General features: G+C 36.0%; 1 long non-coding RNA gene across 1 annotated transcript; it reads right to left on the bottom strand.

The window, feature by feature from the left end:
* Nucleotides 1–41955: 41955 nt before the first annotated feature.
* Nucleotides 41956–47887, bottom strand: LOC149161320 (uncharacterized). Its single transcript, XR_016261498.1, has 2 exons — nucleotides 47630–47887; nucleotides 41956–42045 (listed from the first exon to the last, which is right to left on the bottom strand). It is a non-coding gene; the product is annotated as an uncharacterized LOC149161320 (long non-coding RNA).
* Nucleotides 47888–72089: the final 24202 nt, after the last annotated feature.

Here is a 72089-nt window from a genome sequence, read left to right as displayed (position 1 = left end):
AGTCTTGTATCCTTGCAGCTAAAAACCTTAATCGATCATATCTCGTTCTAACAATTTCAGAAGCCTCAGAGCTCTGTAATGGATCAAATTCCTCATCAAGTTCATCCTGATCAACGGCATCTGCATGGCAAATTCGTGTATCCATGTGCGGTGGCATCCTGCCGAAACCTATAGTGCCATGTACCAATGAGAAAAATGTTGAAGAAAACTGTTGGTACAATGAGTTCTGGGTACCAAACCAGGACAAGGAAGTGGAAATGCAATAAAATTGTTGTAATGGGATTCCTCCACTGACATATATCATCAACTCATTTGGAAACAGATGCAACTCCAGAGAGAACATTCAAAATTCTCAACTAGTTAGCCTTACTTCTCCTCTTGCTCCACATATTAGACTCTGTATCCAACATATATTGCACTACTTCCTGCCTCAAAAGTGGCATAGCACGAGCTAATCGCAATCCAACAATCTTCATTGTTGTATTTCTTAACATGTCCTGCTGACTTAGGCTCAAGGGATGCAAATAATGCATCTTGGGAAGCAATGGCCGAGAGTAAATCTGAACAACATCAAGCTAAGAATAGCAGGAAAAACGCACTGCGAGTTCATTTTCTCCCATTTTTTTCATACCAGAACGCTGGAGAACCAACAATGGATAGGAATTTCTATAAACTCGATTTCTTTCCATGAAAGCTCTACTCCAAGGCAAGCAAGTCCATGCCCACATCGTTCGGAATGGGGTTGTGGGGAATATTAACGTTGATACCAATCTTTTCATAATGTATACCAAGTGTGGCAGTCTAGAAGATGCGCGCCCAATTTTTGATAAATTGGTTGACCGCAATTTGGTATCATGGACTGCCATGATTGCAACTTATGCAAGGTCTGGTAATTGTAATGAAGCGCTCAAGCTCTTTCATGAAATGCAGAGGAGTGGGGTGAAGGCGCGGACTGTTTTCTCTATCCCAGCCTTCTCAAGGCATGCACTGGCTTAACAGCTCTGCAACAGGGCAAGGAGCTCCATGGATCTGCGATTAGGAATGGATTTGAGTTTGAATTCTTTGTGGGGAGTACCCTTGTGGCCTTCTATACAAAATGCAGGAGTATGGAGTTGGACCAACGAGTGTTTGACCAAATGCCTCAGAGAACTGAGGCGACATGGAATGCAATGCTTGCAGGGTATGCACAGAGTAATCGCCGTAGAGAGGCAATGAAACTGTTCCGCGAAATGCAGCTTGCCGGCGTAAAGCCCGATTCCTTTACCTTCGGGAGTGTCATTGCCATGTGCGCAAACTTAGCTGTTCTCAAACAGGTGAAAGAGATTCACGGATACATAATTGGAACTGGATTTGAGTTGAATGTGTTTGTGGATAGTGCCCTTGTAGATATGTATGCAAAATGTGGAAGTGTAGGGGATGCATGCCAAGTATTTGACGAAATGTTCCAGAGAGATCTAGTTTCGTGGAATTCAATGGTTGCAAGTTATCTGCAGAATGGGCAAAGCGAGGAAGCCTTGAAACTCTTTAGGGAAATGAAATTGGCAGGTGTGAAAGCAGATTCATATACTATCTCTAGCATTATCCCTGCTTTTATATGCTTAACGGCGTAGGACAGGGGAAAGAGATCCACAATTATATGATCAGAACTGGATTTGATGCCAACGTTCTCGCAGTGAATTCCGTAATTGACATGTATGCCAAATGTGGAAGTATATTGACAAATTATCTGAGAGAGATGCGATTTCATGGAATGCAATGATTGCAGGTTATGGTTTACATGGGTGTGGCCAGGATGCCATCTTGCTCTTTTCTAAAATGCACCAAGCAGGCATGAAACCTGACAGTATTACCTTTATTGGAATTTTGTCTGCATGCAGCCGTGCAGGACTGGTGAATGAAGGTTGGCAATACTTCGAGCAGATGATGACTTGCTATCAAATTATGCCAAGTGTTGAGCACTGTGCATGCATAGTTGACCTTCCTGGCTGTGCTGGGCATTTGGATGAAGCACAAAGCTTTGTTAAGAAGATGACCTTAGAGCCAGATGCATGTGCTTGGAGAGCCTTGTTCGGTGCCTGTAGAATTCATCAGAGTGTAGAGATAGGAGAACAAGCAGCACAACATCTTTTAGAGTTAGAACCCCAGAATCCTGGAAATTGTGTGCTACTATCAAACATCTATGCCACTGCTGGTAGGTGGAATGATGTAGCAAAAGTCAAGAATATGATGAAAGATAAGGGTTTGAAAAATATTCCAGGATACAGCTGGATTCAAGTCCAGAGCAAGGTGCATTTTTTCCAAGTAGGAGGTGGATCAAACCCACAAATAGAAATGATCTATGCAAAGTTGGATAGCTTGGCTCGGCAGATGATGGACATTGGGTATGCACCTGATATCAACTTTGCACTTCATAATGTGGCAGACAAGGAAAGGAGGATGCTCTGTTTGACCACAGTGAGAAGCTGGCACTCGCTTTTGGTCTTATCAATACAAGTGATGGGACGCCTCTCAGGATCATGAAAAACCTTAGAGTCTGTGGTGACTGTCATTCTGCTATTAAGTTCATTTCCAAGGCAGTTAAGCGAGAAATCTTTCTAAGAGATAACCATCGATTCCGCCATTTCAAGGATGGACTGTGTTCTTGTGGAGACTATTGGTAACATCTTAAATTCATGTATTGATCTTTATATAGTAGATTTTGTCAGATCCAATGATAAATGAATTTTATAATCGCTTTGTGAATTAGATTATCAATGTTGAAGATGAAGTTGCAACGTTGAGGACAGAAACCGTAGATATCTTCACAAAGAATAACATCATAGTCAGAGACATTGAAAGGGTTCTTCAAAATAAAAGAACTCCAGTCAGACCTAGAAGGTTTGTCGGAAAATAGAGTGTTATAATGGATAGTTAACCTGTAATCTAGTATCTCTACAATAACATCCACCCATTTCGTATATTTTTATAGATAAGTTGTGTTGATTGAGCATGTGATTATGGACCTACTTTTTGGAGCCAACAACTAATTTTGTACCGTGGGTTACTTGTATCTATACTGTGGGTTAGTTGTATCTAATTTTGTACCGTGGGTTACTTGTATCTATACTGTGGGTTACTTGTATCTATTTATAGGTGTGTAATGAAAATGAGGGTGTGTGTAGTTTTGCTTTCTGCGGGGATTGATTAACAAACTAAGTTTGGACAAGACCATACTCTATACAACCTTGGATAATATGGCTCGAGTTAGCAACCATACCTTCTTGGGAAACTGATTTATTAGATTTGCAGGTTATGTGCGCTGCATCTTTGGTCCTTGGGTACAATTATGGTTCTCAAAACAGCTCATGTCAAACTACAGTTGGAAAATGTTGAACTTGTTGGCCCACTGATGGCGAAAGCGATGTGGTTATTGCTGCTTTACTGCTCTTATATCAGCCATATCAACTCAATCAAAAGCAATTTGATTGTAGCTCTCCTTTGATTTCCAGGTTCCATGTTTATTTTTAAAGAGTAGTTGTAGTATTTTTGGAGTATTATTAGTTTGTTTATTATATTGATGTTTGGTTAGCTGGCGGGTGTTTGTTAAGATTTTGGCCAAGACAAAGGTTCTTAGTTCGATTCTTTTATGTGTTGATTTCTGGACCTGAAATTCCTATTAAATACAATTGAGTAAAAGAATCAGGTTCATTTAGCAAAAAGAGACCGTACCACTTTTACAAAGCATCTTAAGGCAACACCTTACAATAATTCTTTTTAGGAAAATAATCTATTCATATTCAATTGCCTCTTGGACAACTATAAGCTTTAAATAGAATAAACTCCAAGGAAAATAATCTATTCATATTCAATTGCCTCTTGGACAACTATAAGCTTTAAATAGAATAAACTCCATACTTCTCAAAAGGAGGACTCTATCTTTATTTATAGTTAACAAGAGAACTCTAATAATAACAACCTTCTAACTACCAAGTGGATCTTTTTTAATGAGGTTACATTATAAAGAAATGATATTTTAATGTCCATTTTACATGTTTCAAAACTTCGAACTATTACTACAACATAACTTATATTCTTTTTATAATACAAAATGTTTTATTTACAAAAAAAAATGAAAAACATTGAAAATAAAAAAATAAAAAAGATGGAATGAAGTGCCAATTGTATAGAACTGATACGGTACCTCAAAATCTGTACTGTTTAAAGACCAGAAAAAAATGCCATTGTCATGCTCAGCAGCAAAGAAATTAAGTTTTAATGCTCAGTTTGTGTCTTTAATTGGATAGGTGTAGATAGAATAACGATGTTGTAAATAACATCCACCCATTTCGTATATTTTTATAGATAAGTTGTGTTGATTGAGCATGTGATTATGGACCTACTTTTTGGAGCCAACAATTAATTTTGTATTGTGGGTTATTGTTGGAAATTGACAACTAATTATGTAAATATGGGTAAAAACTGTATTAGTTAATGTCAAGTTAGTTTTATATTGAAACAACAGTTATGTAACGGAGGAGGCTTTTATAAAACTAATGAATGCCCGAACTATTGTAATTATGGAGAATCATTTTTGATCAAATAAAGTATCCAAATCCCTTGCCCCGTGGATGTTTCCTTGACACCCTGTCAAGGTTTTACCACGTAAAAACTTGTCTTACTTGTGTGTTTTAGTTTCATTTAGTTTCTTTGCATTTCTTTCTTGTTTAATAATTGATGAGACCAATAGTTACTTGTATATATTAATAGGTGTGTGCAATGAAAATGAGGGTGTGTGTAGTTTTGCTTTTTGCAGGAATTGATTAACAAACTCACTTTGGACAAGACCATACTCTATACCACCTTGGATAATATGGCTAGAGTTAGCAACCATACCTTCTTGGGAAACTGATTTATTAGATTTGCAAGTTATCTGCGCTGCATCTTTGGTCCTTGGCTACAGTTATGGCTCTCAAAATAGCTCATGTCAAACTACAGTTGGCAAATGTTGAAATCATTGGCCCACTGATGGCGAAAGCGATGTGGTTATTGTTGCTTTACTGCTCTTACCCCCGTTAGAGTACAATTGTTCATGCTGAATTAGTTCCAAATTTTAGATTTGTTAAAATTTACATATCTTTATTATGATAATCATTATGTTATAATAGCAGATTCTTGGTCTGGGTCGTCACACTAAGCATTCAAATATCATGAATTATTTCACAAATTGTGAAGCACTGGAATGACTTAATCAATGGTAGATGTGCATTCTCTGCCCCCATGAAATTTAATTTTAGGTCAGTTAAAATTTACAGATCTTTATTATGATAATCATTATGTTATAATAATAGATTCTTGGTCAGGCTCGTCACACTAAGCATTCAAATATCATGAATTGTTTCAGAAATTGTAAAGCACTGGAATAATTGAATCAATAGTAGATATGCATTCTCTGCCCCATGAAATTAATTTGCATTTGTTGTACAACAAAGCAGTGTACCTTCTTCAATGCTCTCCAGCCATGGCATACATTCGGGTGTGCTAGCTGTTGTAGCTCATGCAGTTGCCACAAAAAGTATGTTCCACATTTACTACAATCCAAGGACGAGCCACAGAGGCAGCCACCGAAGTTTGAGACCAACAGAAGCCATGAAATGAAAGCCGGGTATCTGCTGTCTAAGAAAGAAACGACACATTCTCTACCGACGACTGATCAGAAGCCGCCTGTCTGGGGGATTGAAATGAAAGCCGAGTATTTCTAATTTTTTTTTTTATTCTTAAGAGAAGATTTTTTTTTTTTTTATACGGCTTAAGGAATCATCAACCAGATTTTTTTTTTTTGGGAGGATTTCTTTGAAGTGTTCTTGAAGTTTTCTGGAAATAGGGTTTAGATTTTCTTGGCAATTTCAAGAATTAAAAAAAAAGGGAATCTGTGGAGGATGTGTTGTAAATAAATTCTGGAAATTAATTAAGAGTTTTTTGGAAATTTCTTAAGAGTTAATAAAAAAAGGGGCAACATAATTAGATTTTGTGTAGAAAATCAAAATTAGAAAGAAATTTTGAGAACACTAGCTGAAGAAGGAAAATTAGAATATTTTAGTTGAAAGACTGAAATCCTAGGAGGAAAGAAATGGCCAAGATGACGAATGCAAATTTTGAGGTGGAGAAATTCACCGGCAAGAACAACTTTGCTCTATGGAAACTGAAAGTTAGGGATTTGCTGGTGCAACAAGGGTTGCACAAAGCATTAGAGGAGGCAAAGAAGAAACCTACTAGCATGACATATTCACACTGGGAGGACTTGGATGCCCGAGCTCTCAGTACCATCAGGTTATGCCTGGCAGATGAAGTTCTCTTCAACATTGTTGAAGAGAGTATAACTGTAGGTTTATGGGAAAAACTATATATGACAAAGTCGTTAACCAATAGAATTTATTTGAAAAGACAATTGTACAGTCTTCGGATGAAGGAGGGTACAAAAGTTGCAGAACATTTAAATATTTTTAATACACTTATATGCCAATTATCAGATATGGAAGTTAAAATTCAGGAAGAAGACAAAGCTATAACTTTGTTGTGTTCTCTGCCTGAGTCATGGGAACACGTCGTAACTTCAATCAGTTTGAGCATTGCTGATTCTTTCAAATTTGAATCAGTTTTGGGAGCTCTCTTGTCTGAAGAAGTACGAAGGAAATACAGTATTGAAACAGCTGCACCAGAAGCCATGATAGCTAGAGGACGGTCAAAGGAAAGAGAAGAAAAAACAAGGGGGTCTTCCAGGTCAAAATCAAAGGGAAAGAAGTGTAAGGTAAAATGTTGGCACTGCAATAAAATTGGACACCTTAAGAAAAACTGTTGGAAATGAAAAGAGTCTGATAACCCGAAGAAGGAAGCAAATAAAGTTGATTCATGTATGATAGACGAAGTTTTATCTGCTGAAGAATTATGTATAATAGATGAAACTTTACCTATATGTAATGTCTCTCAGGATTTTGAAAGTTGGCTATTAGACTTTGGTGCTTCTCATCACATGTGTCCAGACAAAAATTGGTTTACTTCATATGAAGATGTAAATGGTAGTTCTGTGTTTATGGGTAATAATGTATCATGTTAGACTGTTGGGATGGAAAATATCAGGACTAAAATGTATGATAACATAGTTAGAACATTAATTAGCGTTAGACATGTACCTGAATTGAAGAAAAATTTGATTTCTTTGGGAGTTTTGGATTCAGATGGTTATAATTTTACAGGTCAGAATGGAGTGTTGAAAGTCTCTAAAGGCGCCCTAGTTGTTATGAAAGTAGAAAAGGTCGGAAATCTTTATAGACTCAAAGGAAGTACTCAAGTCAGTGAAGCAACGATTGTGTCAGAGAAAGAAGAAGAAGGTACTCGTCTATGGCATCAACGATTGGGTCACATGAGCGAGAAAGGTCTTCAGGTACTGATGAAACGTAAATCACTTCCTGATTTGAAATCCTTGAAGTTGGATTTCTGTAAACATTGTATGTATGGAAAACAATGTAAACAAAGATTTAAAACTGGAAGTCATAATAGTAAAGAAATTTTAGACTATATTCATTTTGATCTGTGGGGACCATCTCCTGTTGTATCATATGGAGGTGCTCTATATTTTTTAGCATTTATTGATGATTTCTCCCGTAAAGTTTGGGTCTTTATGCTGAAAAAGAAAGCTGATGTATTCAATGTATTTAAACAATTTAAAGCAAGATAGAAAAAAGAACAGGCAAATCAATTAAATGTTTAATAACTGACAATGGTGGTGAATTTACTTCAATATTATTTGAACAATACTGTAAGGATGAAGGAATTGTTAGACACAAAACTGTTGTTTATACTCCTCAGCAAAATGGTGTTGCTGAACGTATGAATCAGAGTCTTATGGAAAGAGCCAGAAGCATGATCAGCAATGCTAACCTGCAAAAGGAGTTGTGGGCAGAAGCAGTATCCATTGCTTGTTACTTAGTTAACAGATCACCTTTAGTAGCAATTAATTGTAAAATTCCTGAAGAAGTTTGGTCAGGTCAGTCTTGTGATTATTCACATTTAAGGATATTTGGTTGTGATGCTTATGCTCTTATTCATAAAACTCAACGTTCAAAATTAGATCCAAAATCGAAATGTTATGTCTTTGTTGGGTATGACTATGCGGTGAAAGGGTACAAGTTGTGGGATCCTACGTCACGGAAGATAGTTATTAGCAAAGATGTAACATTTGGTGAATCTTCTCTTTTAAAATCAAATGTTGAAAGAATTGAACAGGAACAAGTATCGCCAAATCAACAAATTCAATTGGAGGCTAGACCTTTCTGTGAAAGTCAAAAGGAAGAAGAGACTTCTAGAGGAAAAGGTGTTGAAGATACAAAGGAAGCTGTTGAAGTTTCTGAACCAGTTCAGCAACCAGTCACTCTAAGAAGGTCTACAAGGGAAAGAAAAACTCCCAAAAGGTATGGAGATTCTGCTTCATCTTTTTCTTTGATTACTGAATATGGGGAACCTTCTTGTTATCAGGAAGCAATAGATGATACAGATAGCGAAAAATGGAAAACGACTATGGAAGAAGAAATGGATTCCTTAGCCAAGAACAATATCTGGGAGTTTGTAGAACTCCCTGAAGGGAGAATTGTTGTTGGATGCAAATGGGTCTTCAAACTGAAATGGAAAGTTGATGGAAGTATCTAAAGGTATAAGGCGAGACTAGTAGCAAAAGGGTATTCTCAGGTTGAAGGTATCGAATTTCATGAGATTTTTTCACCAGTTGTAAAACTTGTTTCTATTCGTACTATGTTGGCACTAACTGCATTAATTAACCTTGAGTTAGAACAGTTAGATGTTAAAACAACTTTTCTACATGGTGATTTGGATGAAGAGTTATATATGGAACAACCAAAAGGTTTTGTACAAGGTCGCAGCAGAAGATTAGTTTGCAAGCTCAGGAAATCATTGTATGGTCTGAGGTAGTCTCCCAAGCAATGGTACAAGAAGTTTGATTCCTTCATGGTGAGCCAAAACTTTATTAGAAGTGAGTATGATCGTTGTGTATACTTCAAGAGTTTTAGTGGCATATTCATTATCTTAGTTTTGTATGTTGACGATATGCTTATTGCAAGCAAAAGCATGGAAGAGATCAATAGGTTAAAGGGTTAACTCTCTAGAACATTTCATATGAAGGATCTTGGAGCAACAAAACATATCTTGGGCATGGAGATACACAGAGACAGAAAAAATGGTAAGCTTTGGTTATCACAGCAAAAGTATGTGGAAAGAGTACTTGAAAAGTTCTGTATGAACAATGTGAAACCTGTTAATGTTCCATTAGCTTCCCATTTTAAGCTTTCTTCAGTTTTGAGTTCTAGAACTGATGAAGAAAAGCAGTATATGTCTCATGTACCATATGCAAATGCTGTAGGCAACTTAATATATTCGATGGTATCTACAAGACCCGACATTTCACATGCAGTTGGAGTTGTCAGCAGGTTCATGGCAAATCCTGGTGAAGAACATTGGCGAGCAGTGAAATGGGTGCTTCGATATCTAAGAGACATAAGTGACCATTGCATCATCTTTAATGGTAGTGAAGGATCAATCTGCGGATATGTAGATGCTGATTATGCAGGTGATTTGGACAAAAGGAGATCTACTACAGGTTATGTCTTTACTCTTGCAGGGGGAACAATTAGTTGGATGTCAAAGCTTCAAGAAACAGTTGTGTTTTCCACTACAGAAGCAGAATATATCGCTGCTTTAGATGCCAGTAAAGAAGCAATTTGGTTAAAGGGTCTACTTGATGAGATTGGAAGCACACAGGAGAAAGTGAATGTACTCTGTGACAGTCAGAGTGCAATTCACTTGGCTACAAATCCAGCTTATCACAGCGAGACCAAGCACATTGATGTTAGGTATCATTTTCTGAGACATGTGATCGATGGCGGAAAAGTAGCTCTCAAGAAGGTCCATACACGGGAAAATCGTGCAAACATATTCACGAACCCAGTTACAGTAGAGAATCTGCGATGGTGTTTAGCTTCTCTTGGCTTGCAGAAGAGATGATGAATGGGCATGGGCAAGGGATTAGGAAATTGTTGTCAAGGTGGAGTTTGTTGGAAATTGACAACTAACTATGTAAATATGGGTAAAAACTATATTAGTTAATGCCAAGTTAGTTTTATACCACAACAGTTATGTAACGGAGGAGGCTCTTATAAAACTAATGAATGCCCGAACTATTGTAATTATGGAGAATCATTCTTGATCAAATAAAGTATCCAAATCTCTTGCCCCATGGATGTTTCCTTGACACCTTGTCAAGGTTTTACCACGTAAAAACTTGTTTTACTTGTGTGTTTCAGTTTCATTCAGTTTCTTTGCATTTCTTTCTTGTTTAATAATTGATGAGACCAATAGTTACTTGTATATATTAATAGGTGTGTGCAATGAAAATGAGGGTGTGTGTAGTTTTGCTTTTTGCAGGAATTGATTAACAAACTCACTTTGGACAAGACCATACTCTATACCACCTTGGATAATATGGCTAGAGTTAGCAACCATACCTTCTTGGGAAACTGATTTATTAGATTTGCAGGTTATCTGCGCTGCATCTTTGGTCCTTGGCTACAATTATGGCTCTCAAAACAGCTCATGTCAAACTACAGTTGGCAAATGTTGAAAACGTTGGCCCACTGATGGCAAAAGCGATGTGGTTATTGTTGCTTTACTGCTCTTACCCCCATTAGAATACAATTGTTCACGCTGAATTAGTTCCAAATTTTAGATTTGTTAAAATTTACAGATCTTTATTATGATAATCATTATGTTATAATAGCAGATTCTTGGTCTGGCTCGTCACACTAAGCATTCAAATATCATGAATTATTTCACAAATTGTAAAGCACTGGAATAACTTAATCAATGGTAGATGTGCATTCTCTGCCCCCATGAAATTAAATTTTAGGTCAGTTAAAATTTACAGATCATTATTATGATAATCATTATGTTATAATAATAGATTCTTGGTCAGGCTCGTCACACTAAGCATTCAAATATCATGAATTGTTTCAGAAATTGTAAAGCACTGGAATAACTGAATCAATAGTAGATGTGCATTCTCTGCCCCATGAAATTAATTTGCATTTGTTGTACAATTGGAGGAAAATAACATCCACTCGTGAGTCATCTTACCACATGAAAAAGATAATCTCAACAATGAAAATAGTATTATGAATGTGAATTCATTGAAACTTTTTATTGCCAGATTTTACTGAAATTCTCTTCCGTTTCTTTTCTTGATGTGGTGTGGAAAAAGAGTGTTAATACATTAGTCTTTGTAATGTTTAAACATAACAATTTCATGGGATATGATAATAGTTGGAATATCTGATTTTTGCTTCTTCACTAAACTAAGTAAATTTTAAACTTCAAAAAGACTAATCTAAAGATCCAATCTGGTGGCAAAGACCCTCACCTGTCTGCCACAGGCACATGAGAACTCAATTTTCTTGCGGAAAACAAGACTTTATATGTTCAAAAGTATACATGAATATATCTTCCCAACAAACATATATGTATTTGTTTTGCACTGGAATTACGATTTATGTATATATGTTTTCATTTTAGTGGACAATATGTTGTGCTTTGCTCCAGAAGTTAAAAACTCATACTGTTCTTTCTCAAATTGTTAAAAAATGAGTGAGATGGTTATTCTGTTATTATTACCATTCATAAATTATATTAGTATTTATTTACCAGTATGGATTCCAGAATAATTTCCAGTTCTCGTCAGTGATACGATTACTATTCTAATTAAAGTTCATGTACATTCATGGCTATAATACTATTGTGTTGGCATACTCATTTTCCTTGTTATGTTTTTAACTCTACCCTTCTGGAACCGCCTCACTGTTGCCTCCTTCGGTAATTCTGAGGGGTAAATCCAAAGTTGTCTGATTTCTCCAACCGACTTTGTGACCTCCACGACCTTCCCATAGCACTGGTTAAATTAAATTGTTGTGTCTTTTAGCACGTTGAACACTTGATATAAGGGTTTATGCTTTTCTTTCATATGTCAATCTGTGAGTTAAGTCCTCAAATGGTTCAACTGCTACAAAAATCAAATATTCATTCCAAAATGGGCTTGACAAGGTTCTAGAATTAGAAGTTCTAGTCTTCAAAACCTATATACCCAACTATACCCTCACTTTGAGCTCAGGAAAATTTATCTTTTCTTGGGCTTCAATTACATTGACCCTCAGATACCATAAACTCTGGGAATGTTTCATCTGCCTATGTTCCCATCCAAACTGCAAGCATAATATCACCTTTCACTCTACCATCACCTTCCAACCTAAACCATGAAGGTGCGAAAGGGTTGTCTCGAGGAATTCTTGTTGGAACCTCTGAGAGATCGAAGCAGACCCCTCCTATGAAGTCATCCCTTGAATTTCTTCCATCCCATACAGAAATATCCATAGCGAGCGCTGATTGAAGTGTGTCTTTGCCAAAGGCAAAGATCTGGTCCCATTCAGGATATCCAGTGTTATGAATTCACATGTACAACCAAGTAACCACATGTATTTGTAGATTGTTTACAAAGAAATTAAATACAACTTAATGTTGAATCCGAATTTTATTATCGAAATCATTACATCATAATTATTCATCTATCATCTATCATCTTCCTTACGGCGTTTCCTTTGCAACATGATGTGGTGCAATTGCTAGTACAATTTGTTATGTTAGCTTAACATTTGATGTTGACCTCCATGACTGTTAGGATATTCCGACACATAGGAAATAGTTAAGTACAACTTGGTCTAGTATAGAGTTAGGTAAAGTGTGTTTCTTTACCGTTGTACATTTTGTAACTTACAATCCGACGGTCACGATATTTAGTGATCCGACGGTTCATTCTCTCCTCGGTATTACCGACACTTGATCCGTGGCTTGACACCCGATTGGTCCATGATTTCTATTTAAAGCGCATGGAGGGTCATTTGTAGGGTAAATCCGTGCATGAGAGAAGCATATGTAAATTTTCATTCTTTTATTAATAAATTGCCTGAAGTGGCCGCGTTGGCTCAGGCAGTGGACTGTTTCCCTCTTTGAGGGTTTTAACCACGTCAAAAATACTGGTGTATTGATCTGCGATCTGGTTGTGAGCGGTGTCCTTTGGTGTTCTGTCTGAGGAACTTACCCTGTAAATTCCTACATGGTATCAGAGCTATTTGAGGGCCGCGTCTGTTGGTGATCCAAATCTGAAGCCGGTAGAACTGCATCCGACTGCCGTTTCCTAGATCTACTGTTTCTGACTGCTTTCGGGCCGAGAGGACTGCTCTGTTGTGTTGGGAGCATCTGTTCCAGTGAGGAACCCCTTTCGTTTTAGGCAAAAAGGTTTCCGGTAGCCCTAGCTGCGTCATTTTTAAGATCTGGAGGTATACAATGTTTATTTGCAGTTTATAGTTATTTTTTCTCTGTTTATTTAGCCTTTTTTGTTACCAGATCTATACCTTTCATTTCTGCGTATGCTCTTTGCCCTGCGACTCTGTGCGATCTGGGCAAATCAGAAACAGAAAGGAAGGATTTTTCTCATGCGTATGCTCTTTTCCCTGCGCCTTAGTGTGATCTCGGAAAATCAGAAACATTGAGAAAAATATTTAGTTTCCGGCCAAAGCTAACTTTGAGCCGCAAGGTTCATTTTTGAAAATATTTAGTTTTCGGCTAAAGCTAACTTCGAACCGTAAGGTTCGTTTTCTTTGCATGTCCGTGTTGGGGTTTGTGTTTTTTGTTTTGTAGGGAAAAAGAGCTTTCTCAAAGCAAGCACGCAACCCAAAGCACCCCCCTCTCTCTCTCTCTCTCAAATTTTTTGTATAGCTCAATTGGTTCAAAGCTATTTTAAAAGAGTAGAGGTATTGGGTTCAAGTCTCCATTTTGTGGGGGCGGACTTTTTCATTTCCGCACATTCCCGCACTTCGTCGGCAACTTCATCAACGTTTTTTCAAAAAGGCATAACTTCATCATTCGGAAGCCGTTTTCAGAGCCGTTTTTTTTAAACTAGCCTAATTTTTTGAGATCTATCCATTGGAACACTTATTTTTATCATCTTTAGCTTCAGTTTTCGTTGAAATGGAAAGTCAATACCAAGTTACCCTTGACAACACCAACTACTTCCAATGGTTGTCCTACATTGAGGATTTACTTAGAAGTAAAGGTCTCTACAGAATAGTCTCAGGCCAAGAAAAGAAACCGAAGGATGAAGATAAAGCTGCTAAATGGGAAAATAGGCAAGATCAAGCACGTGGATTGATAGGGATGTCTATTTCTCCAGATCTTAGATTCCATATTGCAGAACTTGATACTCCTGATGAAGCAATGAAACAAATCAATAAAGTTTTTGGGATTAAAAATGAACTTAGATCCCATCAACTTGAAAATGAGTTGCTCACATTGGACCCTAATAATTTTTCTTGCATTGAAGATTTCTTGTCCAAGTTCAAGACCCTTAGATATCTCTTGGAAGGTGTTAAAGTTAAGAAAGAAGATAGTAACCTTATCTATTCCATTCTTACAAAGTTGGGACCAGCCTACTCTGTGTTTGTTTCCACCTTCCATTCTACAAGAGAATCCTTCATTTCTCAAGGAACAGACTACAAGTCCCCTTCCTTTGACTCTTTTTGTGATTCTTTAATAAGAGAACAAGAAAGACTCTTACACCTTGGTCTTCTTAATCTTGGAAACTCTTCCAAGAAAGCGTTAGCCGCCCAACAGCAACCAAATTCAAAGAATCCTAAGAAGTCATATCCTAAAAAGAATGGTCCTAAACCAAACAAGGGTCCTAAGCAATCTCAGCCTCAAAATGAAAAATCATTTCAACAAAATGATAAGACAAATAAAAACAAATGGAAGAAGACTGATAGACATTGCAACTTTTGTAATCGAGATGGCCACTTAGAATCCAAATGCTTTAAAAATATGGAAGCCTTGGAAGCAACAATGAAGAAACATAACATCCATGTGGAGCATTCTTCAACTTCAACTTCATCTTCAGGAATGGCACTTTCTGCATGTGGTTGTCAATCATCTCGGTCTGGTTATGCATTAAATGTATCTTCTTCTTCTCATTCTCATGAGTGGCTCATTGATTCTGGAGCTTCTTATCACATGGCCAAAAACAAAGCCATGTTTTCTTCTTTAAATGATTGTAACACCAAAAATATATATGTTGGTGATGATAGATCTCTTAGTGTTGTAGGGACTGGAACTGTTCATCTAGACAATGGTCAGTTTAATGATGTATTATGTGTTCCAACCTTATCCTGCAACCTTCTATCTGTATATCAGATAACTCATTCAGGTGAAGTCAAAATCGTTGAATTTTCACCTCATGATGTTGTAATCAAGGACCTAAGAGATCCTAAACAGATTTTGGCTACTGGCGTTGCTGATGATTCTACAAGGTTGTATAAGTTTCACAACTTTGGGTCATCAAATCTTCCCTCAGTATTTGTTGCTCATAACGATGAAGTGAGCAAATTTTGGCATGAGCGATTTGGTCACTTAAACTATCACTCTCTTCAGCATCTATGTAAAGAAAATATGGTGACAGGTCTTCCTATGGTATCTTGCAGAGATGGTGTTTGTTCCGGATGTGTACTCGGAAAACATCATCGGGACAGTTTTGAAAAACGTGCCTCTTGGAACACCTCAGCCCCTTTACAGCTTGTGCATAGTGATTTATGTGGTCCACTTCCTGTTGCTTCATTCTCTGGCTGCAAGTATTTCTTAACTTTCATTGATGATTTCTCCAGACACACTTGGGTATACTTCTTAAAACTCAAGAGTGAAGTATTTAACACATTTTTGGCCTTCAAGGCCTTTGTTGAAAAACAATCTGGACATCAAATTCTTAAGCTAAGATCTGATAATGGCGAAGAATATGTTAAAAACACATTCATCAACTTTTTCACTGAGAATGGAATTCAAATGCAACATACTGTTCCATATACTCCACAACAAAATGGTGTAGCTGAAAGGAAGAATCGCACCTTAAAGGAAATGGCTAATTGTATGCTACAATCTAAAGGACTTGGTCTTAGTTTTTGGGCAGAAGCAATTAACTGTGCAAATTACATAATAAATCACACTCCTACTAAGGCTTTAAAGAATATCACTCCAGAAGAAGCATGGAGCTCAATCAAACCAGATGTAAGTCACTTTCGTGCTTTTGGAAGTGAAGCGTGGGCCCATATTCCAGATGAAAAGCATAAAGCTTTAGAATCTAAGAGTGAAAAATGTACTTTTGTTGGATATTCTGAAGATGTCAAAGGCTATAGACTTATTCCATTTAAGTCCAAAAATGTTATCATTAGAAGAGATGTAAAATTTGATGAAAATATATCGGCCTGCGAGCCTAGTCCGGCGGATGTGCCACCTCTTCCTATCTCTTCTACTTTTGAAAACATTTCTTCTTCAGATGATGAAAGTGAGGATGACAATCCTCCCCCACCATCTCAGGATCCTCCTTCAGCTCCTCAGCTTCCAAAATGGGTTCGTGCTACTCGAGATGCAGCAGGTGATCTTGCCGGTGATCCTACAGATCAGCGATGCACACGTTCTCAGTTTGACAGAGCCTCTTCTTTACTGGCTCAAGCTCCAGTAGATTGTGATCCTGACACCTTTGCAGAAGCTTCAGGCCATCCAGATTGGGAAGCAGCTATGAATGAAGAATATCATTCATTGTTGGCAAATGATACATGGGATCTTGTTCCTCTACCAAAGGGACGAAAACTTGTTAGATGCAAATGGGTTTACAGAACCAAGTATGGACCAGATGGGAAAGTTGATAAACATAAAGCTCGTCTTGTTGCTAAAGGTTTTTCACAGGTTGAAGGCATTGACTACACTGAAACCTTCTCCCCTGTTGCCAAAATGAACTCTATCCGCCTTGTTCTTTCCCTTGCTGCCTCATTCAAATGGGAAGTCCATCAGATGGATGTTAAATCTGCCTTCTTGCATGGGGACTTGCATGAAGAAATCTACATGGAACAACCCATTGGCTTCATAAAAACAGACTCCAGCCTTGTATGTCGGCTTAAGAAATCCCTTTATGGTCTCAAGCAAGCTCCTCGAGCTTGGTATGCCAAAATGGATAGCTTTCTTTTAGAATCTAGCTTTTCTAGGTGTCATTCTGACAATACTGTCTACACCAAGCAAGTGGGCAAGTCTCTTATCATTCTTGTTCTTTATGTTGATGATCTTATCCTTACCGGTAGTGATCCCAACCTTATAAACCATGTGAAGTCTGGCCTTAAAAGGAAGTTTGAAATGACAGACTTAGGACACTTACATTATTTTCTCGGTCTTCAAGTCTTGCAATCCAAGGAAAGTATTTCCCTTTCTCAGTCCAAGTATGCCTGTGATATTCTCCGCCACTTTCACATGGAAGACTGTAAGCCAACCCCTTCTCCCTTTCAGTCTGGAGTCAAACTTTCAGTCACTTGTGCTTCTCCTGAAGTTGATGCTACCTTATACCGTCAACTTGTAGGAAAACTTTTGTATCTAACCCATACTCTTCCTGACCTTTCCTTTGTTGTTGGCCTTGTTGCTCGGTTTATGCAAAACCCACGTGAAAGTCATTGGAAAGCAGCTAAAAGAATACTTCGTTATGTTCGAGGTACAGTTCAGTTTGGGATTCATTACAGTGCCGAAGCAACTCCTCTATTGGTTGGTTTCACTGATTCTGATTGGGCTGGTGACCCTGATGATCGGAAGTCTACTGCCGGTTATGTGTTCACTCTTGGTTCAGGCCTATTACATGGGCTTGCAAGAAACAAGCTGCCATTTCTCTTTCATCAGCAGAAGCAGAGTATCGTGGTGCCGTAGAAGCTAGTAAGGAAGCCTTGTGGCTTCGTCAGATCCTGTCAGAGTTTGGCGTTCAGCAACAGCATCCGACTACACTTTGGTGTGATAATCAAAGTGCCATTCAACTATGCAAAGATCCAGTCCAACATCAGCGCAACAAACACATTGAACTGCGCATGCACTTCATAAGAAAGCTCATTCACGACCATGTTCTTGAACTGCAATATTGTTCAACAGATGATCAAGTTGCAGACATCTTCACAAAGGCTCTCACAGAGGCGAAGTTCACTAAACTTCGATTTATGGTTGGAGTTCAGGAAGTTGTCACTAAGGGGGGATAGGCTCTAGTGCCTCCATCCTTCTCCTATTGTGTCATATTTGTAAATCCTTCAATCCTATCCCAAGTTGTTCTTAAGGGGGAATGTTAGGATATTCCGACACATAGGAAATAGTTAAGTACAACTTGGTCTAGTATAGAGTTAGGTATAGAGTTAGGTAAAGTGTGTTTCTTTACCGTTGTACATTTTGTAACTTACAATTCGACGGTCACGATATGTAGTGATCCGACGGTTCATTCTCTCCTCGGTATTACCGACACTTGAACCGTGGCTTGACACCCGATTGGTCCATGATTTCTATTTAAAGCGCATGGAGGGTCATTTGTAGGGTAAATCCGTGCATGAGAGAAGCATATGTAAATTGTCATTCTTTTATTAATAAATTGCCTGAAGTGGCCGCGTTGGCTCAGGCCGTGGACTGTTTCCCTCTTTGAGGGTTTTAACCACGTCAAAAATACTGTTGTATTGATCTGCGATCTGGTTGTGAGCGGTGTCCTTTGGTGTTCTGTCTGAGGAACTTACCGTGTAAATTCCTACAATGACCGGGTGTCCACTTTTAAAATATTGCAAAGTTATGTTTTATTGGAATACCATATACATTACAATTTGCCATGTCAGCGTTTTGACCTCCGTGGTTGACCTAGGTGACTGGAATAGGCCAATTTACCATGTCAGAGTAACATTTGATGTTATCCTTGGAAATGTGAGTTCAATAAAAACTAGTCTGGTGATATAAATAGTTAATGAATGCGAATAGACTTAAAACATAGATGCAAATAAAAAGAGATTTGTGAAAATAAGGTGAGTAAAAAATTATTTTTAGTGTTAATTATATAGCTTTTTTTTGATATTATAAATAGTTACAAATTCTCATATATAATACAAAGATAACTTAATAATTTAAAAAATTCAATTTATTAATTCTTAAACATATAAATGTTTATAATTAAAGATATCTAAATTCTAACATCCTCTTTTCAATAAGATCCCCTATGAACATAATTATTAAAAAAAGAATTATAACTTATAATTTTTTTTTGTTGAAATTAAGTTTCTGTGATCCATATCAAAATTTTTGATGACAAATAAACCATGATGTGATTTACGCCAAAATTTATTCTTAAAAATTTTAATATGACAAATAAATCATGATGTCATTTACAAAAAATTTATTCTCAAGAAATTATAATTTGTTATTTTTATATATTAATTTTTATTATAAAATAATGTAATATTTAAAAAAAAAATTATTATATTTAAATTATACTATTTCATTAAATATATTTATTATTTGAATAATTATATTTATTATTTAAAATTATAATAATAAGTGAACTTTAAATTACTATGTCGATTATAACAATATCAAACATTCTATGTGCAGACCAGACAAAAACCCAATCCCCTTACTCGTTCCAAGAGATGCACTTAGATCATTGAAAGACATGCCCACTTTAGAGACAATGAACTTCTCTATTGTAATTTCTCTTTAACAATACAAATGAATTATTTACAATTATTATTTTATATTTTCAAGAATGTTAGTGTTGATGATAATAATATGTATATATTGTTAATATTGTTAAAATTATACTATTATATTTAAAATTTATAATAAGAAAAAGAGTGATAAAAGTAAAAAGTGCTATTTATTTTTGTAAAAGAAATATAAACATAAATAATATAACTAAAATAAATCGAAAATATATAAATTTTTAATTTAAACTCTCACTATTTATAATCTTCAAGTATAAATTATTTCATTTTGCATAAAATACTTCAGCCCATTAATAATTCATGAGCATAAAATATTTCATTGATCTATCACGAATGTCCCAAAATCATATATTTTTTTTTCCGTGGAAAATAGAGTTCGTAATTTCTATTATGAAGATGTTAATAGTAATTACATGTTGTAAATGCCGCGGCATATGTTGAAGTGTGGCATGAGCCACGTTACAATGTAGTAAACTAGATATATCATCCAAAAGTGTCTAGGAAATAACATGAGGTGAAATTCCCTGTATATAGTCCCCAATATACAAAAAATAATATAGTGTGTCCAAGTCCATATAGTATATACAACTATATGTCCATACAGTAATAACCGAACAAAAAAGATACTGCTATACAAAAAGTAGCTCCCAGATGGATAAGGGAACTAGTGAGGGGGAGGACCCCCTATCCAGAGACCGTCAATGTAGGGACGATGATAGAACCTGTGTACCCCAGCTGCTGTATGTTCATCAATCTGCCAGTCACCTATAGGACGATCCGCCGCCTCTTTCGAAAGCTGGTCAGCAGTCGCATTTCTTTCCCTGTAGATATGAGAAACAGTGATCTGGTCAAAATGTGTTTTTAGAAAAACAATTTCTTCCAAGATATGTTCCAAAGTATATGCATGACAGATAGTTTTATTGTTTATCCAATCAATCACAATCTTAGAGTCCCCAAAAATTTGAATTTGTCTGCAGTGTTTAGAAAGGGCAAAATAGAGAAGGTGTCTCAAAGTGATAAGCTCCGCAAAGTTATTCGATCCCGGTCCCAGACCCAGTCTCAAATAAAAATAATGTGTCTCAGTAATATAAAAAACAATCCCTCCTCCACACCCTTGTGGCGGCGCTGCTCCGTCAAAATATGCCCAAGGCATATCCTTATTAATGATTTCAGGCTGTATTATTCTAGTACGGATGGACGAGCTTTCAAAAGGAATTTCATTATATGCGGCACAAATTGAAGTTGAGAGAAAATGGTGGTCGACTCTACGATTCTCAAAAATACAGCCATTCCTACTCTGCCAGATGAAACTTGATATCACAACTGGGAGATTTTGGGCCTTTTCAGTGGCATATGCAGCCCACCAATTTGCCCATGCAGAAGTAGTATCCTCGCCTTGCCAAATCATTCTGATGTTCAGATTCTGTGTGACCTGATGCCAGATACCTTTAGTAGTCTCACAGTGAAGGAAGAGATGGTTCGATGATTCTTCATTAGACTGGCATAATGTGCACCATGTAGGTCCTGCAATGGCCCGCTTCTTAAGGGCATCCCCTGTAGGCAGTTTGTTTGCCAGAATGTTCCATAAGAGTAGTCTGTTCCTGGGCTGCGCCTGTAGCGACCACACGATTTTCCACCAGCCAAGCAAGTTAGCCGGTTTCCTGGCTTCCATTAGTCTGATATATCCTAGCTTGGGAGAGTATGTCCCTGATTTAGCAGGGGCCCAAATAAGTTGATCATCCGCCTCCCGAAGTTTGACGTGAGATTCAATAAGCGCACGGATATAGCCATTCCACTGATCCGTCCATTCTACCGGGATCAGCCCTTGCCAGTCATTAATCCAAGCTTGGGAGAAAATAGTGGAGCGTTCACGATCTCCAATCTGAGCTAAGAATTTGATGCCTCTGTTATTTAGGTGTTGAATCAGCTCTCTGGGTAATATATGAGCGTTCCCTGAGCCAGGCCAGGGATCAAGTCCTATACGTACCTGTGCACCATCTCCCACCCTCCAAAGTAGATTATCACGAATGAGGGGCATCGCCTTGAGGGTGGCACGCCAGACCACAGATATGCCCTGTTGATTCCATGAAGGTCTGCGGAGCCATTCCGTGAAGCAGGAAGGCCAAATATATTTGTGATGGATAACTTTGGCCCAGAGACTGTCCATCTTGGTGAGGGACCAGCCCTGTTTGGCTGTAAGTGCAAGAGCAAATTCCTGTAAAGATTTTAATCCCCATCCGCCCCATTGCTTTGGCAAGGCAATAGTGGTCCATTTGGTCCAGGCAAATACCCTTCCTTTTTTGTTTCCATTCCAGAGAAAGCGGGAACAAATTTGTTGAATCCTGTTCATAATGCCTTTAGGGATCCAGGTCAGAGACATCCAATAAACAGGGGTGGCCTCAAGGACTGTCTTGATCAGAAGAAGTCTGCCAGCTTTTGACAATAGACGGTGTTGCCAACCCATTATCCTTCGTTCAATTTTATTAATGAGCCATAACCAGTGAGAATTTTTATATCCATCCGGCTTCAATCTAAATCCCAGATATTTAAAGCCATCTATCATCTGGCATTCTAAAAATGGGAACAATTGGCCAGCAAGTAGGGCTTCCTGCTGTGAGCAGTTCATCATGGACCTGGTGGATTTCTGTTCATTAATTTCCATACCCGTAGCTTTACAAAAGAGAAGTAGGATATCATTGAGGGCAGTGCTGTCTCTGATACTGCCATTCAGAAAAATTAAGATGTCATCCACGAACAAGAGGTGGGTGAGAGCAAACTGCTCTGTGATTTTGAGGCCACTAATGTCTCCTGATCTTTTGGCTTCCGCTATGAGCCTGCTCAGCCCTTCCATTACTATGAGGAAAAGTAATGGTGATAGCGGACATCCTTGTCTGATCCCCCTGGAAATATGGAAGCGAGCAGAGGCCGCACCATTGATAAGTATAGCAAAAGAAACCGATGTAACACAGCCCATGATCCAATTAATGAGATTATGTGGAAACCCTATATGAGTGAGTAACATCTTCAAATATAACCAGTTAACTTTGTCAAAGGCCTTGGCAAGGTCAATTTTCAATGAGATGCCTTTCAGGTTCTTGTGCTTGATGGAATGTAAGGCTTCTTGAGCGGTGCCAATGGCCTCATAAATGTGTCGATTCTTTAGGAAGGCAAATTTCTCAGCAGAAATGTGAGTGGATAGGATTGGCTTAATGCGGTTGGCTATGATTTTGGCTATAATTTTATAGAGACAGTTGCAGAGGGAAATAGGCCGGAAGTCATTGAAGGAGGAAGGCTCGTCAGATTTGGGGATCAAGGCTATGAAGGTCTGGTTCAAGGGAGGGTGTATATGGCCCGAGATTCTGCTTTCCTCCACCACTGCCAATAGGTCGACCTTCATCATTTCATAGAAAGCCAGGTAGAATTCCACTGGCCATCCGTCTGGTCCTGGGCTCTTGTCCTTTTTAAACCACTTAAGCGTGCTTTCAAGCTCTTGTTCGCTGACCGGAAGACAAAGATCCTCTGCATCCTCCTGTGACACAAATCTTGGAAAGTTGCCAGCGAGCCTGATGATCTCTGGAAGGTTAACTGAATTTGGTGCCGAAAAGAGACCTTTAAAGTGAGCAATCCCCAGCCTGGCCAATTGTTGATGGGTGGTTGCCCAGCCATCAGGCTCCATTGGAAGTTGCCAGATAGTGTTGGCTGCCTTTCTGCCATTGGCAATATTGTGAAAAAATTTGGTGTTGTTGTCCCCTGCTGAGAGCCATATGGCGCGACTCTTTAGGCGCCAGAGTTCTTCTCTTTCCTTAAGGATTTTCGATTTTTCCCCAATCAGGAGACAGAGCTCTATTTTAGTTTCATCCGATTGATATCCTATTCCCCTTTCATCAGTTAATAGGCCTATTCTATCTTCCAGATCCTTCAGGTTCTGTTCCTCTCTAATCCGCTTCTGCTTAGCCCAGATATCGGACAATTTGTTGAGCTTCTTAAGCCTGTCACAGAAGTCCGAAGCTTTCCTCCCTTCCCTCAACTGTGACTGAGTGGTCCAGAAATCCGTGACCATCTTGATGTAAGCTGGGTCCTGTAGATGGCCGACAAAGAATTTGTAGGGGGAACGCGGTTTCGGAATATTGCCACTGATTTGTAGGAGGATGGGGTGATGGTCAGACAAGCCTCCATTGCTAACCCACTGTCTGTATAAAGGGAATTTCTGGATTAGCGCCTCGTGCATCATGTATCTGTCCAGCCTCCTACCTAAGGCTGCCTCTCCAGTCCGTTGGTTGTGCCAAGTAGGTAGTTTTTTATTCATAGGTATGTCCACAAGCTGATGACCTTCAAGTAGCATAGTCATTTGATCCGCGATAGGATCTCCTAGAGAAGATGGCCCCCAGGACTCCCCAGCACCCAAGGAGAAATTAAAATCACCCCCAATAATAGTGTTCTGTGTAATATGACCAACTGAGAGGAGCTTTTGCCAAAATTCAATCCTGTCCTGATTGGGTCCATAGATGTTGAGGATTCTGATGGGAAGGCCTAATTCACCCAAAGTGATGTCCATACCGAGGAAACCTCTTCCTCCCCAAACCGAGAGTGGTCTATGCATTTTAGGGTTAATACCAATGAGCAGGCCACCAGATCGACCACAGGCGTCTACCCCATGTAGGATCCAACCAGGGAGGAAGGAGAGAAGACAACGGACCGCATACTCGGAGGAGCAGAGGGTCTCTTGAAGAAATATTATATCACATTTTGAATCAAGAATCAGTCTCTTGAGAGCCAGACGTTTTTTAGGGCTGGCAAGACCCCGACAGTTAAAGGAGAGACAAATCATGGGATCACTCTGATACTGGGCTCATTTGCTCTAAGTGCCCGCTCAATTGTTTTCTGTCGACCCGATGCCACATCTGCCACCGCAGATAGTTTCGCAGAAGAGATTCGGGAAGGCCGGCCTCTCTTATGTTTCCGATGCCAACCTGGGGAGGAGCCCAGCCCAAGTATTTTTGGTTTAGTTCTGGAACACAAAAGGTAATGGTGCCCTCCAGATGCCATCAAGGAGGTCGGGGTAGCCGGTTCATCACTCTCCGGGATAAAGGATGGGGGGGTAGTGGAGAAAGTGTGGATAGGAGGTTCAATGGGACAATGGATAGAGGGTAAAGAAACACTTTCAGAGAGGGTGGTTCTGAGTGCAGAATGCATATTGGAATGCAAATCATTCAAATAAGAAGGATGACAAAGAGGAGAGGAGTTGGCACCTGAATGTGATGATGCCGGCTCCATCGTCTTAGCTGCGGCTTCTGCTGTCTTGGATCTAGTGCGCGGCGGTTCAGTAGAAGGCACCGCAAACTTCCTGGATGATCTCTTTTTCCCACCGTCGCCCGGCCCCTTAGTATGCTGATTCAATTGTACCGAGTCGTTTTCCGTTGCATTGGCATCTACCTTTGGGTTGGCAGAAGGATGGTTCCTGGGACCATGCGAACTCTCCTTACCCCCGCCAGAGTTCAAGGGGCAGTCCTTATAGAGATGTCCAGTCTTGTGACATCTGTGGCATCGAAAGGGGACTCCTTCGTAGTCCAGTAACTGCTTCCTGGTGACATGATTATGATATATTTCGATGACCTCCTCCAGACCTGGCCTAGTATCCATGTGGACTAAAATACGAGCCATGGAGCGCTTACCCGACTTTTCATATGTGCGGTCATGTTCCAGGTAAGTGCCCAGAGTATCACCGATTCTTTTAAAGACATAGGGGCTCCAATATTGCCAAGGCAGGCCTGGTAATCGTACCCAGACAGGGCCAGCTCCAAGTTGTTCACGATCAGGGTCAAATAAGGGGTCTCATCGTTTCAGAAGAACAGGCATAAGCTCAATGTGCCAGTATTTGCCCAGAATCCACTCGGCGAATTGTTGGTGGCAAAAATGGAGTGCAAACCAGCCTTTTGACAGGACCATCACCTCCGGTAATTCTTTGAGCAGCGGACCCCAAATCTCCTCCACCCACGATTTTAGCCTCTCCGCCGTGTAGTTCCGACCACGAACACGTCCAACCAGTACCTTTCGTGCAGCATCCATAATGTCCGGAAGCAGAGCTTCAGGTCCCAGGTTAACCTTAAACCCAGAATTATTGGCTTTGAGGCATCTTCCTTTGGCAAACTTCTCCGAGCGTTTTCCTGCAAGAGTCTCTCGAAGTAACCTGCGACATGGGTCCGAGGTACTTTGTTGAGCGGAGTGTATCGACTGTGCGGGGGTAGGCGTAGTAAAGCATCCAGAGCGGATAGGGGATCGAGGAGCCGAGGTGCCAATACCCAGAGGATTCGGACCAGGAGGAGGAGGCAGACGCTTGTTCAGCGGCATAAAAGAAACCGATAGGGAGTGGGAGCTAGATGGAGGAGGGGGATTCAGGGGAGAGGGGATGGGAGAATGTATGGGATGATGGAGGGGAGCATCCAGGGAGGGCGAAGCAAGCAAATTTGAACCCAAAAGCTGTAGCGTCGCCGGCGAAAGAGGAGGGCAGTCGAGGGCACCGTCCAGAGGAGGATATACCAGTTCCTTGTCTTTCCCAGTTGGCGACAGATGCTGAGGTCGAGTTGAAGCGCCAGCCGTTACCCCAAGCGCCAAACTACGCGGAAGCATCAACGGTCTAGAGGTGTGAGCCCATATTTCTTGGTTGGGCATGGGGTCCTCCCCATAGTCAACCAGGTCTTCTTCGATCATCTTGTCTGTCAGGGGGGTGCATATGAGGACCCGTGTTCGAATCCGGCAGATGCGGAGAACGGAAGGCGGTTAATGGTGAGCGTTAACGGGTAGGCAGCAACCGTATGGATGGCGACCGCCCAGGTAAAACAAATCGTAGAGGGAGAAGCCCCAGGTGAGGAGATAGCAGCCCCGCGACCGTCGCCGCGAACCCTGAGCTCAACGTGTATAGAACCTGACAGTCGGCCCTGCCCTATGGCAGTGGCCCCATCGTTGTAACCCTGGAGGGCCCCAAGTGGCGGATCCTGCGTCGTCTAGTGCGCCAGCTTCACAGGAGTTGCAGGTCCCGAGCTAGGGTTCGGGTCTGCCATCGCCGAGAGCTCCTCTGCTATCACAAAAATCCTCATGACTAAGATTCAGATTCCGGAAATTCATCCCAAAATCATATATTCGCTTTAATAAAACTATAAATTTTTTTTGTAAGCTACTGTAGTTCTTTTTTTTCTATTTATAAAAGCAAGTTATTCCATATACAAAATCTTGGTGGCCTCAATTTGCCCACATGGGAAACCAAGTTTGTTGGCCACCTTAGTTTGTTATAAGCCATCTAGTAGCAAAATTTTACAAGTCTTTCAACCCAAGCTAAATACACTTCACAACTAGATACACATTTTAAGATCCGAAGTGACATACAAAGACAAGAAAAGTAAAGGCCATCCGCTAAAAATTCCGGTAAAATCTGGAAAGTAAAATGCTATTCCTTGCTATCATCCTGTTTGGAATCCACGATAGCCGGTGCTGCAGCAGAGTCACCCGGCGCCGGAGACAGCTCCATCATTCGTTGCTGGATCCTATCTAGCTTGCTATCCTACATAAACATCATCATTTGCAGATTTTTCATATCCTTTTTGAGGTTGGGCATGCCTTGGGAAATTTCCGCCATCTCCCCCGCCATCTGTTACAAAGCTCTGGCCAACAAGCATTTCATGACCCAGTATATGTGCAAGGTTTGTTTGAATAGAGACATCCTGCCCCTGGTATGCCCTGGGTCAGGGACAAGGTCCCCCCATTCTTCCATTTCTGGCTCTGAGTCTTCCTCCATGATACTGTCCTCCATCTCCTAGATCAACTTACGAATGTCGGCATCCGTTCCTTCTTTGTATGCTCTAGCTGCCTCAGTGACCGCCACCTCGATGGGTTTCCTACCCTTTCTGGGCCCTGCATTCTCTGAAGTGGTAGGTTCTTTTTTAACTGTCTGGCTCTGGTGCCATCGACCCCCTCGGCCCCTGCCTCTGCCTAGGCGAGCCATCTCTTCGTTTTCTGACTCCTGCTTACAATTATCAACATAAAACGTTAGATTTGGAAAATCTTCATACATCTAGTCCTTCAACATTTTCTTCTTTCTAAGAATTCCCACCCAATTCAATTCCCCCCCCATCTCTCTGGAGAGTCATGGCTCTCTCCCACCTTGGTCTAAGGGGAGCGGTCATGCAATGTAACCTCCAATCCTTCCGAGAATTTTCATCCTTAGTTTCCCAGGACCGACCCTTTATCCTGAAATTGCACTCCCCGGTCATGCCTATGCCCTGGCTTCTATTATGCAGCTGATCTCGGCCATTTCTCTGCCTCTCATCCCTATCTTGAGGCCTACCCTAGCTTGCCCCCCTCGTTCAACATACTATACTTCTTAGTGGGAGTTACAGGAGGTAAACGTGAAGAAACATACCCAGAAATATGCTCAGCCCCTGAGGTCCCCAACGTTTGCACTACCCTGCTCCCGTCTTCCCATCTCCGCATTCTATGCTCTCTCCCTACTCTTGCCATCCTCATGTATCCCTTCCCACCTACCCTATGTCCCATCCGTCTACCGCCGCCGTTCTCGCCAACCTCTCTCCTCATAATCGTGCCACTTCTCTCCATAGATGTTCCCACGGTTATGCAGGATGCCACCACGCCCTGCTGTTCAAGCATGAGGACTGTGGTCGGCCGTCCTTGCCGTCCTCTCTTCTTGTTTTTCTTAATGCCCGTGCCCTCTCACTTCGTCACCCCGATCAGAGGAATAAAACTATAAACTTATTTGATATATTTTATCCTTATATCCCTCAAAAGTTGGGCCACACTCAAAATTCCCATTCCCACTTCTTGTCATTATTATGAATGGGGAGGTGGAACTGTGGTTTCTTGAAGGTGGGCTATTGAATTTCCATGCACCTTATTGATTACTGTACCTCCGTTGATAGAGTTGCAAAAGTGATCCACGCCCAAAAAATAAAATTAGTGGTTCACTTTGAAGTGGGTGTTGGGTGTCATTTTTTTTAATGGTTGTGGACAAAGGACAAGAAAATATATTATATATTATCCATCAACTCGCTTATTTCATTTGAGAAGAACTTAAATCTATTTATTTTTATTTAAATTATTAATATCTTTTAATTAAAATTATACTCTTTCTTATAAATTAAAATGGTAATAAAAAAATGTGAGAGTGAATTTTATCAGATTTGTAGAATAAGATGATAAGGTGAGCGTGGGTGAGTTGAGGATTTCATATATATTAGTTAAAGAATAAAACATCAAACCATGATTTATTAGAGATGTATTATAAAGTGTATAGTAGGAAATTATTAAATCATATTATTGTATTTTAATGGATAACGTAGAAAGATGATTGATTGGTAAGGGTAATTTTTGAAAATATTGAAAATTTTTACCCTATTTTTAAGAGGCTGTAAAACATTTCTAGATTTCATAATTTATAAAATTTATAAGGTTTTTAATTAAATATATTTTTATTTTTATTTTTTATTATAGTAAATATTATTTTTTAATTAAGTTGTTATTTTATTTGTATTTTAAAAGGAATATTTTCCAATTCGGATTTAAATAAAAAAAAAATTCTACGTAATAAAAATAAAATTTTATACGTATGAATATGAGAGAATATATGAAATGAAAGAGGAAGATTGTTTTGGATAGAGTAAAATAATGTTATCAAAACTAATAATTTGCACAATGTATAACATACAAAAGTGACTTGTAATTATTTTACAGTTTCCACCTTTATTCCAATCTATTTTTATCAATTTACAAATTGAGTTAACAAAGTATAGATTATTATATTTACTTGAATACAATGTTGGGAAAAATAATCCATAAAAATATAATATGCTTAGGTGGTATTTGATCAAATTGCTTATCAATTCAACCTAGTCCTTTAAACTTTAAAAAATTTAAGAAATTATGAGATTGTCTTGTCTATCATCCCGTCTAAGTCTTAAAAGATTTGATTATATTGTCTTTCAAAACTTTACAAAAAGCTGGTGGGAATCTACAAGATTATTTATAGCCCATAAAAATTTACTATATTTACTTTTTATTTAATCACTTAATTGTTTTACTAAAATTATTGTTTTTGTTTAATATAATGCATATAATTAAACATTTCCATTTTATCTAATTTTGTTTCATATTTTGTTCTAACTTATTTCTTATTATATTTTGACGTATAAGCTTTATGTATTTTATATTTTGATGTACAAGCTTCTATACTTGTAGTATTAATAATTTTATTTGCAATATTTATTATGTATCAAGGTGAATAAACAAAACAATTTTATATAACTAAAGAAAATACAAACAAATAGATGAGAAGATAAGTTTAGAATCACGATATGTTTATATGATATGAAACATTTTAATGGTGATAAGCCTCATAGAGGTTTAAAATGATTTAAAATTTTGTAATTCACCTTCATATCATCTAAGTACTAATGGTAGCTGTGGTATAAGATTTATTTTATGATTATGATGATTTGCATGGTTAAAGAAATAGTCTTCCCTTCTAAAATTGCATTTTTTCACAACAAGACTAAATAATGGTTATATGTAAGCCTTACGAGTAATTAAGCAACTTGCATGAGGATATCTAGAACATTGTGGAGCAGAAGAGGATTGCAAAATTACCATGAGTGTTTTCCACAAATACATGTGTGCCAATGATACCCTAGTGTATAGAAGCTTGGGATCCATGACTATGTTAACAATGTTTGAAGTGAAGTGGATTTGGTGCAAAAAAAACTTGGATTGATTAATTAAGATTTAGTGTGAAGTTACAAAAATTGCATTGTCTGTCTTTCAAACTCCCACAACATATCCCAAAGAGAATCCATTCTTATCGCCAAACAATCATTTCCTTTGGATGCATATTATTGGAGACTTAATATCTTTTTACTCAACTCTACCACACATGGTATATGTTATAACATGAAAAGGAACTAATCTAATTTGAATCATCAATTATTTAAATCAACTAAATTATAAAAATAATTTTACATCTTTACCTATATCTTCAAATATATAATAACAACAATAATATTATCTATAAACATGCATTTTAAAATTCCTTCCAACCTTTACGAGAAGGCTTGAAATTTAAAGGTAAAAGTTTACAACATGATATCAACATCATATATTCACACCTTCTCAATTAAAAAAAGTGAGTGCCACAAGAAACAAACAACAAAAGATGAAACAATAAAATATAGCAGTAATTATTAGAATCTCTCACCTTTATTGAGATCACCATGTTTCCATATGGTGATGAACAACTCACAATTGGTGATGGCAATTCACAATTGTATTCTTAATGTTGATGAAGAACCACAATTCTACCTCTTGATGGTGACAAACAACTCACAATATTGTAATTAAAAAAATTTAATGTGATAGAAAATTCTCAATATTAATATTGTAATGTTATAAAATAGTGGATTTTGGTAAGATTGATGGTGGGTGTAATTTTTTAATTTTGAAAAACTTTTTTTTTTTTTTTAATAAATGGAAAAATAATTAATTCTTCTTTTTTTGCAATCATTTCAATCCAAAATATATAAAATATTGATTTTTTTTTCATTTTTTTTATTAGTATTTTTGACCAAAATTATTCATATCTTTTTTTCAATTCTACTTGCAATTTGGGAGATCAAGTGGAGTCAATCTTCTCTTTTTCATCATAGATTATTATTAATCAAAACCATCTTTTAAAGTAGCTAGAGCAGAAAGTAATTGAAAGCATTACCATCTTTTAAAGTAGCTAGAGCAGAAAGTAATTGAAAGCCTTTAACCATGGTAGGATTTAAATTATCATTTCCTAAAGTCGATAACCTACCATGTATTCTTCAAAATAAAATCATAAAAACATTATGGTTTTGTGATGTAACTCAATCTATTTTCACCACGAATACATATAAATAAGAGCTTTAGGAATGATGTTTAGATGACTTGGCTACAATGTAAATGAAAACTGGTCCATATTGCTTCGATTGTGTGAAACAAATATTAGCATTTTTTTCCCCAAAATGTATGATTTGATGTAAATTTCTTCACTATATTTTTTTCCTTTTCATTTTTTTTGCATGCATTTCATCAAGAAAAAACTTCAATTGGATGAGTAATCAATTATGAAAGCAAATTATTGATAGCTAAGACCCATATTAATTTCATTTGTAAATTTTATCTTTTAGTGTGATCAAATACTTCCAACCGATCTTAATATTCAATGCCTCAACATGCACTACATAATATAATAGAAATTCCATCACCAATAGATGATATCCACAATTCATGCATGTAGCACATCAATCATCAATTAGTAAGAAACTTGTAAATCTACCATTAGAAGACCAAAGAAACTTGTAATTTTGATATCACAGAACATAACTTATAATGAATGGAATGAAAGAGAAGTACATGATAAAAGTCACTTCATTGTTGTTGGCTACATGGATGGCTCCTTAACAAAGCTTAGGGTAGTGTAGTTTTGTTTTTAATGCAATACTAAGAGGAATATATTAGTTCGGCAACAATGTAATATGTCCATTCATATTCATGGTTTTAATATAATGGAAAATAAAGTCAATATATCCATTCATATGAAGTGGGTGAAGGGTTTTTCTTAATTGATCTAATGTTACAGGTATTGTTGGGGGTGGAGGTGGGGGTATAAAAGTAAGAGTTAGAGGATTCCCTAGCATATGTAAAAAAAAATGTTTGCAAGATAGAGGAATCCCTAGCATATGCATCCCAACATACATAGAAGAGAAAAACCCATAACATACATATCACTAACATAACCTATAAATTGACTTTGGAGGGGAGACACGTGTATAGTTCATGTATTTTTGCTAGTGTTTCCCGCTGGTGAAATATGTGGTGGAAAAGCTTCCTATTACACACAACTCTATAAAATTGTTCTAAAATAGAATTCATGACAATTAACTCCATGCCTTTGTATGTATTTGGGAAAGAACATTAAGTACATCATTTATAAGTGTTTTGATTATTTTTTGAATATGATTAATAAGATTTGGTACCATTCTCTATTATTTAAATTCTTGTGTTGTATTAGCTCAGTCTACTAAAGTTTTGGGGCTAGGACTAATACTAAGCTCATGCTATTGCAACGTTGGGTGTAATTCAAACTTGGATTTCTTTCCTATTAATACATTAGGTATATATCTAGATTTTTCTTTACTTGAGCTAAAATAAAAATACCAAGAAAATTACAACAAACGCCACCAATTCATCTACTAGATGTTCAAACTCAAGTTTCAAATAACTATCATTTATTTAACCAAGGAAATAGGAAACCCGGTATGATTTTCATTGCTTACACAAAAATATTATGCTTTCTATATTATTAGGCTATGAGCTTCCTACATACACTCATCATTCATGTATTAGTGATTTGTCTAAACAAAATTCTTCCCTACTTCTTAGAAAAAACAATGATATGGAATTTTGATTTAATTAGAAAAGTATAATGATGGTAGGTAGGATAGTTCAAATAATGTTTCAACATTAGCACAAATATCACCTCAAATGATTTGATTAAGAGACCTATTCATTGGCTTTTTGAGAATGACAAAAAGGAAGTAAGCACATAATTGAATTTATTGAAGCAATTGAGACTAGTAGAATCCATCATTAGTGTTTAACAAATAATTATAATGAATATTGCTAAACAATAATGATGGCCAAGAACCCTCAGAGAAATCTAGGGAAATAAAAATAAGCAATCTCTAAATTGTAAAATATTTGAAACATGTACTCTCTAAATTGACCTAAAAATATAAAAATAAGTATTCTCTAAACATTTATCTTACAAGATAGATTGTAAAATCTTAAAAACATGTATTCTCTAAACATTTATCTTACAAGATAGATTGTAAAATCTTAAAAACATGTATTCTCTAAAACATCTTAAAATATTGCTATTTCTATCAAGACTATATCTTTAAATGTCTTCGTTTATATACTGTTATAACATTAGGTGTTGAGACTTCACACTTTTCTTTAGTATTTTGCCATATTTCCATCACCCAATCTAAATTTATTTCTCAATATTGAGAGACATATTCATGAGAAAACAAAATTAGAATAAAACCTTCCATATAATTAAAAATTCATGCAAAGAAATGGATGTGAGGGAATTAAAATTGGGTTACATCACTTAAATCAAAAAATATTATTTTCTTCTTTGCAACTTTAAGAGTTTTCATAAAGAAGGTTATAAATGAATTTGTGTCTATAAACCACATATACATTTTACCTTTTCAAAATTTCAAGCGGTTATTTGACCTCTTCTTCAACTTTAATAAGTGGTTAGGGGCTCTCTATTACATATTTTTAGTATCTTACTATTTTTACAATAGCATAAGTCTTCCATATATTGAACGATGCAGTATAAACCTAATTTTCTATTATTGTTTTTCATCTAAAATTAATGTCAAATTTTAATATACAATAAGTCAGATAAACGCTATAAAATAAATAACACTTTAAAATAAATAACACAATGTACTATCACCTAAAAAAACCATATATTAATGTCTCAAGTGTGATCGAAATAATGTGAATCTTATGAAACCTAAGAGATCCAAGGTTCAAATCCCCTTGTTATGACATCTTTTACAAAGAAAAGGACATTTAGAGATTTCTCAAGGGTTCCTCTCAGGGAAAACAAGAAACACTTACACATTTGTCCGTTTTTCCCTTTTTTTTCTTCAAACCATCTTAACAAAAAAATATAACATTATTTTTTAGTCTCTTATTTTCTTCCCATTTGTACTCTTTATTGAAAAAATATTCAACATACATTCAATACTTCTTACTATTTTTATTCTCTTATTTTCTTCTCGGTTGTACTCTTTAATAAAAAAATATTCAACATACATTCAATTCTACTTCCTATTTTCTTGCTATGTGAGAGTTAAAGTGGAGAAAATCTTCTATTTTTCATCATAATTTCTTTTAATCAAAAGTAACTATTCAAGTGGAGTCGGCGTCTTTTATTTTTCATTATATATCTTAAATCTAAATCTACCAAGCGTCAAGAGGGATCACATTCTTTTCACTCTTAAAGAGGTTCACACCTCAAGAAATTTGACCTCTCTCGACACTTGGTATATGGATCTAGCTTGGTTTTATTTTTAAAATGAAAATATTTATTCATATAAATTTATTTATTATTTTTAATCAAATTATTTTAAATTTAAATAGATTTTTTTTTTCTAAGTAAAGGCTAAATCTATTAATAAAGAGAAATATTTACAAGGAGGTCAAGACCTCAGCGAAGGCCGAAGCCATCCAACCACACTGATCCAGAGAACATAAGACCAGATAACTAGATAACCAGATAACCCATTAACCCAATTCCGGGATTGAGATGACCCGATACATAATTCCCAGAATCCATACATACAAAAAAAGCTGGCCAAGGTGGTGAACAACCTTACAGGGCATATGAGAACTGTGGCTGTGATAATTTCTGTGCCGCCCTGATAACCATATGCAAAACTGAACAAAAACAAGGGCCTGATAAACTTGCCGAGCCAAGACGTGATACAGAGCATATGACCATGAGAGCTGATTACTATGCCTAGCCAAGATCTGATACAAAACATTTTAACAAAAACCAGAATAGCATAACACACAGGATAGAAGAACCAGAGGGGAAACTGCAGCCGTAGGCGCAAATCCAGAAGCATCATGCATTTTGCAAAGGGTCCCGAGCATCCTTCTCCACCCGGCATGGAGAGCCCATCCACATGTCATCGACATTGTTCCCGGGCCCATGTCGCTGCCACCTGGAGGAGCTATCAAACACAGATTGCAATCAGAAGGGTGCGCCGGATCGACCGCGGTCAAGTTGTGCTGAACATTGTCTTCTGGAGGCTTAGGGGCCTCAGAACATTCCCCTCAACCTGCAAATCATCATGATTAAACATAGTACCAACCACATCTCCTTGGAGCACGCTATCGTCCTGAGACTGCGAGGGTGAGATATGGACCGAGCTACTGGGCTTGTCTTCTTCCTCAGCTAAAATGACAGTAATGCTAGCTGAGAGAATCGGTCTGTTGAGATGACTGTGAAATTTAAAACGGGTGGTTTGGAATGAATTATGCAGAAAGGGCTTACCATGGACAGAGGACGGGGAGGCCGAAGCCAGAGGTATGATGTTCTGGGGAGCAGGCTGAGAACGGCTGCGGTTTCCACTGGTGCCTCCACGGCGAGAGAAACCCCGACGGCGCACCATTGTCAGGAGAACAAAGGGACCTGAGGGAAGAGATGAACAGGACCAGACAGAACAGAAACGAAGGTGGGCAAGCCAGGTAAGGAGCTTACACCGGAGAAGCCACCAAACCACCAGAGCAACACAGGGATGCAGGAGTAAAGACAAGCTGATGAAGAGAGACCCGATGAGAATGACAGCCGAAACCATAGACGAAGCCATGAATATAACAACCTGCGCAGAGTCTCGAATAGGGAGCGCATTCAATACCGAATGCTTGAAAAACTGCCAGTACCGAGAGCAATTCATATCATCCGCGGGAGGAGATCGAAGGCCGTGCAGGATTGCCAGGTGCATATCCAGCTGCCGGCGTGACATGAGCCCTCCTTAAATGAGCCTCGAGAGCACCCGCATCCGGGTAAATTTAAATAGAATTTTATGGAAAAATATAAAATAAATTAATTTAATTTAACTTTTACTATTGAGATTTTAATTTCATAAAATTTAAATTTCTAAATTTTATAAAATTAAAATTTGACTCGAACTAAATCTCGTATTACAATTAAATTTAAACAATAGAAGAAGTTATAAAAAAATAAATCCAATTGAAGAAAATGAAAATGTTGTTGGAGATGATTTTGGAATAGACACTTATCATTATTCTAATTTTTATTTATCATCTCTTTTCACTATATAATATTATATAAATTTATTGTAACGTCCTAACTCATGCATCAATATAAAAACAAAAAAAACAAAAAACAAACTTTGGAACATTGATGCTCCATTATGCAATCTCTTGATTGCCTTAATTTTGGTTGTAATTAATGTTAAATCTTTGAGTTTGTATACATAAGGCCTACACATAATATTTGACTCTCTACCTCTGCTCAGTGAGATGACAACTAACATCATATATATATGTGTGTGTGTGTGTGGGGGGGGGGGGGTTTAGTACATGTACATATTAACGCTTATTTGTGGCAACACCTTATTTTCCTTTTTATTAATATTGGGATGGCAACAAGTTTTAATGCCACAACATGGGACGGAGTTGTGGTTATATTGATATAGTTTTGATGGTTCAACATGATACATAACTCTTTCCAACTCACATTATGATAATATTTATGCATATTCTAACCTAGTCGACACTCATAACGTTGTGCGGTCCCTTGTCCTTAATGAACATTCGAGAAGCGATAACTGTCCAGCATTGGGATTCTCCATCTCTGCAATTGTGTCAATTTAGGGTTTTGTTGAGGTGTTACGAGATCCATGGCTAGTACCCTCTAAGGTTGCAATAAATGGCAAGGAGGTAAGGGAGTTGGTTATGGGATAAGTACCTGTCTCCCGTTACACTGAGCAATTATCATTTGCACATGCACTCTTATAGGGAGATGTCTATAAATCCTCACTCCATCCTGTCTGGAATACCTACGTTTCTCAATCATTACCCTCCCTTCATTCATCCAGAATCATAAAGATGAAAAGGCCATCTTGCAAAAAGATATGGGTTACTTTGCTGAGGAAACCTTCGCTTAAATTATCAGTTTGATGGAGAGTTTTGGTTTGAAGAGAAATTTTTATTTTCATGTGACTGTTTATGGATGTTGTGTCATCTTGTCTTACTTTTATTTTCTTGCTTTTTTTTCTTGAGGATGGTCAGATGTTTCTCTAGGGTTTTCCGAAGACCAACTTTCGATGACACTCTTTGAATTCTTGTTAGTCTCAAATGCGGAAAAGGTATACGTTTACCCAAGCATTCTCATATACGAAGGATTGGGTAATTTTAGCTTAGGATTTTAAGTTCTTAGGTTAATTTCCTTTGCTTACTGTGTAGGGTTTACTCCTATTTTCTCTTATTTTCGCATCCAACTTATATGTACGAGATGCAAGCTTTTAAATTGGACATTTATTCTTTTGATTTAATCTTATAACCATGACGACTTCACTACGGGAGCAATACCATCCCAGGGGAATTCATATTGGGGGATATATATTGAGGAAAAAATGACATAATATATTGAACATATAATATGGGGTAAAGGATTTTTAAATTCGCAGGTATAAAAAATGGAGCTCAAAGTTAATGAAAAAATATAAGGGGTATAAAAAATTTAATGAAAAATGAATACCTACAATATCTAGTCAAATTAGAGGTTTTCTAGATTGGCAAGGTGTATTAGATTTGTATTTATAGGGGGTTAAATAATGTTATTTTTATAGGCATTTTCCAATATGCAGTCAAATTAAAGGTATTGTTTAGTATGTGATGAACACACGTGATATGACAAGGTTCATTGAGTCAAGCCCCCGTGCTTATACCTTATTATTACTCTCACTAATTGTCGTGTCATTTTTTCCACAGGTGGGTTTTTCCCTCTTCTCTTCTAGAGAAACTAACAAAAGATTCAAGTTTCCAGACAACTTAACCTAGATTCTCTTGTTAATCGTTCTTCTTTTTCTTCCAGGTCAATCTTTGGGGAGGTTGCACTTGGTTATTGGCCTACCCTAAACTAGGGTTCTCAGGGTTTGATGAAATTTGCAAAATGATTGTATTTTGTGAAGTTAATTCTTAGCCTGCTGCTTTTATAAAATTTCAAATGTTTAGTAAAGACGTTTGACTCAGAACCCTTATCGAGACTTTTGGTCGTATATGGGAAACCCATTGCAATTATATCTATTGGAAAATATGAACATATATAATACATATATATTTACACCATTCAGTATATGAAATCTTACTTGAGTTTGACTATTTAATTTTGTAAAACATGGTTCATAATTTTTTTATGTTGATTTTTTAAATTTTTATTTATTTATTTTATTTTTTATTTCTGACAATGTGTATTCAACATTCTTCTCAACAATGCAATTTGATAATTTATCAATTAATTATTTATGCAGATCTTTTGGGTTTCACAATGTTAAAAAAGTATTCTTCCTATGTTTTATATATTGGCTTTGTTAACAGGGTACCAAAATATTCATGCTCCCTGAACACAATTCTCTTATGAAAGGGGTTAGTTTGAAGTTTGAATTTGTTGTACTAGCCCCATGTTTTCAGCGGTGTAAATGTAATCATTCTTAGAAATAGACTCGGAGTACCACAAGTATTGTTTTCTTTATATATATATATATATATATATATATATATATATATATATATATATATATATATATATATATATATAATTTAGCTTTCTTTCTGAATATCGCTTCGAACGGGACCTAGATACTTCCAACACACTTTCCAAACCCTAACAAGTTCTTGATATTAACAGGTTCTCCATTAAAAGGGTTACAACAACTATATATTTTACTTTATTTCTGGAAAGATTATACAAAATAATATTGACTCATTTATATATATTTGATATTTTGTTCTCAATCATTTGTCTACAAATTTATCTATTTATTAGTCTGATGGAACACGGCGGGCCTAGTCTAGGGCCTACCTAGCTTTCTCTAGTACTATTATTTAGAGCTCAAAAATGTCTCTCGTTGTTGGTATTTATCTAGCTGGGCCTAGAGACTAATCTAGCTAATTGTAAGAATCAATTATTCTATCATTTTTTTTTCATACCATATCACAATCAGAATTTTACCATTTAACATAATCATAAAATAACAACCACAAAAAATCATTTACACTTGGAAGGAAACAAAACATAAAATAGAAGTTACAGAAAATAATTATTTTTTTAAGTCATCTAGGCCACCACGAAAACCACAAAGGATAAAATATTGCTCCATCCAACCAATGAATACATGTAGTCTCTACTAGAACTTCCCCCGCGCCAGTAACAGTTTCCTTGACAGGGAACAGACCAAGTTCACCTAGGGCTTATCTCACCACACTAGTTCATGCCTAGGATTTTACAAACCTCATAGGTCTAACTGGGAATTCCAAAAGCAAACCAACCCAAGAATTCATTTTTCCTAGTAGCATCCTGCCTCCCTGGGAATTCCAAAAGCCAACCAACCCAAGAATTCATTTTTCCAAGTAGCGTCCTGCCTCCCTCGACAACATCCTGTCTGAGGTATCAAGTTTATAGCTTTAGTTTCCTCTCTTGGGCCTCCTCTAACTAGGCTCTAAGTCACTTGGTTTCCTCAAGATTTTTCCCTCACACCTTCTTGGCTCCCTTTTCCCTAATTGAGTTTATTTATCTATGGGGAGAGGAATAACTATCTTCTAATTATGTAGTAATTGAAATTCTCATTTAGCATATTTTCCTCACCAATTTTACTAATGAAATTTATAATAAAATAAACATTTATGTTTATTATATATTCATACCATCCCTTCTATATGACCCACAATTTGCCTAATCATTATAATAATTTAGTAAATTAAAATATTTACACTTCACTGAGGGTATTACATTTATTTATAATTTTACTCAAATTATTTTAAATTAAAATATATTTATAAATTTAAAGAAAAGTTAATTTGAACAAATAAAAAAGAATTTAATTTAATACAATGTAACTTCTTCTCTTGTGATTTTAATTTCATAAAATTTAAATTTTAAAATTTTTATAAAATTCAAATTTCAAAATTTTATAAAATTCAAATTTGATTGGAACTAAATTTCATATTTAAAGTAAATTTAAACAATGGAAAAATAAAAAAAATTAGTTCAATAAAAATGAAAATGTTACTAAAGATGATTTTGAAATAGAATTTTGACATTTTTATTTATCATCCCTTTTGACTGTGTAATGTTATTCTCAAAGTTTTCATACACACTCATTAATGGACTTGATCAACTGTTACTACAACTCAAAACAAAAATCAAACTATTCTTATATTTTTTAGATTTTATTTTGCATGATATATACATTATATGTAAAAAAAATATAACTAATTTTCAATTTTGTTTTAAAAAATATATCCATAAGATATAAACAAATATGAAGTAAAGTCCATGCTTCATCTTACACATAAAAAGTTAAATTATATGGAATTTTATCGCTTTAAATAGGCTACACTAGAGAAAAATACCATGAGAAGAAACATGGGTTAAGAATATTATGGAAAAAATCATGGGTCGTCAAAACCATGAATGGTAAATTGACTAATATACCTTAACTTTATGTTAATGATTAATTTTATTTTTAATTTAACTTAAATTTAAATTTTATTTTTATTTTTATGCAATTTTATCGAGTCAAAATGTTTAGCGGAACAACACAAGACATTACAACATCTCTTCCATACTAGGCAGGAGAAAGGCTGACAATACAAGCATTTTTTTATCAAAATTATGTTGTTAGCCGAAAATATTTATAGATAAATTTAAAATTTGGTTTATTTTAAAGCTATATCAATGATAGAAACTATGGGTATGGTACATGTCATCATTAAAATAATTAGTTAAATTTGTAGTTTTTAAGATATTTATGTACATGTTATGATTAAAATATTTAGTTAAATTTATAGTTTTTAAAATATTTATAAAAAATAATTTATTTTTATAGTTTTATTGATTTAAAAATTTATATTGAATATATTTTTTTATTTATAATATAAAATAATATTTTTGTTTATATATATATATATATATATATATATATATAGATATGACAATCATACTTTTTGGAAGAAGTTCTTACAAATTGATTTTTTATTCTCTTCTTTCAAAAATATGTCACATTGTCTAGTATCATTTTACAATAAACCTAATGTTATTAGCTTTCCTTATTCTCTGTATATTCAATGAGCTCAACTCCCACCTATTTACAAGAAACAACTTGAAAACAAGATACGCTGCGAAGCAGCAAGTCCCTGCCAATAAACACGTGTTGTAATAGAGTGATATGAGCTTAATTACAGTATTCAAAGCCAAATAGAAAGCATGTTATATCATCTGGAAAGGACCTACTATAAATCTAGAAATCTGAAATCGAGTTTCAGCAAAAATGGCGACACACTCTCCTTTTTCATGACCAAGTTCTACCAAACCTGATGCAAAGTTTCAAACATGCTCAAGTGCTTGCCCATATCTTAACCACTCATAATTTCCCAGATGTAGCTTTTCAAAACTCTTGCCATCTTCACTGAAGCTCCAATTCTTTTAACCAGACCAGGATCCCTGTATCCATAAAACATTGATAAGAGTGCGTTGAAACAACCTAAATCTAACAGAGTTCTCCGTGATGCTATTAGAGGAAGATTTTGATTTTGAGGGCAGTAATCAGATGCCAGAGTTCCCATGATATATTAAACATCAACATTACCATGGAAAGCCAATTAAGAAAACCATTTCCACTCAGAATAGATTGTCAATGCAAAGGAGCCACACTTACCATTCAACAAAGAGTAAACCAATTCAATTACTCAAGATTTTGCCCATAATCATTCAGATAACCCTAGTTACTTTTCAAATCATTGCCTCCTAACATTTTGCTCATTGCAATCAAAGTGGCCCTTGGCACTTTCCAAATCATAATACTACTTACGATGAAAAAAAATGCATACCCCCCTTTGGAACAAAGAAAAAAAAGAAAACAAAGGCCAGATTAAAGCCAAATTGAAGAGCTGGGCATCGACACAGAATACAGATTCAAGCGCACTCAGATGTTTGAAGCTATTGAATATTTGGAAATGGTGTATATAATTGATTAACATTTGGAAAAAACAGATATATTGTCCAACTTCCAAGAGGAGATATATAGAGATAAATTTGGACTGGAGGACGCTCGGCATCACCATCTTCATAACTTCTGGGAAAAAATCTGAACTCAGAAGCCAGAATTCCCATGATATATTAAACATCAACATTACCATGGAAAGCCAATTTAGAAAACCCCTTCTGTTCAGAATAGATTGTCAATGCAAAGGAGCCACACTTACCATTCAACAAAGAGTAAACCAATTCAGTTACTCAAGATTTTGCCCATAATGATTCAGATAACCCTAGTTACTTTTCAAATCATTGCCTCCTAACATTTTTCTCATTGCAATCAGAGTGGCCCTCGGCACTTTCCAAATCATAATACTACTTACGATGAAAAAAAAATGCATATCCCCCTTTGGAACAAAGAAAAAAAGAAAAACAAAGGCCAAATTAAAGCCAAATTGAAGAGCTGGGCATCGACATAGAATACAGATTCAAGAGCACTCGGATTTTTTAAGCTATTGAATATTTGGAAATAGTGTATATAATTGATTAACATTTGAAAAAACAGATATATTGTCCAACTTCCAAGAGGAGATATAGAGAGATAAATTTGGAGCGGAGGACGCTCGGCATCACCATATTCATAACTTCTGGAAACAAATCTGGATTGTGCGTCCCAGAATTCAATGAAAAGCCCCCACAAAGAACCAAGAGACTATTCCCTGACACAGAAATTCAAGTTGGCTTGATTTCCCCTGAATAATTGCGGGCGGACATATGAATTTTATTTAGTCTATTTAAGAAGTCTAGGTTTCACATCCAAAGGCCTTCAACAAGGATGCACATTGATCCCTTTAATCTTTTTGCCCATCGCAAAAATCCTAAGAAAATTGGTTAAAGATGCAATACCGAATGGCAATTTACCTAGTGTTAATATTTACAAACATATTCTTATATGACATCTCTTGTTTATTGACAACATTCTCCTTTTCCTTTCAAGAACAATAAGGAACATTTCTTCTCTTGGTCACACATACTAGAAAGATTCATGCTCATGACAGTTTGAAATATTTGGGTTTCTATCTAAAATTGAACACATAACTCTGCCAACTCGCCATGGATAGTTAAGAAAGTGGAGGCTAGAAGAGCATACCAATTTTCTGGTCGACTATAGTAAAGATCCCAAAAGGTATACTAAAAAAGATCAAGAAGCTCAACTATAGATATTTATGGGCTATAAATCAGTCCTCAGATGGGGTGGAGCTCATAAAGTGGACTCAAATTGCAAGGCAAATGGGGGTTGAAGAACCCTAGAATGGACAAATTGTGCTAGCAAAGAAACCATGGACCATCTATTCGAACAATGTCTATTTTCACTGGTGATGGGGTTTATACAAACAGATGGAGCACTAGATTTTTCACTGGTGATGGGGTTTATACAAATAGATGGAGCACTACTTTTTTCACTGGTGATGGGGTTTATACAAATAGATGGAGCACTAGATTTTTGCTGCTGGTGTAATGGATGTTAGTCAAAATTTTCAAGAATTTGAATTTTTCACTACTACACCTAAATGTGCATTCAAGCTAAATAATTTTCACAAATCTGCTAAATCAATATTATAACACCTTGCATTACATTTGTTCTCTCAAAATAAAACTAGGTCACTGTGCCTAGGATATGAAACAATTATTTTGGTACTATTTGAGCCTTTAGGTTATATTATACTCTAGAAACTTAAGTTAATTAAACAATTATAGAAGTATTATGATTGTCTCAAATGCCTTTATGAGATGAACAAGAAAAGCTAGTAGAACTAAAATCAATGTCTGCATTTTGAAGATGAATTTGAATCCGAAAATTTGATGATTGCCTTAAAATGCCTTCTCGAGAGAACAAGAAAAGCAGTGAAAACTAAAATCAATGGCTGCAGTGTGAAAATGGTTTTGAATCCAAAAATGCTTTATGACCCATTGTTTAAATTTAGTTTTCTGCAAATAAAAGTTATGGAAATTTGATTGAATGTCTGAGTCTATGTCTAGGTAGCAAGTTCATACAACATAGCACCTTCATCCTATTTGGCTTTTCAAAGTTTCTAAGGTCAAGGTATTTCAGAAACTGTTGTATTTAAAAACATCAAATGAATGTTTAGAAGTTACACTGCATACAGCTACCCACCTCTCCTTCCCAAACCCAGAAGCTCCGCATGAATATCAACCCCAAAGCTCTATATTCAGGAGCCTCAAGATGCAGGTTCCTTTGTTTGAGTGAATGTCTGAGTCTATGTCTGGGTAGCAGGTTCATACAACATAGCACCTTCATTCATGTACCTTTATTTGATAAATTACAAAAGGCCCTTGCTTCAGTATGGGCGGTATTTCAGAAACTGTTGTATTGAAAAACATCAAATGAATGTTGAGAAGTTACACTGCATACAGCTACCCACCTCTCCTTCCCAACCCCAGAAGCTCCGCATGAATATCAACCCCAAAGCTCTATATGCAGGAGCCTCAAGATGCAGGTTCCTTTGTTTGATTGAATGTCTGAGTCTATGTCTGGGTAGCAGGTTCATACAACATAGCACCTTCATTCATGTACCTTTATTTGATAAATTACAAAAGGCCCCTGCTTCAGCCTGGGCGTATGTGTTTTATCAATCATACCCACTTCTTAGCAACTGCCGCTGCTTCCTTTTAAAAAGGAGGCGTGGCAAACAATTCTTAATTGTCCTTATTTTAATAATGGCCTTCATGGTTGTATTTATGGACTATTTCTAAATTTGATAATTCCTACTTATCCTCTTTGGAATGCCCAAGATTCTCAATTGTAGAAAAAAAAGATAATGCCAAATTTGTAGGGTTCATACTGAGCTCAGCATAGCAATCCTATGATCCTTTGTCTATTATGAGTACTTTTCCATGCATAAGTACAGTTAATGTAGGCACCTCATTCCAATGCATTTGGCAGTGGGAATCTGGAGTGATTTTAGTTGTTTTCTACTCAATCATTCTTAAAGTTCTCATATACCTGGTATAGAGGATGTTGTATGTATTTTGTAGATGCTAGGGGCAGCATACAGGCTAGCCCCATAGCAATCTGATTGTTCTCACTTGTTTTCTGCATTTGCCTCACCATGTTTGTACTAAAGAAAATTGTGCATAATATTGGCAACATATCAGTTTATTGTATGACAAGGGGAATGTTTCCTTTGATTAGAATTATTCCCTACTCTGTGCTACCCTGTCATGCATCTTTACATGGGTTTTACCTCAAATCTGAGTATGATATGTTACTTCAAATAGCTGGTTGTAATGGCAGAGTTTCTATTTCTACTCTGTAATGTAAGGTACACCTGAAATCTGACAATGATATATGGTTACACATATACATAGAACTTGGCATTGTGCTAAGTACTTGAGGGATATTTTTACCAATTATAGAATCTAACCCTAACCTCATTCAAGTGTAATCATGACGAATGATTGCATGGCTGGGAAATGATACCTTCTATAGAGTTGTTTTCAGTTTACTTTTCCAAGATTTCAAGGGATGTTATGATGAATGATTATAGCATATTAAATTATCTGTGTATGAGTTGAGGGAGTATGTTCAGCCAGTGGGACTGTCTTCTTCTAATAGAAACCAGTGGTGGTTGCTTCTTAGTAAGAAATGTGGATGACACTCCTTTTGATTGATTCTATGGTCAGAGGGTTGCCAAAATAAACCTTATCATAACAAAGTAGAAACACCACATGCAGCCTTCATTGAACAAAGAGATGTATCATACACAGAGAAATCGTTCATGGAGACTATAAGAACAACTGACTTGCTTGAAACCATTACAAAGGAGAAATTACCTTTTCTCAAGATGTTCTGGAAAGACCAATATTTGCTAGGAATAAACAGCTGAAAATTTTCTATGATTTCAGACAGAGTACAGGTCAACATGAGCTTTACTTTTCAGATTGTGATGTTTCAAACTCTGAGAGTTTGAATAGAAGTAGACACTGATGCCCTTGATTTAATGGCTTGGGACATTCTCTTACTGGGAGAATATCATGTTTTCCTTTACCTTACCATTAGCATTTGATGGCAGAGAAGGATACTTGTAGTAGCGCTAACCTTTGGTACCTGGGCTAGCGAGAACACGACCTTCAACTAAGACCTTCTGCAACCTCACCTCTATCTTAAATGCCTTTATGAGATGAACAAGAAAAGCTAGTAGAACTAAAATCAATGTCTGCATTTTGAAGATGAATTTGAATCCGAAAATTTGATGATTGCCTTAAAATGCCTTCTCGAGAGAACAAGAAAAGCAGTGAAAACTAAAATCAATGGCTGCATTGTGAAAATGGTTTTGAATCCAAAAATGGTTTATGACCCATTGTTTAAATTTAGTTTTCTGCAAATAAAAGTTATGGAGTGGTGGACAATGACAGGTCACCCCCAACTTTTGGCATGCTAATTGGGAGTAGCCTCCCTATATTACATGAAATACAAAATCAAACACGAAAAGACAGCTTCACGGTGTTGTCCTGCTTAGCAGGAATGCATGCAACATATACATGGGTGGTTCCTAATGGTTCCTAATAAAATATTGCCTCTGGCCAATAGTAGGCTATTGACATTCTGTGGCATTTGGTAATTAGCATATCTTCTTTTTGAAATATCTTAATATAAAATAATCCAAGAAAACCAACTGTGGGAACTTGAGGCTCTCTTTGATATCACTCTCTGGCTCTGGCTAATCAGAAGATAATGAATGTAGACTACACATAGAAGCTAGGAAAATGAGATTGCCAAACTGAAAGGGCTCTCACTCTTTTCTTAGAATAGACATTCATGGTAGGGCTCTGTAAGATAGGATAAAAGGCCTGATGAAATATATTTGCCAGTCCTAGCAATTGCAAAACCAAAATCTAAATTCATTAAATAGACTTTTGAAAGAGCTAGCAACTGAATAAAGCAATAATCAGTCGAAACAATTATCACTAATAATTTAAGAAAATCACAATGTATTTACTATTAATTTTAACAAATATTATAATCACTAACCCTAGTATGCCTTCTGCATCCTTGTCCGCATATTGCCCAAACAAGATATCTATACGTTCCAACTCTTTTGCAGCTACTCTGCTGGCCGCTGTTCAATATACATACAAAATAAGCAAGGACCAGATAATCAAAATCCAAACCAACTGAATTGCGCCATGTAACATCTAAAAGATACAACTAAACAAATATACAGCTCAAATATCAAAATCTATCATGCATGTGATAATCTAATATACAAAATCATTTGTAAGGCTTAAGCCAAACCACTGTGTAAGGATCCAGTAAAGGGTAAGGATCTGGGTACCTGCAATTCAAAAATGTCAAAATTCCAAGAAAATTGAACTCCAACAAAGAATAGCCACCAGAAAAAGGCATTCTAGTAATAAAAATCAGAAAGGAAAGTACATTGTGTTAATAAAAATCTATCTTCACAGAAAGACCCTTTTTCAAATTCTAGTGCTTTCAAATTTTGCTTTTACATCAGCAGTGTTTCCGAAAGGAGAGCACATTTGTTCAACTTAAGCTTCATGGTCTATCTTCCAACTGATTTTTCAGAAACCTACTAGCCTTTGTAGCTTTGCATAAATCTATGTCTTCTGATAAAACCCTCTTCCAAATTGGAATGTACTTTCATTTTTGCAATAACCACATACAGTGCCTTGATTTTGTAGGCACGGGATTTGCAAAGGGCAGTATCTATTTGGGGGAGATTGAAGTTTCTCAAGTATCCACATTTGAAAAGGTGTGGAGTTGTTATGATGGAGGGCAGTATGATCAGGGATCCACTTTCTATCAGGCTACTAACTTACCGACAGGCTTTGTCAGCCTAGGCCATATTGTACACCCTAACTGTTTGCCTCTGCAGCGATGAGTTCTTGTGGCCAAGGAGACTAATGTTTCTGCAAAACTGTCATCTCAATATAAAAATTCCAACAATGCATTGGAAGCCCCTACTGCTCCTTTGTTATTTTTGCGAGACTGTGAAAGGACTTGTGAAACAGGACAACGTCCAGCTCTTGCTAAACCACTGAATTATACTTTGGTTTGGATAAAAGGCCTGATGAAATATATTTGCCAATCTTGATGAAGTTTAGCTTTCAAGGTTGTACAAAAGAAGCTGCCTGTGATGATCATTAAGCTAAGCCTGCGTTAGTTTTCATTTGCTTGTATTTTTCAATTCCCCCGTTAAATTATTCATCGATGGTTCAAAACATTTTATACAAGACACCATTGAAAACTAAACACAAAGTTATTATATGATTTTTCAATGAATACCATTGGTGGAAATACGTCCAATACCCGACCCTAGCCTAGTGGCGGGATATAAAAATACCACTACTATGAACGCTGGAAATATACCAGAGCTCCTGCAACAAACAAAGGGTAGCCACAGTCGAAAACAGAAATAGAGACATTGCCTTAACAATCTTACAAATTTTTTTGGGAAACCATATTTTGCCAGTGAATGCACAATGGCCTCTGACGCCTTAAGTCAATATCACATTGGACCTTAAACATAGCAAAACAGGAGGGTAAAAATGCATGAAAAGCACAGTGAAAGAAGGCCTAAGCTCATCAACTTTATATGCCATCAACATTGTTCATTGAGCTTTACCTTTCATGTCTTGACAATGAAAAAATAAAAAAATCAAAATGAAGAACAAGAACAAGAGAATGCTTAGAGATTGAAATGAAAGTGTGCAAAAATAGAAACTTAAAAAGGCATAGTTGTAAAGGAGGAGTATCAACCTCATAACTTAAATAAATATAATGGGTGGAATAAAATAAAAATAAAAATGAAGTTAGTGGACTATGTGGGCCTTAGCATGAGAGCCACATGCCTTACCACTCCATCCTCTATCACCATTAGATAGCATGCAATTCCTAACCACGCCACTTAAATGTTGCATCAAGCTAACATATGACTCAGTTCAGAAAGCCAGCGTTTTATCGGAAGAGCTTGTGTGGTTCCACTCCGTTTCATAGGTTATTTCGCTAATACAAATGCAGATTTACCACTCTGTTTCATAGGTTATTCCGCTAATACAAATGCAGATTTATAGACCGAGACGAAGAATAAAAATGCAGTGGCAGCAACAATCGGAGCAACAGAAACTGCAGGAATGTTATAGGCAAGAAAATAAAATCTTTCAATGAAATGCTCAGCTCCTCGGATTCTCACGATGAAGAAGAAGAGTCCGAGCGGCCCGAGAGGTCCGAGAGGTTCGAGAGATGGGCGTCATCGACACGGGCATCACCAAATCCAGTGCGGCGCATTTAAGAAATCTCTTGGTGTATGACGGCGAACCAGGCAATCCTCGAGGCGCTGGACACCGACTCGCCTTCGATTCATGTTGTCGACATCAATATAATGCAGGGCGTGCAGTGGCCTCCCTTCATGCAAGCCTTGGCCGAGCGCGAGGGAATAACCGCATGGACTATAGATCATTGCCCTTTGAGTTGAACAGGAATATAACAAGGGCCTTCTATAGAACCCCTGCTATTATAATGGTCACTTGGAGAGCATCTTGACTGGACATTTTGGGACTGCCTGCGTGCATTAACTATTATCCAGATTCAATAGCTCTATTGGCGCTGCGCAAGACCAGGCGACGGCTCGAAGGATTCACGCACACTCTCAGCCTGCGGTTCGAATTCAACCCCTGGATGGGTCATCAGTGTCAGTTCTAAGGGGTAAGGCGGCAGTTAGTCGATGAAGGCAGGCGTCACGATTGATCCTCCCAGGCAGTAAGGTTTTTTATATCAATTCTATGAAGTCAGTTCGGTTGATGAAGGACAGGTCTAAGGTCTTCGGTCGAAGTAGTGAGGCGGTATTGACATTCAGGAAGGGAGCAAGGTCTAAGGTTGGTTGGATGTTCAGTGCACAGCTCCCTCGCAATCTCCACCTGCCCGGGTGAGTCTTTGGCCATCAACTGTGTTCTCCACCTCCATGAGTAGGTCTGGTTCGGCCGAGAGATTACCAACATCGTGCCCTTGGAAGGACACGTCAGGAATGAACGCCATCAAGATTGGTATTTGTTAGCCATCTACTTGGTTTTTCTTAAAAATTCTTGTTTTCTTGGTGATAGTGGTGTGATAGAGGGGAAGTGTATGACATAGTACTGTAAACTTTCGAAAGTGGTGTGATAGAGGGGAAGTGTATCACATAGTACTGTAAACTTTCAAATGTGTGACACTTGTATGACACCTGTTTACATGTAAACGAAACGATGGCAGGCGTACATGCAATGGTGGTGTACATGCAAGTGGTGCGTACATGCAGTGGTTCATAACATTTAATGCTTTAAACTAATACTAGCATTAGTTTACCTCTCTAAAAAAATTCTAAAAAATGCGAAAAAATGCGAAAGGAACATACTAATATAAGATATGATTTTAGTCTCTTCACAACATACTAATATAAGATATGATTTTAGTCTCTTATAGCCTCCCCACCTCGGGAAGAGGCCAAATAAGATGATTAAACAGATTTCCTTATAAAACTACAGTGTGATGTTTAAGGAGTTTGGATAAAGTTAGCTTATCCATGACAGTGACCAGCTAGGACTAATGTTAACCCACATTTTCGATTGCTATAGTCCCTGGCCATTGCCAGATGGCAGGGACTAATAAGGTTAATAGCATTTAATATTTATTCAAAAGTCTATATATGGTGATGAACTAATAAGGCAAGGCATTGAAGATATTAGGTTCCCACTTGGTTATCAATATATATTGGATATAGACATCAATCTAACTAAGAAATAATCCCAAAAAATGAAGTGCAAGTCATTCACATGCTTTTATAAAATATCTCACCCACATTTTTGGGATCGTGATTCAATTCATCTCTTTCCAAAGGTCATATGAATAAATTTAATTATTTTAGATGTTACCCAAATAGAACATTATTTCTCTATCCATGGCATTACCAATGAACTACAAAAACTAAAAGTTGAGGTTTCATATATATATATATATATATTTTAATTAGATGTAATTAAGCATATGTGATGCCAATCTTTGTACTTTTAATTTAATAAAATATTTTGGTGGAGGTGGTGGTTGATAGGTAAAATTTCAAGGGCTAATATTTACAAGTGGGCTACTTTTCTAAGTTTTTTCCAAAAAAAATTATTCGCTAATTTCATTTTTTTTTTAATTATTTACCCGAATTTTACAATATAAGACTAATTTACCTTACAATTTGCCAAAATTGTATATAGAGGCTACAAAATTATTATACATTTGAATATTGTTACAAAAATATCATCAAACATTTTAGAGATTGCATATTATGACCAGTGAGATTTGTCAAGGGTTCTAAATTTAAAAAAAAATCCCATCCTTAAATTTTCGGTGGTTGAGTCTCATTTTTTGGGATAATCATTCTTGTTTCGGGTTGAAGTGGGACATTGTGATTTTTTTCTTTTCTTCCTTTTGTGTCCTATTCAATTTCTACAATGGTGACAAGCAAAATAATACTTCCAAAATTCACAAGTGTTAATTATGTTTACTAGAGCAAAAAAATGCAATCAATCTTTATCAACAAAGATCTATGGGAACTGGTAATTAATGGTTATGATATACCTTTTGATGATCAACATAAAGCACTAGATACTAATGGTAAGAAAAAGTTAAATGAAACTATCAGGAAAGACAATGAGGCACTTTCCTTAATTGTTATCACACTTGATGACCCAATTTTTGCGCAGATTAGTATAGCACAAACCTCTAATGATGAGTCGAAAATATTAAACTAGCATTTGCACCAGATGTTGCAAAGGAAACGCCATAAGTCGGTAGTGCATTTGGAAGAAGAGCATAGATGAAAAAAGATGTGATATGTTAGTTATGTGATCTAACTATAGCTGAATTTGAGTGAAAAAAAAAATCCTAATGTTAAATGTAATACAATCACTACTCAAAATAGAGACATGTGCAACTTCCTTCCCAAGTGCTCAATCCAATAGCTTATTTTCATTAACAATTGCATCTCACACCAAACCTTTGTCTTTCATTGCCTCATATGGTAATGGTTCCAGATCAAATTTCTCTCTTTGTCTTTCATTGCCTCATATGGTAATGGTTCCAGAACATATTTCCTATGGATTTGTTTTGCAGATGAACGTAGATGCTTGGAAGGTGTCGAGATAAATGTGTGCTTGCTCCATATTTTTTTGACAGACAATCCCTTGATTTTTTTTGGGCACACATAGTGTTCGAAAATGGAGATTTTGATATATGAATTAAAAAAATACGAGATCCAAAATTCGATATCATTGTTGGGTAGTTCCAAATAGTTATTTTTAGATCTTCACCGCCAATATGATCCAACAATGCGAATTATTTTAATCATGTAACACACAAATCGATGATGTACAATGAGACATGATAGCAAACACCACCAATATGATCCAACAATGCAAATTATTTTAACACAAATCGACAATGCACAATAAGGCATGATTCTCAAAGGGGGGAGAGTTGCGTAAATATTAAAAAGTTTCAATTAATATCTTTCTTTCTTAAGGTCTAATAGACCTCATTGGTCTCACCTTAATAATCATCATCATCGGTAAGTTTTGGATATATTTATATTTAGTTTTGGATATATTTATATGGGTAAACTTATTTTAATAATCATCATCATCATTAAGTTTTGGATATATTTATATTTAGTTTTGGATATATTTATATGGGTAAACTTATTTTAATAATTGGATATATTTATATTTAGTTTTGGATATATTTATATAGGTAAACTTATTTTAATAAAATAATGGTAGTTTCAATTAATATCTTTCTTTTCTTAAGGTCTAATAGACCTCATTGGTCTCACCTTAATAATCATCATCATCGGTCTTCATCGGTAAGTTTTGGATAAATTTATATTTAGTTTTGGATATATTTATATGGGTAAACTTATTTTAATAATCATCATCATCATTAAGTTTTGGATGTTTTGGATATATTTATATGGGTAAAGTTATTTTAATAAATGGATATATTTATATTTAGTTTTGGATATATTTATATAGGTAAACTTATTTTAATAAAATAATGGTCATTTAGCTCTTTTTTCTCAGTTATAATCATTATTTTTTTCTCTTTATATTAATGATATAATTCTAATAGTGATGAATTTTTATGATCTTAATAAGCCAAGAAAAAATGTTCAAATAAAAATATGATTATTAATATTGACAAATAAATATAAATGATAATTTAATCCAAAAAAATTATGATAATAATAATTTGAAAGAATCAATATAATTAAATTAAATTGAACATTGAAAAAAAAATGAAAAACAAAAAAATTTATTATGAAATTAAAAATATATATATATGTTAATAAACATTTGGAAATGAATAAAGGAAAAAAAATTCTCATTATCTAAATATGAAAAAATATAAACTTTATAATGCAATACACCCCATACCTAATCTATAACCAATTAAACTACATGAAAAACCATTAGAAAGAAAAGTCTTAAACTAATTCAAAGCTCCAACTAAAACTACCTTTGATTTAAGCAAGTTTGAAACCGGATTCTACTACTATGATGGTGGAGAATGCAGACCAAATTTGATGGAGGATAGAATATGAGTAAATAATTAAGAGAAACAATACTACTATGATGGTGGAGAATGCAGACCAAATTTGATGGAGGATAGAATATGAATAAATAATTGAGAGAAACAAACATCATCGTTTCAGTCCACGTAAGTTTGGAAAGGTTGTCTTCATTATTTATAAAAAAATCATTTATCACTAAAGCCATTAGAATTATTAATTTTTCTAAACAGAAAAAGAGAAGAATATTCATCTTGGTGCTGCCACGTCTTGGACGTATTTCTGATAGGAAATGTTGTCTTCATTATTTTGTGCACAAGGACAGGTGATATGAATTTATAAAAAAAAAAAACATTTATCACTAAAGACATTAGAATTATTAATTTTTCTAAACAGAAAAAGAGAGGAATATTCATCTTTTATTAATAAAAAAAACATTTATCACTAAAGACATTAGAATTATTAATTTTTCTAAACAGAAAAAGAGAGGAATATTCATCTTGGTGCCGCCATGTCTTGCAAGTATTTCTAATACGACTTATGTATAAACTTTAAAGCTAAATTCTTTGAAAATACGCTGAAACATGACTAAACTTGATGTAATTGGTGTTTGGTTAAAAAAAAAAACTAAAAACAAAAGCCTAAAGAGACTTCCAACGTTTAAGATTCAAGAAATATATTCATGAGTTGAGTTGATATAAGCCTAAAGAGACTTCCAACGTTTAAGATTCAAGAAATATATTAATGAGCTGAGTTGATATAGATGGGAATAAGAGAGATGGCACATTTCTTAATCCAAAAGTTCTTGTTCCAGTCCCATCTTGAATTGAAAGCCAGTCGCCACTCACTCGAAAAATACTAAACGTTAACAGTCTAGAAGGGTAAATCAGAATGAACAAAACAAAAACTAAAATAATAGTTTAGATGCACACAACTACCCTACCAACAAACACAAATTAAAATAACTGTTTGAGTGCCATGTTTTGCAGTAACCCAGTGAATAATTTAAATTAAAATAATAATTCAATTAATTTTTATGATTTTTAAATTTTAATAATAAAATGTTTTAAAATAGATAAAATCCAACTATATTAATTTATCTTTTTATCTGAGGTAAAGAAAAGTAACACCAGCTATTCGCATTGAACAAAGAAGGTAACGAAACAAAGTGAGACCAAAAAACCATTGTAGTACGCGGTTATTTCTTTGTTACGCGCCATCTTTTTACATTTCAGATGATTTGTTATTAATTTTAGATTTTTTTGTCCATAAGGCAGGGCTTCTAAACCAGACGATGGCATATTCATTAATCCCCCTGAAATCTTGAAGCCTGGAGTACCAACTACCGAAAAGAAACCACAAGGGACTGTTTGGACTCATGGCATGGTGATGACGGCAGGAACAACCCATTCTTGATCACTTTCCCCCTGATTTCTTGTGCAGTTTCTTGTCTTTCTTGGCCTTACGCTTCACAAGATTTAAAAGATCCTTATATTTTTCGTCATCAAGAACGCAATCGATTCTGGGAATTACCAGGTTCACGTTGCCGTAAAGATCTAGTAAAACAACCCTAGTGCTGTCGTTGACCACGACGTACTTGGCGGATCCCTGGTTCGTTAGAGGTCCCGTGGTCATGATGACGATGGAGTGGCCAAAAGCCAGCGAGGGGATTCGAACGCTGGAGGTCCTGTTCACCAGGTCGCCGTACGAAAGCTTCTATGCTTCAACGTGGCAAAGCACGTGGCAGGGAAGAGCCGGGGAACTGACAACAGGGAAAAATTCCACGTCTAGCAGGGCGAAGATTGTTACGTTCTTGCAGGTGGTGATGTCGAACCCTGCAGCGTCCGCGTGGAGGAGAATGGCAGCCATCTCTGCTTATCCTGGGATGATGAGGGACTCTAACACTTGATTTGTGGATGGGGATTCCACGTGGTGGACGGGGTTGTCCTCGTCCATTGCCATGGCAAGATTAAAGATGAGGATGATGAAATAGTAGCAAGGCACCAGGTGCTTTCCTATCGTTGGCCATATTCCACCATTTTGATTTCCACTTCTTTCCATCGTAGGCGCCTGAAATTCAAATTCTCTGTCAACTTATAAATTCGAATTTTGTGTGAGAAACGTGGAGGAGGAGACTCAACATCCCACCTTTATAAATCTGTAACACAGATTCAACGAAAAGTTAAATGTTAACTCGGATTCAAGATAAGCCGATTAAAATTCTAGTACTTGAATTAAATGTATAAGGAATGAAGTTTTAAATTAATAAACGTTCTTGCAGGTCCGGATGTCTAACCCTGCAGCGTCCGCGTGACAATGGCAGCCATTTTTGAGTATCCTGTGGCGAGTAGGGACTCGAACACGGGGTTGTCCTCGTCCATTGCCATGTCAAGACTAAAGATGAGGAAGAGGAAATCGCTCACCATCTTCCACCATTTTGATTTCCACTTCTTTCCATCGTGGGCTCCTGAAATTCAAATTCTCTGTGAACTAATAGATTCGAACTCTGTGTGAGATAACTGGAGGGGGAGACTCAACATCCCACTTTTATAAATCTGTAACACGGATTCAAGAAACAGTTAAATGTTAAATCGGATTCAGATAAAGGTGATTAAAACTCTAATAATTAAATTAAATGTATAACGTATGAATTTTTTAAATTAATAACTCATAATTGACCTAACCATTTCATAACTAATTTATAGTAATACCGGTTGATCCAATGGTTCAAGTCATTTCAATCGTCTAACACCCAAATTAACGGTATATAAAGTTATAGTGGCCTGGGAGGGGAGTTTTTCCCATAGGGAATGCACGTAAAAATACATATGAAGAGTAGTAGTTTATAAACTACAAAAACTAAGGACTAAGTTTGAAAGTGCAAAGGTGCAAAGTAATCAATGAGTGAATGATTACATCACAAAAATTAAGGATCTTGTGAATGAGGTGAGGACATTATGAAAAGAAGTTCCAGAAAGAATAATGATTAAGAATATCTTAAAAAGTTTCGTACCAAAATTTGAAATGGTCACTACAAGTATCATGGTTTCTAAGGATGTTAATGTCATGAGGATTAATGAATTAAGTGGATATTTGTTAGTTGTTGAAGAAAATTCTTCAAGTGAATACATGGAAAATGCATTCTCCACAAATTATAGGGGGAGAGGAAGTAGCAACGGACAATTCCATAATCAAAGCTTTCATAATCAGAAAATAAAACCAATAGAATTTACAAGGAAATCTATTCCCTTCAAGAGGCAGAGGAAGGAGTCCGAGTATGTTCAGAGGAAGAAGCAAAGATGGATCTTAAGGAAGAGGAATAGATGGAGGAAGAGAAGTATATCAAATAAAAGGACCACAATGTTATTAGTGTCACAAATTTGATCATCTTGAAAGAGATTGTTATGCAAAAATGAGAGATAATGAACAAAAAGGTGCTAATACAATGGTTGAAGAGTGTAGAAAACATAAGTGGTTCATATCAAGTTTGATGGCACATAATGAAGAAACTAATGCATGGTATATTGATTCAGGATGTAACATCTCGGGAAGATTTTTTTACTAGAATAAATGGTAATTATTTTGGTAAAGTTCTATTTGGTAATGATAGTATTTCAAAAGTTAAAAGGAAAGGTAAATTTTCAATTCCAACGTTGCAATGGGATGAAGAAGTTTATTAATGACACATTGATATCATCAACATTGAGGAAGAAATTTATTTTCTATGGGAGATATGATGGAGCATAATTATAAGTTGGTATTTGAAAATAAAGGATGTTTAAGCATGGCTAAGTTGAATAAAGAAGCATTGGTAGAAAGAGGAGAAATGACTGAAGATAGGATTTTCAAGCTCTCCTTTGATTCAAGCAATTCACAAAGTTTAAATGATAGGAAATTTGAAAACAATACTACTAGATCATAAAGGTTGACTATAAATTTTGCACTTATGGCTAAAGTAATGAAGATGAATGATCCAAATAATCATGCAAAAGAACCAATTAAAAAGGAACGAAATGAAGTCATGGAAGTAAAAATCAATGCTTTAATGAAGAATGATACTTGGAATTTGGTCAAATTACCCAAAGGAAAAGATGTAGTTGGTACTAAAATAGGTGCATAAAACTAAGTATGAATAAAATGGTTCAATTGATAATTATAAAGCTTGTCTAGTTGGAAAATGATATGCTCATAAAGAAGGGATTGATTATATAGATACATTTTCTCCAGTAGCAAAGATGGACAGAATCAAGATGGTTCTTATACTGGTTGCACAATATAAGTGGATAATTTATCAGATGAATTTTAAAATCAACATTCTTGAATGGTTATGTAGATGAATAAATCTATGTACAATAGCTTGAATGTTTTGAGATTCCATGAAAAGAAGATTGTTTTTACAAAGTAAATAAAACTCTATATCAGATGAAGCAAGTTCCAAGGGCTTGGTATTAAAAAATTGATAAGGTTTACAAGATCATGGTTTATTCAAGAGTTCATCTAAATATAATCTTTATATACTTCAGTTAAGACAAGATATTCTTATTGTTGCACTTTATGTTGATGATTTGATCTATACAAGGAAAAAATCTAAATTGTTTCAAAGGTTTAAGTCACATATGGTTGCAAAATTTGAAATGATGGACCTTTGTGAGTTGTATTGTTTCTTGGGTATAGAAGTATGGCAAAAGGAAGATGGTATTTTTATGTTACTATCCAAGTATACTAATGGGATATTCTAAAAAAGTTCAACATGTTGAGTTGCAAACGAGATGCAACTCCTTTGGAAGTCGAGATGAATTTATATAAACATGATGACTCCAATCTAGTTGATGCTACTTTATATTTCTGTTTGGAATTTCAATCTACTTAACTTCAATTCGACTAGATATATATTTTGCAATCAATATGGTATCCACGTTTATGTTAGAACCCAAGGAATTGCATTGGAAGGAAGTTAAGAGGATTTCGAGATATGTGCATGGTACAATTGGTTATGGCTTAGTATACAGAGCAATAGATGGTTTCAACATAATTGGTTATACATATTTACATTGGGAAGGTTTCATGGATGATAGGAAATCAATTTCAAGATATTCATTTGACATGGGTTCAGCCATAGTTGCCTTGAATATTTATAAATATCCTATAGTTTCCCTCTCCACAGCTAAAGTAGAATATAAAGCAACGTCAACAACATCTTGTCAAGCAGTATGGTTAAGAACAAATTTGGAGGATCTACATGAGTAGTGAGAGAAACCTACTCGGTTTATTTGTGTTAATCAAAGTGTTATTAAGTTGTTCAAAAATCTAGTTTTTCATAAGAAGCTCAAATATATCCTTATCCAATATCATTGTGTTCAAGATCTAGTTCAAAACGGTGTGATTGAGATCATGTATTACAAAATAGAGGCTCAGGTTGTAGATATCTTCACCAAGGAACTACCAAAGGAAAAGTTTTGCAAGTTCAAAGATGTTCTTGGAATTTCTCCAAATAATCATTATGGGGAAGAAATGTTAGAAAATGAAGATTTGGAGTGTTCTAGAATTATTATTATTGCTAAGAATTGTTATGTATTTGTTCCTATTGTTATGTCTTGAAAGTATTATTTAGATAAAGACTTTTTTAGTTATGATATTTCTAGAGAGATTGTAGAATTAGTTGAAAGATTATAGGAGATGATTCAGATTAGCATTTGCTCATAAAAATGTATACATATTGTCTTACTTAATGGAAATGTTTTAAGTTTATTCTATGATTGCTAAATTCATGTTTGCTCCATCATTCATTGTATTATTCTTCAGCTTTAATAAGTAAGTTTTTTCATATTGAAAATAATATATATTAAAAGCTAATTTATTAGCTTGTTGCTTTTTTTTGTAAGTTCGGCAACAGTGAGGCTACATCATGGTCATGTCCAAGAATAACACCCGAATAGGGCGGGGAATTTAACCAGTGACTTAACATCTAGATGTACCTTAACAACGCAACTGATCATCGTCTATCCAAGACCTCCTGGATTTATTAGTTTTATTATTAATAATAAACATTTAAAAAATATGGATTCATTATTTAATAATATCTATCTTAATAAAATATATATGGGGAAAATTATACTAATTAAAATATAAATTGAATTTGTAATTGTCATTGAATTTGCTACTACAAAATAAAGTGATTCATAATGAATTTATTATGGTGCCGAGAAGAGCTCTCTAGCCGAGTAATGTAATGTCATGTTTAACATTTTGACTTAGTCAAATTACATAAAAATAAAATAATAAAATAAAATTAATTATTTGAAAGACTAACAATTTTTTAAATAAATTATCATAACTTATGATAAAACGAATGAATTTTTATTGAAGATTATATTGCATTTCAAGAATAATAATTATGGAATATGTAATATAATGAATACAAAAAAAACTTATTTACGTAAAATTAATAAAAAATTAGTTTAATTATTAATTATATATATATATATATATATATATATATATATATATATATATATATATATATTAAAAAATTAAAAAAATATTTTTAATTATATAAATATAGGTTAATTATATAAATTAGCTATAGTTATGGTTATCTCAATTGATGGATTGACGACTGAGTTATGATACGTTTTCTCAATTGTATTTTAGAAAACTTTTATAAATATTTTTTTATGGATGAAAGGATATTTAATAGAGGTAAGGAACTTAGTTATGATTGTTTCAGAGTTTGTTTTTATTAGATGTAATGTAATAAGTTAATGACCCAAGATTCAAAGGCATTTGGTAGGAGAGGAAACCTACTCCCTTCCAACCCACTAGTGGGTTATTCCGAGAGGCATGGTTTTCCTTTAATATAGTGATGAGTCAAGTCACATTTGTGGATAACATCCAATAAAGATCCCCCCACTGCTAGTTAAAAACTAAGTTATTATGATTTTTCCCATTGTTTAAAAATTATAGAGTTAAGAAAGCTTTTGATTTATGTGGAGCATAACAATATTTTTTTTCTTTTTTTTTCAAAACTAGAATAAGCCTAGCTTGAGGCCAACCCTAATGTTGTATGGAAGAACAATCTACCCAACAATAGGATATTGGCACCAAGATTGTGCAAGACTTTTCAAACTTGAATGTCGCTTGGGAAAGTCCAACCCCGATATTTATCTCCCACTCTCAACCCCTCCCAATAAAATTTAAACTTGAGACCTGATGGAGACTAAAACCCCACATAAATCAATTAGTCTACACCTCATAGGTTGGAGAAAAGTAGTGTTATCAAAAAACAAACAATTTAGATGGTGAATATAGAGAAGAGCCATAAGTTTAAATTTAGTGTTAATTATTGTAACACTTCAACCTTATTCAAACCATTATTTTACTTATTTATATTAATTCACAAGTTGAATAAGTAAAGTATAAGTTATTAAATCTCCTTAATTAGAGTAAGTGGAAAAAATCCATGACCAAATATGCTATGATGTGATTTACCCATGAGATGTAAACTAATTGGTTTCTATGGGGTTTAGTCCCCATTAATTTTCAAGTTCAAACCTCATGGGAAGGAGTTGATAGTGATTGCCACCTATGGGGGAAATAGACTATCCCAAGGGGTGTCCAAGCTTGACCAAGTCTTGTGTAATGGTGATGGCATCCCACTGGTGCATGAACCATTTTTCATTCAACATTAGGGTTGGCCCTAGCCTAGACTCCATCTATTTGAAAAGAAAAAAAATGCTACAATGGGATTTAATTAGATTGCCTCTCAATTCACCATAGTCCTTTACTTTACAAAAAGTTAGTATCATTGTTCTTTTTAAATTAAAAAAAGATGGGTGTGCTATGGTAGGATTCTATAAGATTATCTATCAATTCACCTAGTCATTTTACGCTTTAAAAAATTTCATTATGTTTACTTTTATTATGTCTAAGAAAGGCACATATTTTATCAACTATGTTTTATTAATTTGTCTTTACAAGGGCTAATATGTAGGTTTTGAAAAGTTGAATTTGGGGTTCTCCTAAAATATTTGGATGACATTTTCCTGGTTTGTTGGAGCCTTGGGAATGTTGGTGGGTTTTTCTTTGCATTGCACCTACATTAATTGTAAATATTATGGGAGTTGTGGGCATTGTGGTACATTGAATGTAAAGAAAATTTCAGGGGCTAAATTTCACTCATGGGTTAACTTTCCATGTTTTTTTATAAAAAAAAATAATTCACTCAAATTCTATTAGATAATTTTTTTTACTCTAAAGATCATCAAAATTTTCATTGGAACTATATAAAATCCTTTGAATCAAAATTTATTTATGAAAATACCACCATCATATTATAGTTATCATTTTAAGCATTAGTAATATTTGCCAAGGTTTATACACATTAAGATAACAAAATCCTTAAAATTCCCCAATTGAATCTATGCGTTGTGGGTGGAGAAGCTATGGGATTTGTGGCACATCGATGCACTCATTCACACATACATTCATCCATAGGTGAGATTTGGTTGTTGGTCATCTAAATTACTAGGTCATTCTGGTGTAGTTATTGGTTGTCTACAAGTCGATCAATTATCTACTAGACATGTTTTTATTTTTGGTTTAGGCAAAATTTTGCTACGTTTGTAAGGTTGACATTAGTTGTACAAATATTGTAACTTTGGTTTCACATCTTAATATATTTCTCCTAGAAGGTGCTATGGTTTGATGCACATTGTTTCTTTTGTGTTCCTATTTATTATAGTGCAAGAAATATCCTTTTTTATTTTACATTTCTTGACAAATTTTCACTACTCTGTTACTAGTAAAGCTAAGTGTAGCAAGCTTGAATATGTGTCTACATTTTTTTCTTTCTCTCTCATGTTTATTAGTCAAAGTGGGGAAGCATATAAGGTCACCAAAAAGCTTTTCAAGCACAAGTCGTCCTCTTTTGATTTGGAGGACGAGAAATCCTAGAAACCTAAGCCATCTGCAATTTCATCTTTGATTAAATGTCTCTTCGTCCATGAGAATCATATTCATACGCTTTTTGAGGAGGCAAATGTAAAAGGTTGAAATCATTGAATATGTAGAAAAAGGCATTTCTTGATAGAATTATCTAAATATTCAACAATTTGGACTTATTTATAACTAAAATGGGTCAAATCAGGACCAAAAGAGGGAAATATATGAACAACATAGTTTGGAATCATCGAATATTTAGATAGTGCCATTTCTTTATGGTGTTTTATAAATATTTGTTGATTTGGACCTATATACTACTAAGATGTGTTAAATCATGACCAAAATAGGTTGAAATTGTCAAATATTTAGATAATGGCATCAATTTTGATACATATATGGTCAAAACGGGTCTCATCATAACCAAAAGAGGGGAATATATGACTAAAATAAGTTGAAATAGTGAAATATTCACCAATACATTTTCCTGATTGTGTTGTATAAATATTTGACTACTTGGACCTATATACGACTAAAATGGATCAAATCATAACAAAATGAGGGGAATATGTAGCCGAAATAGATTGGCATTGTTGAATATTTAGATAATGCCCTTTTTTATGGCTTTGACTAAATATTTGATGATTTGGATCAATGTATGACTAAAATGGATCAAATCATGGCTAAAAGAGGGGAATATATGACAAAAATATATTAAAATACTTAAATATATGGGAAGTTCCCTTTCTTTATTTGTTTTATTGATATTTTACTTTGAAGAATATTGTAAATGAAAATATGTTTTTAGGATAATAGGAAAAATTATTTTGAAATGTTGGTATAGATTTTATTTAATTTTTATATTACTTTTTAAGTAGGTCGAAGTGCTCATTTTCATCTTGAGATGGTTCTAAAACTCCAAATCAAATGTGTAGGGATGTAATACTATGTTGGAGCAAGCAAATTTTAAGAGGTGATTTTCAATGTGGTTCACGGGCACTCGAAGAGTGGCCGCTACGTCCACGTAAGAAGTGGGGCAGTTCCACCCGAAGGGATCTGCCGGTCTGCCATATCAGGCCTAACCCCGAGGGCGTCGAGGAGATTTGACCCCGTGACCTCCCAACTGGGAAAGTGCTTAGCAACGGGAACTCGACCATTTGAGCTATCCCCTGGGGCTTTAAGAGGTGATTTTGTTTTCAATTATATTGTTATTTTAGTCTTGTTCGAGTAGTTTGGTTATCATTTATCTACTGACACCTATTTTCCACATTCTCATATTTGGCATCACAATATTCTTCATTCAGTCCAATGCACCAACATTTACTGTCATTTTTCTAGTGGTAGCATCTATTGTTTTTAAAGATATCAAGCTCTACTCATAAAAACTTGTGTAAGGGTTAATATAGCATTTATGGAACTAATGCTTCCAAGTTATGCAACTCCATTAGATGTTATGATGAAGTGTATAGGTGAATTATAACCATAATTAAAACTCTTATCTTAAAGTAGCCATTTCCATGGGAATCACCAAGCATGTTGGTGCATTTCATGGTGGATAAGACTATGATGTTTTAAGTTGGGATAACAAATTGGTCGTTAACCAAGTTTGTGTTATGTAGCATTTAACCAAATGACAATAGACAAAAGGGTGGATCATTAACTTGTTTCCTTGTGTTTAAGAAAATAATCTCTTAACCAATTAAAAATAATTTTAAATCTTACTATTCTATATATAAACTTTTAATAAAATATATAATATTTATAATAATATTCATTATATAAGACAAAATTGCTTTGTGTGGAACATGAAAATGTTATCCAAACTAACAATTTGGATTGTGAATAACATGGAGATGATGTTTTCTTAGAATTCTATTCAATTTCTTGCACTAGATGCCTTGATTTCAATGTAGATGATTTCTAATACTATTTGATTGTTTTCTCTAGATGCATTGATTTCAATGTAGATGTTGATTTCTAATCCTATTTGATTGCTTCCACTGGATGCATTTATTTCAGTGTATATTTGGATTAATAATCCTATTTGATTGCTTTTATTGGATGCATTGATTTTAGTGTAGATGTTGATTTCTAATCTCATTTTATTGCTTGTATTAGATGCATTGATTTCGGTGTAGATGTTGTTTTATAATATTATTTGATTGTTTGCATTAGATGTTGTTAATTCTAGATTATTAAGGAAAAACATTTTCAAGATAGATTTAGTAATACCTAAAAGGACACTATTAAGAATTAATTAGTTGTCCAAAGTTGTGATACATAGAATTAAAATGAAATAGATGTGCAGAATCAATCCTCCTACAAAGTGCAAATTAATCCTTGACAATATCGTCTCCCTTCTACATCACCAACTAATTACTAATAGACAATTACATATTTTCAAAATATATTCAAAATTACTAATAAATAATTACATAGAATAATGTATTCATAATATTTATAAGAGGAAAATATATAGTTATAAATATTCAAAACAAATCAAAATATTCTTGAAGGAGATGTGATAATTGTTTAGAGAAATAAATAATGTAAAGATTTTATAATTCTAGCCATTCATTAAAAAAAAATAGATTATTTCTTTACTTTGATAATAGACTATAGATAAAAAAATCATCAAAATATTCTTGAAGGAAATAAATTATTTCAAAAATTAGCAAAGAAAAAAAATCAAGAGTAATCCTGATGCAATAAATTGTTAAAACTACTCTTCAAGATATATTTAGTAATAACTGGAGGGACACTATTGAGAATTAATTAGTTGTCAGAAATTGTGATACCTACAATTAAATGAAATAAATGTATAGTATCAATACTCATGCAAACTATTGACAAGATTGTCTCCCTTATTCTTTTTTTGCTAAAGCAAGAGATGTGCCTTCTTATCATTAAATCAAACCAAAATTACAATATGTACAAAATCCATCACTTTATATGGTCACAGGCAAAAAAGAAAATGCTCATCTAAAGCCTATCCCTCTGTTTCCCCAAAATTACCCACCCAACCCTTTTTGATAACAACCATGTTAATTCATCGGGCATCTTAGGTTCTATGAGCCCTCCCCACATGTAACCACAAGTACAATCCCTTCCTATCTTTCCATCACTGCCGTTCAATCTTTTCTTTGATCTAACGGCCGAGATATCCCTCGCACCATGAAGAGGTAAGGAGATTAACCCTCGGGCCCCACCAAATTGCTTGCTCGATCCTGAGCGTTGATCTGTCTTTCTCCATCGAACGGTTGAGCCGAATATCGTGCGCCCGAAGCCGCCGAACTTTAGGGAGCGATGAGTGTGGTTTTTGGATTGGGTCCTCCTCCACGTGTCATGCTTTGTATGGCATCGCTGCCAAATTTCTGAAACCACCTTTGTCATGAAAGCGTTGCGATCTCTCCAAAACCACTCTGGTAGCGGTTTTAACTTCTGCCACTGAAAAATTGAGTGATATTGTTGCTTAAATTGCTGCTTTCACTTGTTACCTATGATATTCCTTCGGTCTGAGAAACTCTGTCGCCCGTTACTGAGAATATTTCGGATTGTGGTCAGCTTAACAGCTAAGGCCAACCCTGGCCCACCTTCCATCATAATCCTCTCTGTCCAACATTGTGAAACCCTCTGACTTCTGTCCATTACGAGTTGAATTCTTTCGTTTTTCTCCTATACACTTCTTTGTCCTCCTCCGCTTGGTTATGACAGAGTTTTCTCAGGTTGCTCTGCGCCATTACGTTCCACCCCCTTAAAATTGCACTATCCTTGCAGCTGACTCCTTGGTTGGCTAGAATGTCTGCCAATTTGTTGTCCTTTCTCCGCACATGAATGAATCTGAGAGTACATAGTTCTTGTAGATATACTTGAATTTTATGGAGAACTCGAGTTAACCTCCAGTGTTTTGTAACCTTTTCCGGCCCTGTTCCATTACTGATCCACTTGGTTGCGTTGATGACTAACTCTGAATCCGCTTCTATTATGACATTTTGACAATTGTTCTGTATCAAAAATTCTAAGCATTGTTCCAACGCCATTAGTTCTGCCATGTTGTTGGTGGCTTTTCCTAAGTGTCCATGGAAGAGGGAGATTATGCTACCTGTATCATCCCTAAGAACTCCCCCAAAGCCAGCCTCCCCCGGGTTGCCTTTAGAAGCCCCATCAATGTTGTACTTTAAAAAACCTTCAGGGGGAGGATACCAGAACTCCTCCACCTTTTCTCTCATGCTTATTTTCCTGTCTAGACCTTGTGGAATAAGCCCCTGCATGCCTAACTACTGGAGAATTCTCAACTCTTCTACTGAGGGAGGATTTTTGGGGAGATCCCTTACTGTGGTACCAACTATCTCCTTAAGTTGTTTTAAGATCAGCTCCACCAAGCGAAAAGAGGCAGTCTTTACCTCTTTGAATATTCTTTTGTTTCTTTCTTTCCACACATTCCATATAATGAAACTTGGCAAGAGATCCCAGGCAGAATTGAGAACTTCATTATCCGAAAAATTATTCCTTCAGTTGTTTAGAGTGTTAGTAATACTTTCTTTGTCTCTATCAGACTGATTGAAGATGTTGGTAAAAAAATCCCATATCCTGGCGGTGAAAATGTAGCTGTTGAGAAGATGTTCCATAGTCTCCTCTTGGGCCTCACAGAGTTGGCATCTGGAGGGTCCCAGCATACCCCTTTTTTTAAGGTTGTCCCAGGTTAAAATTTTTCTGTGGTGAACTAACCACATGAAGAGTTTGATTTTCATCCAGCCTTTGTGCCTCCATAGCTTTTGCCAAGTTTTATTTGGAGCTTGGGAGTCCAGATCAAGGAGAATACCTTTAGCTTCCTTGATATTAAAGTTTCCCTCTTTGTTGTTACCCCATCTCAGTTGGTCCTGTCCTTTAGTTACTAAAATCATCCTCTGATCCAGCATCCTCTTCAGGGACTCTGCTTTACTGTTGAGGGTTCTATCCTCTCTGCCCTCTATTTTTTTCCAAGTTCTCCACTTTCCTGCATTATGTGCATTCTCCCAAAAGTCTTTCACCTTTACTAATCCTTGTTTGTCTGTCTCATGCTTGAGGCCCAAAAATTCTTCTTTCAGTAGATTAGGTTCTTGTTGCCATTTGTCCTCCCAGAAAAGTGCCAGATCTCCCTCTCTGATTTCCTAGAAACTGTTTTTTTGAACCACTCCTCTGTTCTCCCAGGCCTTGTTCCATATGGGAGAGCCTTTCACTGTTCCTATCATACGTATGATATCAGAAGCTAGCCAGGCATTGGCATATTTTTCCTTCCAGATGCTTGCCCATTGAGCTTTAGGATTCTTAACCCACCTCCACCAAAGTTTGGCTCCTAGAGCCTTGCTGAGAATCTCTAGATTATCCAAACCTAGGCCTCCTTGGTTCTTGGGTTTACAGATCTTTTCCCAAGAGACTAAAGCCCATTTTTTCCTTGTTTCCTCTTTGCCCCAAAGAAAATCTCGTTGAATATTCCTAAATTGCTGCAAGACTCCTATTGGAGCTGGGAGGGCTGATAGCATAAAGATTGGGATAGCTTGGAGTACTGCTTTAGTAAGAACTAGTCTACCAGCTAAATTTAAAGATCTGATTGTCCATTTCTTGACCTTGTCTTGCATTTTGGTTGTTAACGGATCCCATATGCTCTTGTGTCGGGGTTTAGCTGTAAGAGGTACTCCCAAATACTTAGAGGGAAGGGATTCTCTTTGAAAGCCTAAAATTCTGGAGACATTTCTCTGGATGGCAATATGAGTGTTAAAGAAAAATATTTTCGATTTGGAAAGATTCACTTCCATGCCTGTAGCTTTAGCGAAGTCATTCAAAATTTGTTTGTAAGCAAGTTCTTCTTTAACTGTGGGAATTCCCTGTAACATGGTATCATCTACAAATTGTTGATGAGTCAGAACTTGACCATTCTCCGAAAGTTGGAGTCCTTGAATTCTTCCCATTACTCTTGCATGCTTAATGGACCGCCCCAGCCCTTCCATCATGAGGATGAAGAGGAAAGGAGAGAGAGGATCTCCCTGTCTAAGTCCCCTGGAAGGGAGAAAAAGTTCAGAAGGAGAGACATTCACTAAAATTGAAAAGCTGGATGTAGTCACTAGGGCCATGACCCATCTGACCCAATTATGATCAAAACCAAATGCTGTGAGCACTTTTTTGATGTATATCCAATTCACTTTGTCATATGCTTTGGCTATGTCTAGTTGCATGATCATACCCGCTTTCTTGTTGCTTGTTAATGAGTGAACCACCTCGTGAGCTTGAATTATATTGTCTAGAATTTGTCTGCCTTCTACATACCCAGTTTGTTCCCCCGAGACAAGCGTGGGCAGCAGGGGTTTGACTCTGTTAGCCACAACCTTGGAAATTATCTTGTAGACAACATTGCATAAAGCAATGGGCCTATATCTCTCTGGCGTTTGAGCATTATCCTGTTTTGGAATAAGGGCAATAAAGGAGGTATTGAGAGCTTTCAAAATGGTCTTGTTCCTCCTGGAATCTTCAACAATCTCAACTATGTCCCTTTTTACAATATTCCAGCAAGCTCTGAAGAAATCCACATTGAATCCATCCAGACCTGGTGCCTTTCCATTTTGCATTTCCTTGAGGACCTCACTGACCTCCTTTTCAGTTACAGGTCTATTGAGATTACAATTATCCTCTCTGAATACCAGTTTAGGGATATGTTTAATTAAGTCCTTAATGTAAGGTTCTCTTCCTGAAAAGTTTTCCTTGGCAATGTCACGAAAGTGCTTTACTAACACTGCATCTATCTCCTCATGGGATTGATGAGTTTGGCCATCCTCGTCCTTGATCGAAGAGATTCTGTTGTGAGTTCTGTTTGCAATGGTAGATCTATGGAAAAATTTAGTATTACGTTCTCCTTCTTTTAGCCATAGAACCCTAGATTTTTGTTTCCAAAAAATTTCTTCTTGTTTACACAACATTTCCCATTCTTGGTGATAATTCTCTGCTTGATCATTTTTGTCTTTATCAAAGCCATCCTTAATCAAAGCTTGATTGATCTCTAGGATTTTGTTTTCCACAATTTTCTTACTTGTGAAAATATTTCCAAATTCCTTCTTGTTCCAATCCTTTAGCTTCAGCTTGATGTGTTTTAATATTTTATGTAGCAGGAACATAGTTGATCCCTGAATCTGCAGGTCTTCAGCCCACCATTTTCCAATGTTGTTGATGAATTCAGGGTGTGAAAGCCATATATTTTCAAACCTGAACGGTTTGTTTCTTGGGGTGCCAATGCCCTTGATCTCCATTTGAATCGCCAGTGATCTGAGCCTCCAAAAGGAAGAATACCTGCTATTATTTCCTTGTCTAGAAGCATGAGCTCCTAAGAGATCATGAATCTGTCTAGCTTGGAAGCTACCTGGGAATTCACTTCTCTTTTGTTGTTCCATGTACATAGACCATTGTTTGTCTCAATGTCCACCAGCTTCATGTTTTCTGAAAAGATTTGGAAAGCTGAGGAATCTTTGTTTAGTGCTCTTGTACCCCCTTTTTTCTCCGAGAGAGATCTAATCATGTTGAAGTCTCCTCCTATAACCCACGGTAGCCCTACATATCTGTTCCAGAGGTCCACCAAGGAATCAATAAACCTGATTTTGTCATCTAACCTTTGAGGGCCATAAACATTCGTTACTAGATAAGTGTCCCTATCTCCTACAGGTTGTATAACAACTGATAAATAATTCCGTGATGCCTCCGCATCAATTATTCCTATTTTTTGGGGATTCCAGAGGGTGAGGATACCCCCTGCTATATTTTCTGCTTTGACTTCTATAAATTCATATCTGCTGAGCCACTTACTATGGATTTGCCTTAACTTTTGGACAGAGCATTTCATTTCTTGGACAAAAATTATATCCAGAGCTGCCTGTTTCATTCTGTTATTCAACATTCTCTATTTTCTCTTGTTGCCTAGACCTTTGATGTTCCAAGTTGTAAACTTCATAATTACATATTGGTAAAGGAGTAACTGGTTAGATCTTTCATCTTACCTGAGTCTATCATGAGCTTGCCACATTCCATTAGTAGCTCGTTCTGCTTTTTTCTGCCTCTTTTTTTTCCTGGGTTTCTCGGAGCTAATCCTGGAGTTGTTTTTACTGCTTTCACTCCTTGGTTGCCCTGTATTTCAATGTTGTTTTCTTCTGCCAGGCCTTGTGCCTGAGTTTTCCATAAGAATAACTGCTTTATTCGATTGCATTCTTGTTGTGGTAGAGATTCTACCCCACCAGTTGTTCCCTTACTCAAGAACCCTTCTAGATCTAGGTTTTCTTTGTCAAGAATCTCTTGTAACTCATTGTCCTCCATTTCCATCTCACTCTGGGTCATTTCCTAATCCATATCCGTCTCTGATTCACTCATCATGATCCCTTTCTGTTTTTCGTTTACTTGTTCCTGATCATGTTCTTCTTCCTTCTCCTGCTTATCATATCCATCCTTCATTACTTGATCTTCAACTACTGTTTCTTCCTCCTCTTCAAGAACCTGGAACTGATTCGGCCTCACCTTTTGACCTCCACTTAGGTGTTGTTTTGGCCCTTTTTTGCTGCTTTTACCTTTGTGAGCTACTTTGTGAAAGCTATCTGTTTCTTTCATTGTGTTCGGTTTGCTTTTGTTCTCTGCTTTACTGAGAGGGCAGTCTCTTAGAAGGTGCCTGTGTTCATGACATTTACGACATCTAAATGGAATATTCTCGTAGTCAACTTTCTGCACCCATTCCTCATCATAAACCTCCAATATGACCTCGTCCGGAAGAGCTCCAGATAGATCCATCTCTACACAAATCCTGGCAAAGGACGTATATTTTCCCCTTCTTGTGGCTTCAGAAGTTTTGACATACCTTCCTAATTTATTGCCTATGGCTGTTAGTGATTCTATTTGCCAATAATCCAGAGGTAGAGAATATAGTCTTACCCAAACTGG

Source organism: Pinus tabuliformis, chromosome 5_2 (genome assembly GCF_031772625.1).
Source record: "Pinus tabuliformis cultivar Carrire ecotype Pingquan chromosome 5_2, CPIR1, whole genome shotgun sequence".
NCBI classification, from domain to species: Eukaryota; Viridiplantae; Streptophyta; class Pinopsida; order Pinales; family Pinaceae; genus Pinus; species Pinus tabuliformis.
The sequence above is the reverse complement of the archived record's forward strand: the minus strand, read 5'-3'. Positions and strand labels throughout refer to the sequence as shown.